The sequence below is a fragment of the Ziziphus jujuba genome, chromosome 10, assembly GCF_031755915.1.
Source record: "Ziziphus jujuba cultivar Dongzao chromosome 10, ASM3175591v1".
Classification (NCBI taxonomy): domain Eukaryota; kingdom Viridiplantae; phylum Streptophyta; class Magnoliopsida; order Rosales; family Rhamnaceae; genus Ziziphus; species Ziziphus jujuba.
The window spans coordinates 9,145,350-9,217,438 of NC_083388.1; the positions used below are offsets into that span (position 1 = coordinate 9,145,350).

Genomic DNA, 72,089 nt, shown 5'->3' on the forward strand with positions numbered 1-72,089 from the left:
GGTAACAAATTTGCTGGCAAATTAGAAGTTATTATGGTGTTGGAGTTTTCTAAGCTGATAGCAATGTTTATGTGAAATTTGTGACATCTAAATCCCTTGTTTCTAATTTGAAGAAAAAGTCTACTAATTTTAGCTTCTTCTCCAAAAATTAACCAAAATAAATTGTTTACCCCTTAACTATGTGGCTTTTACAATATAGGTTGATCATATAATACTACTTTTACAAGCATCTAATGATTTGGATGTATAAATATATAGAATCTTCAGGGATCATGGTTCGTCGCGCCAGCATCTATAAAATTGAACTCATACTCTCTATTATATCAATTTTATTTCAACTGGTACACTCTTACGACCTTACCATTGGACTACCGTGTGTAATTAATATAAAAATATAACTAAATAACAGAATTGTTCAACTTCTTTTTCTATGTTTAATCAATCCTTTTATTTTACCATGTTAAATTAGACCGGGTGTTAATAAATTAATTATATTATTATAGTACAGTCAGATTACTATAAATTAATTATATTATTATAGTATAGTCAGATTACTATAATTATATTGTCCTCGTTGCATTAGATTTGTTAGTGAAAAACTATCAGCTAGCATGGATATATATAATATATATACAACAAATATCTTACTAGGTTGATCTCATAATATATACTTAACATTTATAATTATAACTGTTCAATTAAACATTGGATCTATTTTTCAAAATTAAATATAAAATGCTGATTTCAATGGTTTTTAATATAATATTTTTTTTATGTCATTTGATAATAAATAATAGCATATAAAATAGCAAGTCTCTTATCTGGTAAATCTCATAATATTATGTTAAGGTATTTAATCTCAAATGTTAGATAGATATTTGATATAATATCACCAAAAATCTAGCTATAAGAGACTGATTGCACAAACTAAATCATTTTTGTTATTAATCACAAAGATATATAAAAGTATCGCCACCTAATCAAATGTTATAGCATCTCTAAATTGGGGTGGAAAACCGATCAACACACACACACACACATATATATATATACTAAAATTATACTAAATCTCTTATTAGATCAAGCTAATAATATTATACTAAAATTTGATAGAATTGTTTAATTAGACTAGATCTATCTTTCAACATCAAATATTAAAGGTTGATTTCATAAGTGTATAGTATAATATTATTAGGTCAATGTTTAGTATAATATTATTATGTCATTATTATCTTGTTTGATAAAAGATTTAGAGGCTTATTATATGGAATAATTATTGTTCTACAAATAGAAATAGTTATTCATAAAAATAGAAAATAAGAAAAAGAATGATAATTCCTATTTATATGTTTAATAAATATATTAATTTAAAATTAATGTTTAGTTTTTATAAATATTTTTTTCAAAAATGTTCAAATTCAATAAAAATTAATTAAAACTTAAAATTTATATTTATTTATACATTTTTAACATGTGATAATAAATATAAATTTAAACATAATAAGCATATTTTAAAATTTATCCAAATTAAAATATAAAAACAAAAAATACGATATTTTAAAAAATAATCATTATTCCTTCAAATAGAAACATATTTACCTATAAAATAGCTATTACCAAATATACATATTACCAAGTATACAGAAGAGCTATTACCAAATATACATAATAGCTATTACTAAATATACGTATTTACATTTAAATTTAATAGACCATATTAATCTTGAAACCAAAAAGAACATTGTGATTAAAATATTGCTTGTTACAATGATTCACTTTTTAGCAAAACAACGCAATTGAAAGTAAAATTGTTTAAAAAAAAAAATTCGAAAGCTTGGGTCTTATTCCCTGTCCTTATGAAAGCCTAATTTGGATTAGAGTCATTTGTTTGCATCAAAGTCATATTAAAGAAAGAAAAAAAGGTTAATTAATGAGGTTTGTGTATGTTAAAATTGTTAATCATAGGCACATGACTTGTGGAAAAGGCACATGACAAGTAGGATAGCTTGCCATTGACAACTAGCTGGCCCACGACAGAAACACACAGAGAGAGAAATATAGAAACAGAAAGAGAAAGAGTGAGAGGTTGCGTTTTATTGAGGCTAAAAAAGATCCACCCATCTTCCATCCCCAAGAAAGCTGGAAAAAGTGCACCGTTTTGTAGTTTGTTCAACAAAAACTGGCAACATCAAAATAAATGCGTGGCTTCAACAAAAACAATGTGTGAGCAACGAGGGATCTACAGCTTATAATAAAAACTTAAAAAACAATAAAATAAAAATGCTATTATTATTATTATTTAAATAAATGGACCCCCAAAAAAAAAAAAAAAAAAAAAAAAAAAAAAACAACTCATATCTGCTATGCAATGCTTTGTGCCTGCTTTAAATGCCCACAATGTTCTCAGCCTTGTTTCTATTGCCAGCTGATACTGATTGGAATTGTCAAATTTATGGGGTCCACTTTTGCATTCTCTTTCGTCCCTTTTCCCTTTATTTCAATTTTCAATTTTTTTTTTTTAAAAAAAAAACAGAAAAATTCATTTCCAACAATTACAATGCTATTTGTTTGTTATTTTGCCATATACATGGTGTAGAATTGTTCAATCCTCAAACCCAATATCCATTATTTAGGGGTCTTCTGTTTTTAATTGGAATATGACAAATTTTGGTTTCAAAACTACGTAAATAAAGCCAAATTGAAAATGGGTTCAAAGTCGGTGCTGTAATTTATTTGATTTTAAACTTTGAAAAAACAAAAAGATCAAAGAAGAAGAAGTTAGGAAGAAATTGAAGTTCACGTAAGATGGAGATTTCTTGACGTAAAAGGAACAATCAGATCTGATTGATTAAAGGTCAAGAAGAAGATGGGTAAAATATAAGGCGGTTGAGAAACACTTTGCTGTTCCTGCAGCTTTTCAAACACTGACTTCGCAACATCAGACACAAATTTTTTTTTTTAATTAAATTATTATATCCTTGTTAATCTGAAGGCTATGATTTCTTTAAATCACAAATTCTTCAATACAAACAACCACGCACATCATTTACAATGATTAAAATGGTCAATGTGTGACGGCAGATTCTTAATTTTATATTTAATATAAGCCGAGTGCAGATTTTAAAGAGAAACTACTTTGCTTTGTGACCTCGTTCTATTTTGGGTTCTGAGTGGCGAATTTTTGGATTGAAATATAAACTTATCATTTTTAGGGCATTTTTTCTAAAATGACATATTCTTTTTTTTTTTTCCCTTATATTATTTATAAAAAAAAAATTTTTTTTTGATAGAAATTATTTATGATTCCATTGTTACAATAGTTACACATTCAAACAAATAAAATATCAATAAAGTTTCCTAATTTTAATTATTTTTGATGTGAGAAAGTTTTTTTTTATTATTACTATTAAACTTGAAATGAGGAACTCAAAATTCAAGTTAAGAATTTTGAGGTAAAAAACAATGGACTTTCCTTTAAAAAAAAAAAAAGAATTCTAGAATTTAAGGGATAAAATGTTTGGCCTATTTGTGTTTGTTTTGGACTATATATTTACCTTTTTTACTTTTTAGTAGTAATATTATATTATTGATTAATTACAGCCACTGAAGGCATGAAAAAGGCTAAATTATTTTTGGAATAATTAAGGATCAATTTACATTGATTTTTTTATCAAATATTTAATTAAAATATTAAGGTTGATTGGTGTCTATACAGGGATTAAATTTAATTTGGTTTAATTAAGATTCCGTTTGGCATAATTTTGAAAAAGTCATAAATAGTTTTGAAAAACATTTTCAATGATGAATATAGATTACTATTTATATGGCATAAAAATAATATTGTCTAAATTTAAATAACATAAATATATAACAGCTTTAAAATTATTTTTAAATGGTAACGTGTAGAAAGTTATTTATGATTATTAATTAATTAATTATATTTTATCAATTTTTTTTCTTGTTTTTGAAAACATTGATTTTTTAAGGAAATTCTACTTGCTTGATAGAGCCTCTAGAAGTAAAATATCACTTTAATAATGTTTATTTTTTTCTTACCCTATTAGCATGATGGAATGTTTAAATAAACCCAATAAAAAAGTTTTTTTTTTCAGTGGCTATTTATTTTTTTATTTTTTTGGATATGGTAAAAAAAATTAACAATAAACAAAGCCATTAAGGATATCCTAAGACTCAAAAGTTCCTTCTATAAGTGTTTGGCTAATTTTTAAAAAATACTGTAAACTTTCAGAAGTATTTATAATCAAAGTTAGTTGAAAATAAATTTTTTAAAATGCATTTATGGATAAACAAAAAAGAAGCAAAAGTAAAAATAGAAGTTATACTAAACAATGGCTAAGATGAGAAACAATATTTTAATAGAAAGATTTCCATTATGGTACAAAGGCAAAGTTGGAATTGGAAGATATCAAAGCAAAATTATATAAACAATAGAAGTTTGCCTTTGAAGATTTGGAGATTTAAACCCATAAAAATGGGGTAGAAATAAAAGGACTCCGTAAAACTCCCAATAATCGACACACTATTATTATCCTACAATGTTATTCCTAATTAGTTTTAGTTTATGCCATATTTTTTTATTTCCTTAAAGAGTTCTTGTTATTATTATTATTATTATTTTTGTCTTTAAAATGATTGTTTTACGTAAATTAATACAATTATCTTATTTTGTCAATTTACTTTTTACTATTTTTATTACTACGACACTTCATTTCTATCTCTAAACTTATTTAGGGTGGCACACATGTGCATAAATAAAAACAATCTAAATCTCTGTGGTGTTTAAAAAAAAATATGGAACAATATTTTTGAAAATGAAAAACATCGAAATAGATTTTTAAAAAAATAATATGATAACAATATAAAAAATAGTAATATTACATATAACAATAATGCAATGCTCCTAAACAAATACAGGTCAACAAGAAAGTTGGTCTAAATGGTATTAAAATAGATTTTTTATTTTTATTTTTTTAATGACATGTTTTAGTGACATATCCATTATCCAGTTGCTTTTGTTAATTGGTCATAGGCTGCTAAAACAAGGTAAACAGCGACTAGAGAGGATGCATGGACCAAAGAGAACTACATAGGCCCCGGTTAGAGTTAAAGACTATGATATATCTTATTTATGACCTTTATCAATATTCATAATTATAAGAGTCAATTCCCAATGCTCATAAATTATTCAAGTTTTTCTCATTATTTTTTTTATAGTTTACTCTTTAATTTGGCAGCTCCTCCTCTAATCATGGACCAAAAGAAAACTACATTGGCCTGGTCAGAGTTAAAGACTATAATATACGTTATTTATGATCTTCATCAATATTCATAATTATAAGAGTCAATTCCCAAAACTCATAAATTATTCAAGTTTTTTCTCATTATTTTTTTTATAGTTTACTCTTTAATTTGGCAGCTCCTCCTCTAATCTTGTACCAAGATTCAACTTACAAATTATAATAAGAATTAATAAGGCACACCTACTGTTAGGTGATTAACAAACATTTTTATAAAAAAAGATATTAGTGAGATTGGCAAATATAGATGACGCTATTAAATTCCAAATTCCAGATTGAGAACCTTTTTGTTGGGCACCAATTTATCGGCTCAATCATATAATTTGGACATGAAAGTATTCGTGAATGAGGAGTGTACAAATTAAAAAAAGAGCCTGAGCACTTTGAACAGGAAGAATCTTATAAAGGGTATATTCAATAATCCATTTCAAAATTCCATTTTCACTTGTTTGAATTCCACGACCCCAATCAATCAAGGAGGCTATCCAATTACCAAATTAGTCGTTTGTGTGGGACTCTGATCGTGACGGTGAAAGTCTTCTCGTGAAAGCACACAACCAAATATTTACACCATCAAACGTTCCCTTATGTTTGGTTGGCAAAATATTTTTGTCTTATGCACTCATTTATGCTAATCGGGTGCATACATCTAAGCTAATAATTTTATAAATATAACCGAATCTGTAATTCAAATACTTGAACATTTGTCTTTTTGGTTAGAATGTGGTTTCCAAGACTATTGTTTTCTTGAACAAAGTCTAAAATTCAAAATTTTAATCTTTAAATTTTATTTTTTTAAAACAAAAATCATTATTATATAACACAAGATTATGTTAAAAACATATTTCTATTATAAATTCTACTATTTTAAAGCAATATGATTATAGAAAATGATATATATAAAAATAATATTTTATTGAAAATATGTAAAAACTATTACGATTGTGGATGTTATGTCAATTCATAATTTAAAACTAAAATTTTAATTAAATTGTCAATTTTTAACAATCGACACATTTTTAAAAATTAGATTTACCATTGATCAAGACTATATATATATATATATATATATTCACATCAAAACAATCAAAATCATCCTTATTGGTTGAAATATTAAAATTTAAATATACATTTTATATTTAATCGAATCTTGTAATTTGATATTATAGTATGTATATAGACTTAAAAGGCCAGAGAATCTCCAAACTGCTATCTATATAACAACTGCAAAGGTTTACAAAGGTTGAAAAAACTTCTAGTCTATTTAGTATAAACCAAAATTTAATCTTCAATAATTTTATCTAAGTGCAAACCAATATAATATGTCAAATTTTTTAAAAAATAATTTTTTTTAATAAATATTGTTTTTAATTAAATTTTTTTTGTAAGCATATTAGAAAATCTCTAATGATTTTGTGAATTGCTATGTATGTAATTAGAGGTAAGAAGATGTCTATTTCACAAAATCCTTTATTAATTAATAATGTGTCAATTATATTTCTTTTTAAAAATAATGATCGTGTGTGTGTATATATATATATATTTAGATTTAATAATGTGTCAATTATATTTCTTTTTAAAAATAATGATCGTATATATATATATATATATATTTTTAGATTTGCTTCTTCATAAGTGTGTTATTAATTGTTTGTTCTCTTTACATGCACTTCACAACTCGAGATTGACAACTTCTATTTATTTATTATTATTATTATTATTATTTTTATTATTATTATTATTATTATTATTTTTTTTTTTTTGCTATATCTGCTTGATAAAGCTTTTGGCTAAATTGATTGGAGAGATATTTGTTGAATGGTTTTCTATTTTTGTAATTGGCGAAACAAGTTTTACAATGGACAAAAATATTGTAAATGTCTCAGGATTACAAAGTCTAAATCAATAAAAGTGCTAACAATAGAAGTTATGGTACAAGAATGGCTCTATATATAATTTTATAATAAAGATCTCATCTCATAAACTTTGATTTAGTTAAATAGCAGGTTTATGTGGCAAATGTTCGAGGATTTGATAATTGGTATTTGAATTTAAATCTAAAAATTAGATTTGATGTGTCAACTTTAATTACTTTCTATACAAGGATTCTTTATTTAATAAAGTCAAAGATTTCATCACTATAAAATTCTTGTAAACATATAATTTCTTGGTAAATAGGAAGTATTTTGGAGATGCATAAAGTTAAATCTATTTTTTTTTTTTTTTTTGGGGGCAATGTTGAAGTTACATAAAAATTTAAATTGATAAGTAGGTAGAATATTTTTTTAACGGGAAGTGAAAAAAAAAGAAGATTTTAATAGTAATATATCACATATGTTTTATTAGACCGTATTTTGAATTCCTTCAAAAACAAAAAAAGAAAAAGAAAAAATCTTATTCTGAATTTTGAAAATTTTATTTTTCGTCAGTACACATCACTTATACGATTTTTTTTTTTTTTTTGGAAATTACAATTTGAATTATTTAAGGTGAAATTAATCAACAATCGAACAATGTCTGAATTGAATTAAAGATAATATTCATAATATATTTTCTATGTATAAAAAATATATGTTTATGTGTTTTTTTTTTTTATGCATTAGGAAAAAGGCGTTTTAATTTTAGCTAATTTTAATGTTTTCTTTATTTTTTTTCTTTTTTGTTATTATACTTTCCATAGATAATTATTGATTTGAATTACTTTCAAAGTAAATTTAATTGTTATCTTTTTGACATTTATTTTATAATTTAAGTAATTATTTGTAAAGTTGATAATTATTTAATATTAGATTATCCCAAAACCTCTTTAAAAAAATGCTGAAAAGTATGCTCTCTTTATTTTAAAAATTTCCTAAATGTTAAAGCCATCTCTCGTTTTTTTTTGTTTTTTTTTTGGGGTAATAATGATTAAGCCATCTTTTTACATTTTCTAACGTAAAACATATAATTTTCTAATGCTAAGACGGTGTTTTAAACTATAACTACAAAGACTCTTTGACCGAATTTAAACTATAAACAAAGACCCTTTGACCGAATCGTTGAGAGGGCAAATGAATACCAACATTTTAAACCAACAAGATGTAACTTCAGCCCACAGACCATATTGTCGCTCCACACAAAGGACTTGGGCTTTCTTCGAATCATTCAAATGGACCCTAAACCAAAATGTACTTTTTCCAAAAACGTTTAATTTATATATTGCCCAATTCTTTCATCTCTACAATTTTTATTTATTTATTCATTTTTTGTAGTATTACGTTTCATCTCTACGATTGCATGAAAATAAAGGATAAATTGGATGCTTAGATTTGCGCCAGTCCTTGAAGCAGAAAATAGTTGAACCAAACTGAAATTTTCAATTTATAACAAGGTAATGAAAAATATCCAAATCCTTATTTGAATCATCCAAAACAATTACATGGAAGATGGTCTCATGGTAACAGTGCAGTCACGGAGCCCCTCCAGACGAAAAAGAGAAGGGTTCTGGTAACCCATCGACACAACACAAAAAGAAGAAGAGTGCATAGAAAATGAATGAAAATAAGTAAAATGAGAACAAAAATATGAGAAAAGGAGTGACGAATTTGAAATTGAATTTCACGTTTCAAAAGTCAATAAAAACTAATTTTAAACTTGATTAGAGTAGCTAATAAAATAATAATAATAATAATAATAATAATAATAATAATAATATCAATATTGACATATAACTAATTCAGATATATGGAACTAAGCTTTTTTGTAAAAAATAAAATACAAAAAATCTAACCGAACATTTATGCAATGCAATCGATTAAAAATAACTATAAATATAAATATGAGAAGGTTTTTCAGGGTTGCTCATTTTGAGGACCCGGAGCATAGGACGTACTGGCCTATGCATTAAGCCTGCATTGGATTTAACCCAAGACAACAACAACAACAACAAAAATCAACATGAAAAATTATAAGCAAAAGTTTTACATCCAAAATGAGTTTTAAGTACATAATTGATTCATTTCACAAAAAAAAAAAAAAAAAAAAAAAAAAAAAAAAAGGTACATAATTGATCGTAAAGGAGCTGATCAGCAAAACTTGATACCATATAGTACTAAACAAACAGACAGATACCCCTTTAATTTTTCTTACTATCCTACTGCTTCTGTTCCATTCACTGGAAAATATTTGCACAAATGCCAATTCAAGTAACAGCATCAGCTAACCATTAAAAACCGACTGCTTCCCACATTTCACACCAAGTTCCCACCAACTAACTGCAGAGTCCAATAAGCAAGCATAAAATTTGAAATGCCTCATTCTGCAGATAAGTTACCATACTGCCATGGGTTGAATTCCATTGATGCAAGATGAACCTCATCAGAACCTGAAGTATCATTAGCAGCCTGACGTTCGGCATATTTACCATTATACTGATAGACTTCTAAGTCGCCCCAAGGTGTAGGCGTAACCTCATCAGTCAAATCAAACCATCTAGGTGTAAACTTATGGTCTCTGGCCTCTCGGTCTCTCTTTTCAGCTCTCTGCCTCTCCTCCAAACTGAGGGTGGAGAATGAACGCAATAAAGCACAGAAAGACAAATTGATTAATATAGATAATTCATTAGTCTGTTTTTATCTGGACGAACTCAAATGTAAAGATGAAATTAGAGAGAGAGAGAGAGAGAGGAGAAAGGTACCTGCTCTTTTCTGCACCAGCTTTGGATAGATCACCTTTCTCAAGTGCATATCTATCTGGACGTAAACGAGAGTCAGATGCTAACAAATTTTTCGGAGCAGTGTCAAAGCTATTTAATTTATGTGCAAAATATGTATACTGAAATTTATCATTTCTCGGAGCATCAGCAACATGCCAAACCTGCAAACAATGTCAGCTGCTCGTGATGAGTAATATATCTATCAGCTTAAACACCAAATAATCTATGATTAAACAGATTAAATAAATGATTGCCAATGAAAAGAAAAATATTGAAATGCATGGGGCATTAATAAATCATCACAAATTTTGGTTGTAAAGCAGCATATAAAATTCCTACTTACTTGCAAAATCAGGTCCAAGCACTTGTTTATTATGCTTATGCACATATGTAGAAGATAGAAACACAAGTAAATTAAGAAAATATTTATTACAAAAAGAAAAGGAATAACAAAGTTTATTGTAATACAAGATGGATGAATAACCTAACCAGCCAAGAATACGCAGAAAAAGGATTCTCTTCTTTAAGTGTGTATGATAGAAAACAAGGTAATAAACTCTAAAGAGACTTAGATGGTAGTTAAACTAGACCCATATGCTCCAGCTTCAAGTATTTATGAAAATTCACCAATAGCAAATAAACTTTAAGGCTTTATATTTTCTACCACTAAGGCACAAAGCTCCAACTGATTCTAGTAAAGGAAGTGAATCCCAAAAGGTTTCAACATTTTTGTGTTCTCAAACAAGTTCACATTTAGGTGAAACTTCTACCTATATTAGCAGCTGACAATAACATTTACCCCAGAAAACAAAAAACTTAAAATCCTACGCACATCATTAATCATACTAGGTACATCACCAACAGCAAATAAACTTTAAGGCTTTATATTTTCTACCAGTCGGGCTGTAAGCTCCAACTGATTCTGGTAAAGGAAGTGATTCCCAACAGCTTTCAAAATTCTTGTGTTCTCAAACAGTTCACAGTTGGTGAAACTTCTACCTATATAAGCAGCTAGGCAACAACATTTACCCAAGAAAACCAAAAACTTGAATACTAGGCACATCAGGCACTTCGGTGCATCGTTCAGCTGGATTTCCATATCATCCTAATTCTAAACATTTACTGACGTAAATTTTCTAATGGGAAAAATAACATTAAACAATATCATAAATACGGACAGCGAAATATGATAGCAAGTACTAAAGCATGAAAAAGGAGGAGAGGCACAATGCCGGGATATAAATATGCTGACAGCATGTTGTATAGAAAGACAATACAATGTTAACCCTATCTGCCAAATTTTCTTTACCCTTTTTTGACAGCACAAACTATATTATATAAGCATTTACTAAAGAGATAATAGCAAACAATAAAACAAACAAATTCATGTAAATAACCTCCTTCATTTCTGTCCCTGGAAGAGGTTCGCCTTCCATATCACATTGCTGATAACTCATTGACTCGTTCCATTTCCCTGTCATCAATATTTTAGGTTCCTCAGCAGCATTGTAAATATATCCATCGACTTCATAGCGACCAGCTCTGCAATCAAACATAGGTTTTAAGTAAACACTGCTAGCAGGGAGCAAGTTGAGTGAAAAAGCACATGATTCAATTGCTATAATGATTTAAGAAATTAATTTTGATGAACAGCCGGAAAAAAAAAAAAGGAGAGAGGATGGAGTGAAAATCCATTTTGCTGATTTATTGGTGAATCTAACGAATAGTTAAATTCAATTACCATGGTAATTGAAGAAACCAATTTTAAGGAACAAGAAAAACATGCATAAGAATATAACATATATATGAAGCATCTCCAACATGAATTTTGCATCCCTAACAATGAAATTAAATGACAACATTTCAAAATCAGACTTAAGCATTCCTCAAATGAGAGACGACCATTTCACATAGTTTCACATAATAAACCATCACAAGAAACTGTTTGAAATGCCATTTAATTATAAACACAAGTAGATATTTCATAGATTTCAAATGACAAACAGAAAAGTGATTTGCCAAATACCCCAACCAGCCACATGGTTGAAAATATAGAACAGCTTTGTCCCCAGTAGTCAAATTTGTCATGATCATCTCTCCAGGTGAATCAACCCAAGTCCGTCCAAATATCAAATTGTTAACCTTTGTGGGAGGTGGAACTAAATCTAAAACTACACCATCTTTTTTAAGAGTCACACGAGTTCTGCAAAAAATGAAAATCAATTACCAAATTTAAATTCAAAAACCGACAATGATAAAATAGAAGTGCTATTGAAAGAGTGTACGCACACACACAAAAGAACCATTTCAAAAAGTGTATTGATAAATTTTGCCTAGAGTAACATCCGCAGGTACTTCTATATTTCTTTTATTATTGAAGAAAACAACTGGGATAAAGTAAGCTCCAAATTAGCACCTTCTATTATTGATAGAGGAAGAGATTCACAGAGAACATCCTATGTAGGATCCTTGAACTAGTTGAAGCTGTGCATACAAAACTAAATTAAAAATTAACCAACAACCCTAGTCTTACCTCCCGACAGGGTAAATATCAAGAGAGTTTCCTAGAAACTTAGTTTTCAACTTTGATGTCACATCATAAGCAAAATGTTCATTTTCAGAATGCCCAGCACTCATTGGGGGATGGTGACTCACCTGAAACGAAGATATATATTAAGACATACCAGGCTATGCATAACATAAGTCACACATAGAGCATTTTTAATAAGTATAAATTTTATAAAAATAAATAGAAGATACTATTTAAAACATTACATTAATTGTGTGTATGTTAATTTAAGAGATAACAGAAGTCAAACAAAAAGAAAAAAAGAATGACAAGGAAATTGATGGCTCTCAGTCTGTTTGGATGTATATTGGAAAGTGAAAACATGAAGATTAGCATTGTCAGTTAGTCTCTACCTTTTAAATAAATATTAACAAATCAACCAGGATCTTTCAACTTCAACCCAAAACTCTATAATTTTGGGAAAAGGTATGAAGTATGTTCAGAGAGAAACTGCACTTTATAACTTCTCATCTTCTCCACTTCTTTTCACAATTAATCATTTAAAAGAGTTAGATCTTAAACATCTCTAAGCCTCTCTTTTCTTTATCACTTAATCCAAACACATTGTTATGGGTCTAAAATAGTTGGAAGTATGTAGGACTAAAGGCCTTTTACACAATGAAACAAAAAACTAAAAGTCTACTAATAGCTCACCTGCTCTGCGATAAATCTGATTCCATTATGATTAACCAGTTCATAAGTCTCTCCAAGAATAGGATTAAATGGCTTCCATGTCCTTTGATAGGCATAATAAACAGAAATAGCCCATGACGCTGCAAAAACATAAATGCCATCCATGATAAGACAAGTGCAGAGCGTGCACTGTAAGTAAATAAAATAAAAAGAGTACTCACTAGCATACACCAACCGCATGTAGGGATCCTCGCATTCATCTGCCTGATCCAATAAGTAGGAATACTCCATTAACTGTCACAGGCACTGCATGAGTTAGTTTTTATACTACAGCACAGAGTGTAGCATTTATACAAAATAATACAGGGATAACAATACTCTACATATGCTAAGTAGAACTAACCTCTGCCATTTTCTGAAGCATAGTCATTGGCTCAAAAATAAGGACAGGAAGAGTCACCATTGATGTGACATCTGAGCCTATGTATTTCTGCATCATCTTCCAGTAACTATCTCGTTCCTAAGAAACAAAAAATTAGAGAGTTCATCGTACAAGGATGAAATTGATGTAGGTTAGAGATCATAAAATGTGGTTCAAAAATGGAGAACTAGAACAGACAACAGAAGAAAAAAGTAGGTATGAGAGGATAGCAAAGAAAAAACTTCCTTATAAGAGGCCAAACCAACAGAAAGAGCAAAAGGCTAAAAGCAGATATTAAGGGTTCAATGACAAACACAGTTGAAACTTATAAATAGAAGCCAAGGCAAAAACATTAAGTTGAAACCGAAGAGCAAAGGCAATATAGCTAAGTAATTTAAGCAGTCCATGGTCCTATCAAAATTTTTGTTAAAAGTAATCCATGGTCGATATTGGACAATTACACAAATAGTTATTCCTCCTTAACAACTGGAGAACCACTCAGACAAAAGAAAAATGTCTTGTACGAGAGATAGGTTACGTAATATAAAAACTGGAACAGTACACTGAAGTCTAGAGAACATCCTTATCCCCAACGGCCAAATAATCAAAAATAATAAAAATAATAAATACCGGAAAATTACAGTCAATAGAAAACGCATGATTCAAATGAATTCAACACACCTCCTGTTTCCATCTTCCTCTCTGAGCTTCATCTTCCGCATCTTCTTTGCCTCCCTCTGGATTTATAACTTCTACTCCTTCATAACCAAGCAACCTAAAAGCAAATGGGCAAAAATATCAAACATGCAACAGTCGGATGCTAAATGAGAATAAACTCACCCCTTAACCACACACAATGAAGAAGATAAGTATATATTTTCCTCAATCATTATAGCAACAAACCAAATTTGCAGACTCATACCACGACAAGATAAAGGGCAAGCAAATATCAGGGGAATGTCCACACTATGAGCAAATTGAATTAGCAACTAAATCAAATACAATCTTGTTATTCAATTATGTCGATGTCACAACTCAAGAGTTCATCTACTAAGTGAATCTGACAGAAGTGACTAGTGGTAGTTGAAATCATGTTATCATAACAGAACCAACTAATGCAATAAAACCGATTCCATGGGTGATGCAAGTATTAGTAAGGTAATTAAACAAAACGAAGAAAAGGAAAACAGGACAATTTTACAGCAACATCCTTATGGGCCTGCAAATTACCAAAGCTCTCTCCAAGACACCACAGCTAAAGCCGGATCGCATGCTGTAATTAGCACACAAAAAGTTGTCATCCGGCGTATGTTAAATTAACATCACTTTGATGCTCTATTCCAACCAATTGCCTAGGAGGGGTGGCAGATGTCCAAGCACTAGATTAGGAAAGAATTTGGATTACAGTTTAAAAAAAAAAAAAAAAAAAGAAAAAATTTAAGTGGCATGTGATTCATTTTGTACCAGATACAGTAGGATTATTTCTTTATTCAATTACCTACAAATGTGGTCGTATTGTAGTGAAGGAACTGACACCAAGCATATGTTGTCCTTTTTTAAAATCTAAACTTAATAAACACAAAACTTCCTATTGAGCGCCCTATCAACCAAAATCAGCATCGGTTAACGAAATCAACCCGCACAATCTCAAACCAAACTGTCCGATTCAAAATCCATAGTCAATAGCGTAGACGGCATATCTGAGGTATGAAGGCATTACATAAAACTATGCAGAAAAACACATTTCGAGGCCAAGGAACAAAAAACCTTCACGTGACAAGCTCAACGTGAATTGCAAAACCAATGAACTCCTAACAATTACAACTCTATTTTCAAATTCCTAAAACAAAAAAAAAAAAACAAAAAAAAAAAAGGAGAATCCACCAGCGAATAAATGTAAATTTACAGACAATAAAAATGCAAAGAAGGAAGATTTAGGTTCGAAGTGCCAAATTAAATATTTAATCCAATTCAAAAAAAAAAAATCAAAACCTTAAAAAAATGGTAAAAAGATCTAGATAATTAAAGGGGGAAAAAGGGAAAAAAAAAAAAAAAAAAAAGGAAAGTGAAAATTGAGAAAGAAAAACACACCCGTTGACGGATCGATGCATTGCGTTACCGAACATGGAAAGGCCAGAAGTCATGGCGGCGAAGAGGCCCTTGTTCTCATTCTTCTGAGGGCTACTCATGATTTCGATTAAATTTTTTTTTTTTTTCTGTCAAACCCTAAATAATCAAAGATCGAATAATTCAAGCAGATCAAAAACCAATCTAAGTCGACGGAGCGAGAGCAAGAAAGCGATAGAAATGAGAGAGACAGAAAGAGAGGGGAAAAAGAGAAGGTGTGGCGTGTAAAAGAGTTAAAAAACGTAGAGGGTGAGTAAGGGTAGGATCTGCGAATTCACAGAACAGCGAGGACAAAAGGTGGCATTCGTTGGGTGGCCTGGCGGGGATACTCGCTTTTTTGTGTTTTTATTTTTATTTTATTTTTAATTAAAATTTGAGTTTATGAGGAGGGAAGATCCAGTAAAATGGTAAAAAATCCAAAATCCACGGCTTGGGAATGAGTGTGCGAAGACTGAGGACCAAAGAGATCAGTTTTGTGCGCTCTTCTCTACTCTTTTTAACTTGTTCTTTGTTCCCCCACGCGTTTCTTAAGGATGTGGGTTTTTGACGTTTCTTCTTCCCTGTTGTTTGTTTTTTTGGGGCTCTTTTTGCCGCCTTTGCAGTTTACAATGCGTTTTTTTTTTGTACTTGTATTTCCATTACCTCCTTTCAAAGTCACCATCCTATCTTTGTTTTTTTGTTAATATGAAATTACCATGTTTTTTCCTTTTATTTTTTTCTCTTTTAATTTATTGTTGATATAATAAGATATGATTGATGGTTTTTTAATAAAATTGTACATGAATGTTACATTTTATTTTTTGTTATTCTGCATGTGGATCATTAATATGAGCACATGAGGAAGCTTGTAATTGAATCAATTGTTTGGTGGACCATGAGGAGGAGTTGGTTTTCGTTTTTTCTTTTCTTTTTTTTGTCTTTGATAAATAACAAATATTTTTGACAGATAATTCTTATGGAGACTTTTCTTTTTAATTTTTTTTTTTTTTTGATAAGTACTATAGGCGTCGGGAGTGGACAATAGTTCTGATACGGTTATCATATATATCTTTGTTACAATTTTGACAATAAATAATTTTGTTTTCATTTCAAAAAAAAAAAAAAGTACTGTACGTTTGGAACGAGGCAAACAATATTATGAATATTTTGCATTAATTAAAGGATTATTGAATCTCTTAGCCCTTGAATTATGCTTAGCCACATTTTAATCCTTAAATTTTTTTTTTGATTCTTTGATCGCTATTTTTTTTTTTTTTAACACTTTGGTCTTTAAAACAACATTTTAATCTAACATTTAATAAGTTTGAGATACATGTTATATAGTATGTTTACGGCAACAAAAAAAAAATATATATATATATTATAAAATTATACAACTTCACAACATCCTAGCATTAACTACATTATACATTTCAAAACTATTGAAAAGTTAACAAAAAAAAATAATAATAATTTAAAAATCAAAGTGTATTACAAATTGAAATTTAAATAGGCAAATATTAACAAAAAAGTTTAGAGACCAAAATGCAACGATAAATATTGTTGAAACTGTAATAAAACTAACAATCTTTAATTAAATGGCATGTGATCCATTACAGAAGATTAAGAGCCAAGAGCTTCACTTGTTTAGAAGCTCAACTAGTTATTACTGAAAATGTTTGATAAAAACCTGACCATATTACTTGTGTTAACTTTTGAGTTTATAAGAAATTTTCTATATTTCTAATTAAAAGATTTTAGATTGACGAATTAAAATAAAATATTGAAATTGAATTCAGGATTTGTCGATAACAATAATTAATGAAACTTGGAAGAAGAAAACCTATAACTTGTACAAAACCTAGAATATGATTTAGATGGATAAATACAAATGTATATACATATCAATGCTCCTTTACAAAGTTATGAAGCAATGACTAATCTATCTTGCTTTGCACGATATAAAATCGTAATATTTTATTACGAAAAAAAAGTCAGAATATTAATATTACATGTAGTTATTAATTTTATTTACTAAATAATATATGTTAAAATATTAATGGTTATATTCATATAATTTAATATATAAAAATTAAATAAATCAATCAAAGAAATATTGCTATATTATTTATTATATTATTTGATAAATAAATTTAGTGAATATTTTTCTAATACTATGTTAAGATTTGAGGATGAAAAGGAAAAGAAATGATAAATTTAATGAAGAAATAAAAGAAAAGGACAATAATTGTTTGTCTGGACAATTATTAATGGAAATGAAAAGAAAAATAAAAAAGAATTAATATAGTTTATATTTTTATAGAAATGCCCTAAATACAAAATATATCAATTATTTACCTTTTAATTAATAAGAATAATATTGAAATATTTAAAAGTCTTATTAAATGTTTTTTTCTTTCATTCCCTTTCCAAAATCAAGTTTGAACGGAAAACTAGATAGTTAAAATAAACATAATGTATTCTGTCCTTTTCATTTCCTTTTCTCTCATTTTAATAATTCAAACACAGTATAACTTTTCTTTTCTTTTCTTTCCTAAACACCGTATAACTCTAATATTATTGAAGTTATAATATGTTAGTATCTCTATAACTATATATATATATATATATATATATATTTATTGAAGTTATAATATGTTAGTATCTCTATGACTATATATATATATATTTAGATTTTTATTATTATCATTATTTTAATGGACAAGAACTCATTCATCGGAAACAAGAGATTGAAGGACCTATTCATGGCAACTACAACTGGTAGAGAAAATGGTAGCAAACTTAGCCACACAATAAGCAGCATATATATTATTCACCCAGAAAAAATAAAACAAAACATGAGCAGCATATATTTATTAGATTTTTATATGTAATGCTAGAAACATTGAATTATTTATTAAAATGTAATAATATTTAATTTTTACATCAAAAAATGATAACACTTAATTAGCTTATATTAATTTGTTTTGCTTATCAATTTAAGGATTTATTTTTTTATATTTAGTTTTTTTTTTCATTATTTATCAACAATAAAAAAATAATGTAATAAACAATGCAATAGCATTTAATGGGTTGATAGTGAATTGCTTATCAAATTAAGGTTTATTTGTCCATCTTTAGTTTAAAAAAGAAAAAATTATCATATGATTTGGGAAACAACATAATAGCCATATTACTTATAAATTCAAATGCATGTAAATCCAAAAATCCAAGATCAAATATCTAGTTACATGGACGATTTGACTGTTTTCACGTGTAGTAATTTGAATTGGAATCATTTTCAATATAAGAATGGAAAAAGGGTTCAAATATAAGAAAAAGTTTGCTTTATCTTTGTCCAACCACCCGATTAATCGAGAAATTCTTGCCTTGTGCAAAGCTAGATATTATAGGGACAAATCAATTCAGGTTAAATTGTCACTCGTAATTATTATTGGATAGTTGCTCTGGCAAGTAAGGAAAGTAGGCTCCCAAATTTTTATGGGTCTTTAATGTCCTGGTTGCTTAACTTTGTACAATAATTTTTTTCTTTCCTAAAAATAGTAACGAAAGAAACACTATTTTTTTCGTTTAAAAAAAAAAAAAATACTAATTGTGTTTTCTTTTCCCCATCGTATAAAGAATAGTTATAATATTTGAAAATTAATGATCTCTATAAATTTGTAGTGAAAGGAAAGGAAAAAAAAAGAAAGATTTTTATTAAAAAAATATTCGATCAATATTAAAAAGATTTATTTGTTTGACACGTTGGTATGATATTTAAAAATTTTACAAGAAAAAAAATGATATAATAATATAAAATTTCAGTTTCAATGACTAATAAGTCTCAATTAATACAATACAATGCATGGAACAAAGGCGCGTGCAACGACACAAAAGGAAACAACCAGTTCCGGCCCAGGGCGTTTTTAATTTATAATTAATTCGAAACAAATTAAAAACCACAAAAACGCTGTCGTTCGGATATATTTTCTTTATCTACCTGCCCCGTGGAATATGAGCGCGAGCAGAGAGAGAGAGAGAGAGCAAAGCTAGAGAGAAGGAGGAGGTGAATGACATCACGTGGGGTCCAATAAAGCAGAAATAATAATATAATAATAATAATAATTATTATTATTATTATATTTGACAACACCATTACAATTTACACACCCACCCAATCGTTTCAGATCCACAGCGATTATCCAAATTTTTCTGTTTCTTCTTCGAATTGAAAATTCATTATTTTTCTCTTTCCCGCACCATCTGAATTTTTACAGTGCTAATTCTCTCTCTTGTCTCTCTCACTCCGCCAAATCTAAAAGGACTAAAACCCTAACATTCGTCGATTCCCACCTTCTCTGCATTAAATAAAAAAACCAAAAAAAAAAAAAAAACTTAATATAAGATTTAAGATCCATTGAATGGAATCCTCTCTCGTGGAGTAGAACCACCCTTTTTTAATTACCAAGTAACCTGATACTAAACCAAACTCCATTCCTAATCTTCTGCAACTATACAAGTTTCACAATTTTGGATTTTTTTTTTCCGTTCTTTTAAGTTTATATTTCTATAATTTCGAACCATGAAGGAAGGGAAATCGGTAAAATTGAATGGCCAACAGCTGCACCAGAATGGTCACTTGTCTCCGTTCAAATTCGCCAAGTTGTTGGATCCAGAAGCTTCCTGGGACAAGGTATTCCGCTTCTCCTATTCTTTCTGATTTTTTTTTTTTTTAATTTTAATTTTTGGGTTATTCTCTTTTTGATTAACTAGTGCTTGAGAAAGTGCGGGAAAAATAAGAAGAAAAAAAAGAATGCCATAGATAAGATGTTCTCCTTTTTTTTTTTTTTTCTTTTTTTCTTTTTTTAATAAATCACTATAGGGGATGTAACGGATTGGAGTTGCGGAGTTTAGGAATATTTGGTTTTATTTGGTATGTGGGAAGTTGTTTTAAGAGTGTAACTTCAAGTTTTGGAATTGATTAAAGAAGGGATATACGAAACGGCCAATGGGTTTTTTTTCCCAAGAATTGCAATTTAATACTCGATATAGTGTTTGCATAACCGGTTTTACAAGCTTTTTGTACTTGATCCAGCTTGCTTTACTAATAGATAGTAAAAAGTCTGTGACTAAATTCATTATTGCCCTTCATTCATTTTAAATTACGTCTTTTTGATTTTAATCACGTTTGTTAATTATGCTTATTTTCAATACATTTTGCCTGCAGGATCAATTGGGAGATGTGTTGCATTGGATTAGACAAGGCATGGCCCTTTTATGTGGGTTGCTTTGGGGGGCAATACCTTTGGTCGGCGGCATATGGTTTTTCATGTAAGTTGATGCTTAAGCATCCTCTTTATTCTATGTTATCTAGCTTCCAAATGCTAGTGTAGTTACCGTTGACTTTTTACCTTCACAAATCATATGATGCTATTCCTTAAAATGAGAAAATTATATCGATGCAAATTATGTCTTTGTGGTATTGTTGTCAGTGAGAGAACACCTGATGCTAGATTTATGTTTTTACTAGACATGTAGATTGAGGGTTTTCTTAGTTTACGAAGATTTTCAATGTTGTGGATGAGCCAGAATCTTATTCTGGCATGATATAGTGCCGTGTTTTGGAATACTAGAAGTTCTGTGCACATGAAGGGGAATTTCCAGGCATTTTTAGGTATTACAAAATGTTAATTGGATAAATACATGTACAGTGATGCCAATTTCTTGAATTTGATTTCCTTTTGGGGGGAGAGTAACCACTACAATTTAGAACAAAGTTAATGGAAAATGGAAGATGTTTTTCTCTTGAGGTATGCCATACTGTGTTTAATTTGGCAAGTAGGACATATGGGCTATGTGGTTAACCATCAGTATGTATTGGTCCAAGCAGTATTACAGTCAGTAATCTAACTTTGAGAAATATTATGAATGGACTGTAGAACTTAGTATTGGGCCTTCTGCTGTTTAACAATTGGATTCAAGTAATTGTAGAAATTGTGCTTAATATCAGGAAGATTCTTTACATGTTCTTTTTAAAACCAAACCAGTGTTGATTTATTTATGTTAGAATATAGCCGTGGAATAAAATTACTTGCTTTTTGTTCCTAGTTTTTATTTAGTAACTATTATGTTTTTCTTGTTTAGAAAGTTACTCTTGTAATATTCATGTTGGAGAAAGTATCAAAGAGATCTTGCTTTCATTGGGTGTTTTCTGAAACAGATATACAATTTTACAGAGGACTTTTGTTCTCTTATCTGAATGCCTATAACATTAACCAGAGTTATGAAGAAAACCCAAGTTCCAAGTTTTTCCATTAGGTTGTTTGATTAAGTTTAAGACTGGTCAGTTGGATGGAGAGAAATACAGTTATGTTATATGTTGCTGAGGTTTAAGGCTATGCTTGAAGGCTTTTAGACTGATGTGATGCTTATTTGAATTTATTTGTCAATTTATCTTGTTTTTCTATTTATCACAATGGGTAGGAACTTTACATGTTGTAGATAGTGATTGAGAATGAGATATGTAGTCTAGTTGTGAATACTTTGCCAATAAATCTTCTATCTGGGCTTTCATATGATTTAAGATTTGTTTATGTGCATGCTTGAGTGTTCTTGCTGGTTCATGTTTAGTAAAAGATGGAGGCTACTTTTTTGCATCGTAATGCTGTTAAAGTTAAGGGAGTACACATGCTTTGTTTAGCATAATTTGATTTGTAGTTGAAGATTATGAATTAAAACTGGTCAAGATTATGCTTCTAGATTAGGAAGATGAATCTTCAATTGTTAATAATATATATGCAAACTGCAGAAGGTTCTTACTCATTGGTGCAGATTTGTTATGTTGGAAAATTTACCAGATTATCAACAAACTTTTACATAGAGGATTAGAAGAGTGCTTGAAATGTACTTGATAGTTGTTCTATAATTCTATTGCCTTGTCTGTCAGGTGGAGTTGGTGCTCAACTCTCTACAGATATGGTATTACCAATTTATAACAAATTTTGAAATATTAATTACCATTTCAAGGCATTAGAAGTTGGATAGGTTATACTGCAAGGTGTAAGATCAATTGGCTGTATGTGGTGGCAATTGTTAAATTTTGACGCTGGTTTATCTAAAATGAAACAATATCCAACTGTTTTTAAGAGTGAGGTGTTGATTGGGTTGTGTTCAAATTATCACTGCCAACTTGATGTCCCATAGTACTTCTGCAATACTTGTATTCACACTGATGAGTTTTATCTCCATTATATTGTGTTTTTATATGCTTAGTGATTAAATAGAAGTAAATAAAATCCTTGACTTTTAAATGATGCAAATATATGACATATAGTCCACTTCGTTATTTTGGAACTTCTGTGATCAACATTTCTACAATTTATGCATTTTGTATGTTAGCATCAAATACTTTTGTTAACCTTGTGGTTGGTTTTTGTTTTTTGTAGCTTTCTGGCGATATCCTCTGGGATTATATATGGTTATTATGCAATGATACTAAAGGTTGATGAGGAGGATTTTGGTGGTCATGGAGCTCTTCTCCAAGAGGGTCTTTTTGCTTCCATTACTTTGTTTCTGGTAGTCTGACTATTCTATTTTTCCTTTTTTTTAGTATGTGCTTCATAGTTCATACATTAATTATCAAAGTAGAAAAAATGCCTTGTCTTTCAAACTTACTCGTTTCATTCTGTTGTTCAGCTTGCATGGATTCTAGTATATAGCTTGGCACACTTCTGATTCGCTATGTACTATGGATGTCACCACCATCTCCCTAAATTGACGTTCAACTTTGACTTGGATGATTGAGGTGCTATGTGGTAGCCCCGAAAAACAATGAGAACGTTTCTTTAGTAGTCATTATTTATTGCTCACTACTTTATGATTGGGAATCATTTCAATTGGCAGAGCATGGGTGTGTTAGCGTTCTGGTTTGTGGTGAATAGATGTTCCAACAATGTTTCTGCATAAGCATTCAGGCAATGTAGCTATCATGGCCTCCAAGACTGATGATAATCAAAATTTTGAATTTTGTAGCCTAAAATAAAAGTGCACGTGACATAATTTTTGAGGACGAAAACTAAATGATCAAAATTATGGTTTGAAAAGTCCTAACGAAAAGAGTGAATTTTGTAGAAATAAGTTGTTTTTATTCATGAATATGACTTGCAACTTGCGAATAGATCTTGGTGGATGACAACAAAAAACTAGAGCCATATAATGATTATTTTCCATGAGAAAAATCGTCTATAATGACCTTTCGTATTGCGTGGATGGGATAAACAAGCAAGTAGATGACGTGCGGAGAACTGTTATACAATAGCATTTTTCGGATACGGTGTTTTCTTTTAAATTTGTTTGGTAGGTCAACAATATTTATGAGTATAGTGATTTTTTAATGTATGGTTCCAACCAATATCCGCTAATGTGAGTCAAAAAAAAGAAAAAAAAAAAAACAAAAAAAAAAACAAAACCACGCTTCCACTTTCTGCGACTCAACTTGGTGTATAACTATCAAAATGTTTTTAGTAATTGTGAAAAATCTGCTGCTAAATAACCAATGATTATCAATGGTAATTAGTAACTATGAATATTACAAGGCTTGTGGTCAGCAATTTGATTTGGTATAATTACAGCCCTGGCATACAAATGATAATTATTTTCCTGTTTGAATTAGCAACAAACTAATAATACAAAACAAAAAGCTGCCCATGGACTGAACAAAATTATTCTGTAGTATTATACACTTCAGCTTCCCAAAAGAAAAAAGGGGAACATAAAAAAGAATCGTGCCACGCTGTACATCTAGCTCAGCAATGATGCATATAGTTGGAAACGCTATTAATACCATCTTTGCCTTCTACCTCTTCGTGAAACGAGATAAACTCGGCCGTAAACCCACCTCCTACCTGGACTTGAAACGGATTTCTGCAAAACAAGTATAAACCTCATGTTATGCAGAACACTCGAAAGGTTTTATTTTGTAGACTTCCCTTTCTCCTATTTCCTTCACAGTAATCAAACAGCTAGCCTCACATTCAAGCCTCCCGTATATTGCTTCTAGAACTAATAAGGCCATTTACCATGGAACCTCAGAGCACCATCTATGCAGAACCAAGATGTAAGATGTAATAACAAAACTAGTGTGCAATGTGCCTAGCTCAAGGAAATTGAAAAATGAAAAAGCACATCATCTCCACTAGGTGTACAGCTTCAATTGAAGCAGATCCAGTTTCTAGCCAGGAAGTAGGAGAAATAATTTTCAAAACCTTCAATTACCACTCAAGGAACACAAAATAAAGAAGCATGTTCCACATAGATCCCTACTACAATGGTGACTCTCGAACTGAACAAACAGATGACCATCTTCATACTGTCATAATTATTCCTATTCTTCACTTAATTAAAGGCAAATAAGCTGATACATGAATTTCTGATGTGACTGTGTTAGAAATAAAAGAAAAAATGATTACCTCAAACTTGGTGCGGAATTCTAATAAACTTTCGCATACATGACAATCTGTTCTATGGGGGGAGTTGGATGAACCATCTGAATTCACAAATGCAAATACCTGCAAGAATATGCTACTGGAATCAATGACAATGAAATCATAAGAAATCAGAAGCTTCTACTTCCACATGTTCCTTTAAGACTAATAAAAACCTGACGATTGACTAACCTCCTCTCCACAGTTTGGACATGCACCCTTTAATGCCACCAAATCATTCCTCCAAAGACCATGAAGAACTTTTACTGTAAAAACAGGTACTTGAGTAAATGGATGTATATGAAGCAATAACTATAACTTCGAAATATAAAATCTTCCAGTCACTCGTATGATTCTCAAATATAAAATTTGACACACATACAACACATACATAACAGCTCTAAAGAGAAAATTTAACTGTATTTTACTTATGTTTCCACTTAGATTAGCAATTTTGCTTTCAAATCATTTCTTTATAATATAAATGTATCAAAATGTACATGCACATTTACCTAACGTTTTGTTTTCTGATTTCAAAACAAAATTTGTTTTTCAAAAGAATACATGACCAAACAAACTGTAAGATTTCATAGAATGATTAAAGTTCAGAAAGGCGCAATGGATATGTTTTAACTTACCAGAAGACGATGCAATTGGGTAGCCAACAAGAGAACCAACTACCATAAACAAAATGCCATTTATGGTGGCTAGAAATCCTAAGGCAGGTGCTTGGTTGGCATAAGAAAGCCCTGAAGGGAATGCATCTTGATAAGCAAGGCCAACAGTGTAGAACATGGGCACAAGACACGCTGTACAGCCAACGGCGAGAAAGAGAACCCATATGCTCGCTAATGCGAAAGCCTGTGATATATCTTCCTGCCCTACAACCAAGTCACTCGCTATTCAAGTCGAGTAAAAACCATTGCTCCTAACTTCACTCACCACATATAACATGCATCTAAACACCATACCAAGAACCCAGAACCCATAATATATATCTTCAAGCTAATCAATCAAAACCCAAGTTCCAAATCCAGTATCCGAGCACCAGATGAATCACAACCCAACATTAAAAAAAAAAAAAAAAAAAACCAATTTTCTTTCCCTTTTTTTAATTAAACCAAGCAGAGGCTAAAGTTGATGCTTCCAAATTCTAAATAAAGATAATTACCTCAGCATCCGCATACGTTGAATGTTTTCTAAGACTGCAACGAGGATATTTCACAACGCATTTCGAACCGTACCACCGTAGCTTCAACTGTTTTGAAAGTAAAGATTTAATTTTTGAGTCAGTAAAACAGCATAAAACAGCAAGGTAGATTCAATTAAAACTAAAAAAAATCAAGAAGTGGGTTTAATAAAATTTAAAAAAAAAAAAAATCTAAAAAACACCTCCACTCTATCAAACATGTCGTCGACTATCAAAGGCTCTCCACTGTAATACGCATCCCGTGCCTACATATTCAACATCCATTAGATCAAATCAATTACTCAAAACTGCACAATTAGCAAATATTGAAACATAGCGGACGTGGAACTGACTTGACGATAGAGGGCTTCAAGGGTTTCTTTACTGGCGGTCTCGATGGGACCCACAAAGATGCAAGAAGGACCCTGAACGAGGTCATTGCAGATGGGAAAGTCGTTGCCTTTGGCGGAGATTCGAACTGAGAATGGAGCTCTAGCTCCGATGGGTCTGGAAAGTTCAGGAACCACGGTTCCCGAGAAGCAGGAGCTTTTGGTAACGGCCATTGGAGCGTGAAGGTGAGAAGGAGAAGAAAGGCAGTGTGTGTCAGTGTGGCGTATAATGGAGCGAGCCAAACACGCGGTTGAGATTTGAGGGTGTGTGAGGGATTAATGCACGGGTTTTTCTGAGCCACGGAATTTGGGGACCTTGATTGGCATATAGAGGTGTGAGTTGACGATGTTGCCCCTTGAGGTCGTCGTCGTTTTTTTGGCGCCTAAAATATCTGTTTGGCATGCTGAGTCTGATATTTCTGCCTTCGTGATTGGCTGTGGACCTGTGGTTTGCTTTGGTGAAAGCAATATTTTTACAAAATTTAAAAATGCGTTTGCCGGGAGTCGAACCCGGGTCTATTGCTTGGAAGGCAATTATCCTAACCGTTGGACTACAAACGCTCAATATTTCATTTTTTAATTTACTATTTTATAACATTTTTTCTTTTCCCAAATAGATTCTATTACTTTCTTGTAAATGCTTCCTGTTAACCAAAGTATGGGGCCTAAAAGAGAGTTCAGCTTTAAAATAAAATCATAAAAATTTCAACATCTGCTAATATATATACTAGAAATTCTTTATGCTCTACTTCCACATGATCTATATGATTTCAAAATGACGACGGTGATCTTATAGGTTTCTGAGAAAACATGAATCAAAATAAAATTTAAAAAAAAAAAAATAGAAAACTTTAACTGGCCTCGTCCAATAAACACCATTTAGGATATGCTCATATCTCTCTATTCCAATTTCCTACAACAAGAAGACAGGAACAAGGCTTTGACATGAATTTTAGATGGTCCATCCTTCAATTGGAAGAAGTCCGCTAACTTTTTGTTTGTTAATGTCTAATGAAATCACAACTTTATTGATTAACAAATTCACTGTAATTATAAAGCGGTGACTGTTTACACATTTATAGCCTTATATTATATGATAGTGGCAATGGTGTAGAAGAACCATGTAGTTGTACAAATACCAAGCAATTAAGAAGAAAAAGTTGGGAGATTGGTTTGGTGAATAACTCAAGAAATATATGTTGAAACACGAAAATTAACTACTAGTGCAATAACATTTCTGCATAATAACAATTACTAGTTGTACCTGCAAACAGCTATAAGAAAAAACCTGTAAATTTGAGCCCTTTGATTTCATATTTTTCTCCTCTGCTATACTCTCTTCAAAATTTTATTTTAACAAGGATATTTACATTCTATGATCTTGCAAAGAAACGATCCCATTCATGCTCTCCCTCTACTGTCCCTAACAAATTGTATTTCCAAGTAAGCTCTTCTAAATAATCAAAACTAGAATTTTTTCCCTCTCTCATCTCCCTCTCTATTGTGCTCACTCTTTCAATAACTCCCTTAATTGCTATATCAAATGCATCATCAAGGTTCTGCAATCTGGAACTTGGATTTGCGTATATCAGTTTCGGGATCAGTCTTATAACTTCTTCTCTCATTGCACGAATTTTCTGTCTTGGAAATTTGTGCAAAATCCGCTCGATGCTGACATTCTTCTTCTTTATATCAAAATCAGGTATCAACACAGAATATTTGTTATGGTCTTTTGGCAAATGCCATATATATTGAACATATGCTGAACCCGGATGAAAGAAAACCGGAATACACCCTGCCAGGATCGAATCAAAAGCCGATCGCCTTGTATATGAATCCCCTGGAGGCTGCAAGCAGAACACAGAACTCTGAAACATTTTCATCACAAAAACTGGCTTATAGCACTTGTTTGAACCTTTAACACATTCAAGCAGTTTGCATTTCCTCCTTGAAGCCCGGCACTGCTCAATGATCTCGTTCCGAATAGAATCTTGAAGATTAGGCCTTGGTGCACCAGCAAAGGAAAATAAGAATCTCCTTTTCTGTCTCCTCATTCTGTTCTGCCATTGAAACACCTCAATGTCCCTTGAAGGATGAAAGTATGTAGGATATGGTATTGCAAAGTCATTGTTGTGCCAAGGACTTGATTCAATAGTCAATATGGTCATATTCTTGGATTCAGGCAAAAGCATAAGCTTGCTACCCCAATCAAATTCCCCATCTGTTAGCCTCCTAAAGTCCCAAGTAATCCTTCCAGCAACAAGAAAATGATCTCTACCCCACATTTTTTTCCACTCAGGCTTACCTCTGAGCCACTTTACAAGTTGGAGAGGGCCAGAATCTCTCATGGTTATGTTTGAACCCCAGAGGTACCTAGCAACATCAAGACCAGCATAATATGGCACAAAAATTGCTGAAGCCATTGATGGGTCTTTTGTCAAGCACCCGTACTGCTTCATTCTGTTGTGGAATATGACTTCCAATAAGAACTGATTCGTACCAAACCAACCTGTCTTTGAATAAACCTTCACAAAATTTGGAAGATGAGGACCAAGTCCCAAATTCGATGTGAACTCACACATGTCAGTCCAATTGCTAAGGGAACGACAATTCTTCAGCAAATCTTCGTTGAATCTCCTAGGGAGATCTTGAACATAGATATATCTACCCAAACAAGAGTCTATATCAGATTCATCAAAACCCCTTTGATTCTCTGTACTAGATTGCTTTGGAAGATCTGGGTTTCTTTTATCTCCATCAACCTTTGGAGCAACTTCATTCTCTGATTCTTCTCTATTCTCTGAGCTACCAGAAACTAATTCATTGACAAACTGACCTTCGTTGTCTCTTGGGTGTGTTTGATCATCAGGATCCAATTCTTTGACAGAAACAACCATTTGGTCAACAGATTCAAACCCATCATCTTCAGCATGGAAAATGTTTTTGGCACTTTCCAAATTTCTTGTTCTATTACTATTAGGCCCAGTTTTTCCAACATCATTCCTGACATCCCCTGTTTCTTCATTCATTTGAATACCCATATCAGGCAATTGGGTAACAAGCTCATAGGAGCTTTCAGGCACATGGGCAGAATTAGACTCTCGGTCATTCTCAGAATTGGCAAAATCATTGCCCAACAACGTGCTAGGCTTTTTACCAACAGTAAATTCCGAATAAAAGTAAAGAAATAAGAACCAGAAAAGAAAGGAGGCAGAGACAATGAACCATAACTTTTTGCGGCTCTTTCCGATTATCTGCCTCTCCATATTATATTCAAAAGCCTTCATGTATATTATATATAACCCTTCTATGCTACACGTTTTTAGAGTTTCCGGAAAATCAATATTCAATCAAAAAATCCCCCTCCCAAAAAAATAAATAAATAAATAATCAGGAAGCAGATAACAGGAAAAGATATGGAAAACCCATGTCAGGAAAAACAAAAATGGAGGTGAAAAGAGTCGAAAGAAAGAGGTAAAAAGGTGAAGAAGGTGGGAATTGAGGTGGGTTTAAGGGATTGGAATTTTGTTGGAAAGGAAAAAGAGTGGGATTGGGGTTTGAAAGAAAGAAAGAAAGAAGGGAAATGGGAAAGGTTTTGGTCCATAGAACGTTGAAATGTCGTAGGTTTTTGAACATTCTAAATTTGTCTGTCTTAGTTGGGTTTGCGATTGGTTTAATCAAATCAGTTTGCCGAAACGATATTCAGTCGCCCAAATGTGTTGAAAGAGGGGAGGAGAGCGACACCTTATGCTTACGTTGCATTCCTGCATGAGCATCGTTTCTCTCTTTCTTTTTTTTCTTTTTTTATTTTTTTTATTTTGACCTTTCGGTTTCATCAAAGAGATTCCTCTGTTTTTTGTCAAAGATCTTGGATGGATTTTGTCTATCCAACGGCCAACGATGAGTTTCGTAGATTTTGAATAATATTCGTTCGTATGAAAATAAAAAGGAAATTTCGGGTTGTATTGCCCTTTTTTTTTCTTTTTTCTTTTTTTCTGCTGAGTATTCTCTCTCTTTTATTTTTATTTTTATTATTATTATTTTTGAAGACTTTCAATACAAGGTATTGTCGAAAAGACAATTATAAAACAAAGAAATTTCAAAATTATGACCACTAATGTGGTGGCATTTCTCCATTTGTTAGAGCCAAATCAAATACGACAGCACAGCTCCGATTTTGCTGCCACATCATTCAACGAGGGACTACATATTTCATATGTCTTATTTCCGAAAAAAAAAAAAAAGATTTAATAGATGACAAAAATAATAATAACAATAAGAGAGGATTCAATAGAAGTCAATAGGACTTAACCAGCCGCCACATCAACACTCACATTGCCAGTAATATTTTTACAAGTGGTAATGAATTCTAAGGCAGTATGAAATGACAAGTGGCACCTCAAGTATTTGCCACCACAAATTTTCTAGAGTTAATATTTATATTTATCGTGTCACCTCTTTTGAATGACTAAGATTCTTAAATTTTTTTCATACTTTTTCGTATTTTTATAAAATAAGACATGATCATACTATTAAAAAATACATACGATTACTTGTTTCCTTACACTGTAACAATTTTTATAATATTTAAGTAATTTTCCCAGTTTAAACCAATAGTAAAATCATTAAAAATAAATTTTCATATCCAAAATTCAAATTTTGATCAAAGTAAATGATAAAGTAATGTTTTTAATTTACCCTAACACTATTTTGGATATGGTGGAAAAAAACCCTAATTTAAACTATATATATATATATATATAGTTTATTTCAATTACTTCTCATAACTCAGTTCATGTGTTTCGTTTAGGACTTGTTTAAACAATTTTTATATTCAATATTCTAAAATGAAAATAGTAAATTGAAAAAAATGTTTTAAAAGAATGAAAATAATAAAATTATATTTGGTAAATATAAATATGATATATATCTATTTGGTAAAAAAAAATTATTTTTAAAAATGATAATTATTATCCATATTTGTGTATAATACGTGTTAAATATGGTGTACATATATATATATAAAACAAATATTTTTATATTTTAAATAGTAAATATTATATATATCCTTTTACATATTTGTTTCCAAAACTTTTTCAAATTTATGTAAAATGTCTTTTGAACATTTCAGTTTATCTATATTTTAAAGAATGTTTTCAACATTTTTCAAATTTTAAATTTCAAATAAAACTTTGAAATGCATTTTTAATCATTTTCTAACTTATAAAATGAAAAATCGTTTTGTAAAATGATATAGGATATACTCATAAAGTTGAAAATTTAACTAGCTAGTTTTAATGCAGTATGGATGACGCACGAAATCATACCTAGTTCTAATGCTTTAAAAATCAAATCATTATATTCACCCAAAAAAACAAAAAAAAAAAAAACCAGTATATATATTAATTATTTAAATGAATATATACTGAGTATATTTATAAGTCTCACATTAGGCAATGGGCCTGGTGGGGACAAATTCCTTGCTTTGTACTTTTTTTTTGCACTGTTTCTCGAACCCACGCTTGGAACTAAGTCATTTCGTTGTTTACGAAACTAAAGAATAGAAATATTTATTCTCACCTTTCTATTTTTAAGAATTATTAATTCTTTTTTAAAAATAATAATTTTGTCAATTAAATATAACCTAAGTTTTAGCGTTTATTAAGAAAATAATCTCTTCCTATTAAATTTAACATTTATTAAGCAATTTTCACTCTCTTATTTGATTTTTCTCAAAATTCAATGATTATTCAATATTATATATATTGGTAAAAACTAAATTTTATATATATATAATTCGTTTCATTTTGTCTCAGCACTTGCCCCATTATTTACAAATTTTGACTACGCCCCTACTTACAAACTAAAACTTTATGTAGTATCGTATACGTGTTGTGGGTTTAAATGGTTGAATTTTGTATGGATGGTGCACAAAATCACACCTAGTTCAAAATTAGATGGGTATATATAAATGTTATTTAAATGACATTACGTACAAACTATACTTTATATAACATTGAATATGTATGTGGGTTTAAAAAGCAAAAATAACTTAGAATTTTTCTGATATGATATGATTCGGTGGATCGATATAAATTAATGTTATCCTAGTCGTAACTTGGGTAATGCTTTTTCTAATTATTGTACCAATGATTATAAAAAATTAAAACAATATTAGAAGTATCACCAAAGCTATCAATATATCAATATGTTTTGTTATTAGTTTATATTTAATTATATTTATCTTTTTAAAATTTTAATTTTTGATATTTAGATTATATTATTTTTTCCACCAATAGAATTATATTTTATAAAACTCTTATTTTATAAAACTCTTGCACTCCTGAATTTGGAGTATCTACTTTCACGCAATTCACATTTACAGGCATCTCATTGATTGAAGCTTGCGGTTGATCCTTCCTTGTCCTATGGGAATATTATGTAACCACATTATCTTGATAAAGGTTTTGATATCTTTAGAACTGAAAAGACTAATATAATAATGTCAAACTAGAGTTTTGGACCTTTTTTGATTAATTAGGATACATGGATAAGTTGTATATAATTTGAGATCCCTTGAAGTGGTTGGGACATGGGGGATGCATAATTTGGTTGTGTCCTACCAAACCTGCTGCTACCATAAGGTTTTACCTTCTTTTCAAAATTATACCATAAAAAATCAATCAAGTTCTTTCACCAAACGTGCTCATAATATTTGATGCATGTTCAAGTTGAACCTAATAGGCCTGCTTCAATCCTAGTCAAAGTGTTGGTTAAAGCTGCAGCACTATTTATTTATTTATTTATTTTTTAAAATTGGTTTTGGAAAGTTGTGGGTGAGTATTACTTTTCTAAGGTTCAATTTCATGAGATAAATAATGTTTTATATTGAATAACATTAAAAAAATCGATTTATGGCCTTGAAGTTCTTGTTGCTCATAATTCGTGATTAACAATGTTGGATTGATTTGTACTTGAAGACCTTGATTACTCCAATAATTTAAACTGGATACGAAAGCATACAATTGCTTGACAAATGTCAAATGCCAAGTTGCTTGACCGAGTGAGTTTACTAACCAAAAGTAAAGATTTCAATTCAAAGGAAGGTTTTTAGGAACTTTGCATTGCGTAAATTGTCCAAACTAGATCTTGCAAGCACGCATCATTGCATTTTCTTTAGGTACGTAGATGTAAAGTAACATATTCTATTCTTCTTCATAATTATTTTTTTATTATATATATTTTCTTTCTATTTATTATTTACTTAAGCAACATATAAGCATGCAAAAGAAAATCCACCAAAATAAAAAAAAGTTACAAATTAATGTGAAAAATATCATTCACAAACTGGTTGATAGAGATTAGTTTAATCACCCTCATGTACAAAAGGTTATAAACAAAGGGGTTTATGTTTACAAAGATTCAGCCTCCATTCTGTCACTAATATACACAAATTTGAGTTCACACACTTTGGTGTTTATATTGAAATTAACTATCTTTGATACAAAATTAGAAAGCTTTAGGTCTTTTAGTTTTGGAAGAGACTAAGCAATAGTTTTTCCTTTTTTACTTTGTTTTATTTTTTGCAATTACGAAATATTCTTTATCTGGAGAAAATTAAATATTATACACTATAAGCATCTTCTTGTAATGTTTAATTTTCGTTTAAGGAAAGGTATATCCCATACCTAACTTCACAACTTCCACTAGCATTACAAAGCAATCACACATGAAAATTTAGTAGTTTCAAGCTCAAAGTTTTCTAGATTCAATCAATTATATCTTGCTTCATATTGTACAAAAATATAGGATTATAAATTTATATTCATATGGAATCCATCTATATTTCCTCATTCTAATTTTGTTCAACTTAATCTAATATCATAAAATCTCCACATAAATCTTTTCAATTTCATATGCAGAGTTTGGATTTTGGTGGGGAAAAAAAATTTAAAAAGAAAATGAACCTTGTAGACTGTATTTTTTTATTCTTTATATTAATATTTATGCTTTATTAATTTTTTTCTATGATTTTATTTAATTAAACATAAAAAAACCAATAAGATGTGAACAAGTCTTGGGTTTTTTTATCCACCAAAAAAGAAAAAAAAAGCCCCTTTTTGGATTTTTTTTTTTAAAGGTAATATATATATATATATATATATTTATATATTATATTTTTATGGCAAAAAGGCAAAAAAGAAATAGTATTAGACTGCAGGAAGACGGATAATTGTCCGAAAGAAAATGAGAGTCCGTGCCAAATCAGAAAGAGACTACTATATAACCGAACTCGAAACATAAAACAGTTTCCAGAAAACGAAAGGCCAGCAAAACCAAATTTTGTTTTGAAAAAACATAAAAGGAAAACAAAATTTGTTTTCTTTGATTTGCACGGGAAACAACGGAACCATATAAAGAAGACAAGCATATCTAATATTTAATATTTTATCTTCTATGTTTTTTTCCTCAAAAAGCATTTATTAATCTCCAAGATTTTGGCAAAACAGGCTGTTCCCCTCCAAAACCAAGAAAAAAACACAGAAAACGCCTTTGATTTTTTTCACTTCCTTCTGCATATTTTTTCCACAATTTAGCTTCTACGAAGCCTTGGAAGTCTAATATGCACGAAGAACACAATCAAAATCCAAACTTGGGCATCTGGGTATTGACCAACTGATTCAAGATTCCCACCCCCCCCCCCCCCCCCCAAAAAAAAAAAAAAAAAAAAAAAAAAGGGAAATGGAGGGAAACCCATCACGGCCGGCCAACAACATAGAGATTAAGGTCCATCCACGGCTCGCCGACAACGCGATTCAACCGGTGGTTCAGCCTTCGACGGCGTCGTTGCGTACCACCGGCACTTCCAGAGAGTATACTCCTTTCAATAGGTGGTTTCCATGGTTGGTTCCGTTGTTTGTGGTGGCCAACATTGTGGTGTTTGTGGTCACAATGTTCGTCAATGATTGTCCGAAGAACTCTGCCTCTTGCGTGGCTCGGTTTTTGGGTCGTCTCTCTTTTCAGCCGCTCAAAGAAAATCCCCTTCTTGGGCCTTCTGCAACTACGTAAGGCTCTTTAGATTTTACTGAGAAATGGGTTGTTTGGATGATTTGACATAAGAAGTGTTTATTTATTTATTTATTTATTATTATTATTTTTTTTTTTACCCTTTCTGATTTATTGGTTTAACGTGGGGATTTGAAACACTTCTTAGCGATGAGATTCAGAAACAGGGCCGTAAGTTCTAGCGGTTCTTATCCTTGTATAGTTTGCCAATGACTTGTTTCTTCGTGGAAAAGCTAAGATTGTGTTTATATTTCTCTGGAGAATTTATTCAGAATTTATAAGATCCTGTCACTTATTATAGTTTATAATTTATTCGCTTTCTGATCTAATTTGGTATTTGGAAATTTGCTATTTTCAATTCATTCCTAACTTTGTTGTATTGTATGTGCAATGCTGGTGGTATTCTAGCTCTGTATATCTATATTTTAGCTTTGAAACTAGAAGAGGCATGGTGGGTAAAGTTGTTCTGGTGAAAAATAAGAAATCCACGTTTTAATGGTGCCTGAATTCTGAGCAATCGGAGCATAATAAAAGCTTCATGAAGCCAATTTTTACTTTGCCTGTATATTGTATTAGTCAACCCGGTTTTGTTTGGACATTAGGTGCCTGTAGTTCCAGTAGTGGAAGACTGAAACGCATGTTTAGGAGGAAATGATTCTTTCTTTGTTTTGGAACGAAAAATCTAAATTTTGAAATTTATATGGTCCATATGCAGAGAGAAATTAACTTTGGGTGTTCATTTTATCTCTTGGACTGATCATTGGCACATTTTGACCTGCATACCAAAATCTATGCTGCTTGTAGGCATTTCAGGTGGATCTATATTTTGTTGGGTTTAAGCAACGGCTCTGTTAGTAGATCGTAGAAATATTTGTAAAAGAAGGTAAAAGTATCTAAAGTTTTGTCATTGCGTTTTTATTCTTCAGGTTGGAGAAGATGGGTGGTCTAGATGTGCATAAAGTGGTCAATAAACACCAGTCATGGCGCCTGATCTCTTGTATATGGTTACATGCTGGAGTTTTCCATGTACTTGCCAACATGTTGAGTCTTGTCTTCATTGGGATTCGACTTGAGCAAGAATTTGGGTTTGGTATGCATCTACTCTCTCATCTTCATGTGCCATCATGAATGTATATGTATCAGTCTCTTTGTCGTTAAAAATGTTTGGTGAATAATGGGAATACTTGCATCTGCATGTGCCTTATGAAGTTGAAGTCCACTTGTCAAACAAAGACGTGAAATTTTACTTGCATAATTGCCTAGCCCTGATCAGATCAGACATTTCTTCATTCCCTCCTTTCTGAAAAGTTATGATGAAACTTTGGATTTTGGAAAAGCCTTGAAGATGATGAATATGTTGGATATTATAGTCATATATGCAAATACAAGATTGAATGTAAAGCAAAATGGTCTATTCGAATGGCAGTAAAAGCACAAGTTGGAAATGAAAACTTACTAGAAAATTTTAAATAGTGATTATTTTTTGGCTGTTTGGCTATCTCGAGATTAATCTTCATTCCATAATTGCATGATAGGACTTCTGTGCCTGGGCCTGGCTTTATTGAATTGTAGTCCTACAGTCATCAGTCAACAAGTAATCCTACTCTCATGTATATGGATTCTAACAGGTTTGCTTGAAAATTATTATAAGTTGAAGACATTAGTGTAAGAGAGGGAACAGAAGTGGTAATGTGATTGCTTTTGGGATAACATTTCTGCAGCAAAGTGTTTTTAGGTTATTAAATTTACATTTTGGATATATGCAATTACAATGATAGGAATTTTTATGAAATAGCTAAGTGAATTGAAATATGAGTATGATCAAAAAGTAATATTAATTTATTTCCTTTATAACTTGCATGAATAAGGATTCTTTGGTTTTCTTGATAAGATAAAAATGCGAACATAAACATAGATAGTAGCGGTAGTTAATCCATGGTAGGGCTGGGGAAAAGTATTCCATGGTGGCTGCCTTTTCAAGGTATTGAAACTTTGGTTTGCAGTATTTCATTTATGACCTAAAAAACACATTTTATTAAGCACTCAGATGTCTTTGTTGTGAACCCTCACTGATTTGAAAATTGGATGCTCATCGTCTCTTTCAGATTAGTGCTACAAGTATTTGAAATCAAACCAAGATGCAAGAAGTTTAAAAATGAAACTACTCTTTTTGGGAAGATAACTGTTGAAAAAGAAAATGGTCTTCCCTTTTTCATGTTGAAGTGTTTAATTCATTTAATTAAATTCTGTCTAATTTTGTGTTTTTGGAGTTTTCTTTACCTTACTTTCCACTGACCTTATTCTTCTGCAGTTAGAATTGGATTGCTTTATGTCATATCTGGTTTTGGCGGGAGCTTGCTTTCAGCTCTTTTTTTTCAAAGTGGCATTTCCGTTGGTGCCTCAGGTGCACTTTTTGGTCTGTTAGGGGCGATGCTTTCAGAGCTCATTACAAATTGGACCATATATGAAAATAAGGTAAAATAGAACTTCTTCATGATTTATATTGCTATATGTTCAACATCATAAGATTACAGACTTTTTGCAGGTGTTAGCACTGGCTACTTTAATTTTCATTGTTGTAGTAAATTTAGCGGTTGGAATCCTTCCACATGTTGACAACTTTGCTCACATTGGAGGATTTGTCTCTGGGTTTCTTCTTGGATTTGTGTTTTTGATCCGACCCCAATTTAAATGGATTAGCCAAAAAGGTTCTTCTCCAGGGCATAACGCCGCTTCAGTTTCTAAGCACAAAAGCTATCAATATGCATTGTGTATTATCTCTCTGGTACTGTTGATTGTTGGGTAAGTTCCTTAAATCCTTTTGGTAATTGCAAATTGTTCAAATACCTTGACTATATTGATTAAAATGAGGTACTTGTTTCTGTCTGTGCATAACATAGTTGAATGGGATGAAAAATAGGAGCATAATAGAAAGTTTTCCGTATGTGGGAAACTTGGCCTTGCTTGATTGAGACCATAGTAGACATGGCCTAGTTTTGTATGTGGGAGCTTGAATGGTTGATTGATAAATTCCGTTTTATTTTGTTGAGTTTACCATCATACTAACAATGCAAATTGCCATTGTTAACCTCATAAGTGTCTGGCATTGGTATATGTGTGAGTTTTCTGAAAGGGAGTCTGTAATTATTTTAACAGATTTGTACTTGGCCTGATTATGCTCCTTCGAGGGGTTGATTTGAACGAACACTGTTCCTGGTGTCATTATCTTAGCTGCGTTCCTACCTCAAAATGGGATTGCAAGTCTCAACGAGTTTTTTGCGAGGTAATCAACTTGTTTTTGTGATGTTTCCACTGATTTATTTTTACTATACTTGTTTTCCAGTTCATCATTCGGGTTATGCTTGTTTCATGCTTGATGAAATCACTGGAAATTATTTTTCACCATAAATATTTTGAAAAGAAAGGGTAGAACAAAGTAAAGTCGGGACATATTTTTGAAACGTGCTAGTCTGATGTTGAAAAAGAAGTAATGAGATATTGTTTGAAAATAAATTGTCAATGTACAGTGTTTTTCACGGTTTTATATGTGTTTTATTTTCTTATATATATAGATCTATATATATATATATATATTACTAACCAATCGAGCAATGGGTTTTGCAGATGACCCAATTTGGGAATCAGCTGAACTTAACTTGCCAAAGCAATGGGAAAAGTGGGATTTATCAATTGCCAAATGGTAACCCTTCCCAGTATGAGATTGAGAGGTTATGCTCTGATCTTTGCAATTGATATATACTTGCACACACAAAAATGCACACATTAGGGGAGTTCATAGAAACAGGTTTGCTTTGCACCCAGCCACTGGGTCTCTGTGTACATGATTCGTCAGATTGATATAGCTAGGTAGACAACATTTTTTTTCTGTATCCATAAACAAATAGTTATCATCATTATTATTTGTTTTTTTGGGTAAAATATCATCTTTATTGGTGTTATCATCATTATGATTCTAATTTTTTGCAACACTTTCGCTGCCTCAACTTTGAACTGAAAATGAACCTTGGGGAAGTTGTGTGTTTATATATATATATATATATATAGTGTCAATATGTATATATATATAGAGAGAGAAAAATCATACGGTGCAGCATGCAGACCGTAAGTGTTGATGATAATTTCTAAGAAAAAACCGTAGTCAATATTATTGAGTATTGAGTATTGAATATTGACGACGGTTTTTTTTCAGAAACCGTCGTCAATATTCATGCCGGATCATCTGGATCATATATGGACTCATATATATATATATATATATATATATATATAAAACATTTTGTGAATAATAATAATGCCAACTGGGACGGAATACGGATGGAACTGACCCAATAAGCCCATGTGGCAGATACAGATGCCCAGTTTCATTTGTCCGGTCTCTTCTTCCAAACCATGACAAACTAAGTTAAATAATTTCTTAATTCATTTTGAATTTGCTAAATTAAAACTCAAAACAATAGTTGAGTTATTCCAATCCACCATACGCTCATATTTCAAAGTAATTTGTTATTATCACGTGTTACATTTTAAAGGGGTGAGTCTTGTCCTACACAGATGCTTCAGTGGCAAAGTTATTGTTTTCATGAGCAATATTGATCCCAAGTACAAAAGAGTGCAGTGATAAAACCAATATTTTCATAGGCAATAATTTTGATTTCAAGTCTTCCAGGTCAAAAAAAAAAAAAAGAAAAAAAAAATAGAAAGTTGATTAGGATGGATGACTTCCTTAATGTGTCATGTAGGTGCATGCCTAAAACTGGTTAATTTGTATTACAACCGTATGCTAGCTGGGTTTCGGCTTATTTTCTATTCTGATTAAACATCTCACCTACTAGTGTTCTAACAAGTAACAACTACAAGCCTGCTTATGAAAATGAAGGTCGCTTCATTAATATGGTGCTTAATTTTCATTTACTTTCATACCATCCATTGCAGTTTGGAAATCCTGTTACCCCTCGACTTTGTTTGATAAATTCTTTTTTTTTTTTTTTTTTTTTTTTTTTTTTAGGGATTTGGTTTTTCCATGTCAGTTGGTACAAATTAATGCCTAAGACTCCACCTCCATCAAAGGCATCACCTTTTTTTTTATTTTTGTCTATTAAATTCCCATAAGATAACAACATTTAATTTGCTTTGACCATTAGGGTGTTTGCTTAGCAAGAAAAAGTGAAAATAGACAGATATAGATTCAGAAAACAGAAGGGGTAATAGTGATCACCATAAGAAAATCCAGGTTAGACAAGCAACAGATATCTTGGGTTAAAGGACTGTAAGCCAGGCGAAGTATTGGCCTGAAAAGAATAAATGTAGAAATTACTCTTTATTCTAATTAAGTAACATGACATTGACTATGGCCAATTTTTTGTTTCTGCTTTATGGTCTGCTGTAAGTCCTTTTAGAAAAATATTAGTAATGGAGAACTACAACTATAATGGAAAGGCATTATGGTCATGGGAGCTTTAAATACATACAGATATACCTTCAATTAATTTATACATATTTCTTTTCTTTTTTTTTAATATTTTATTTTATTTTATTTCTTTTATATTGGTGATGCCGAGATTTGAATTTGGGATTACTTTCAGGAACTCATATTGTGATAATTATATATAAATAATGCAATCGATAACTGTTTATAATCCTATATATGATCAACACGTGTGACAAAAAAGTAGTTACCCGTAGTATTATACATATATATAATATATTATATTTCTTTCTCTCTAAACCCAATGGATACAGGGTAATTTTTAGATAAATGGCAACAACAACCTAATTTTGGCTTCTGTTATTGAAAAATCTGTTATCCTTTATTTAGATACTTATTAAATATTCTCTTTCAAAAGCCCCCCAAAAAAAAAAAAAAAAAAAACACACGAGGTCAGAAAACCATTTTCTATTGCCTTACCCTTAATGTTAAAAAGAAAAAAATTGTAATAAACAAACCATTGCCAGCATATATATATATATATATATATAATTATAAGAAAAGGGTAAATGAGAAAAGTTAATGGGGTAAATATTATTGCCAACACAGAAGGTTGGTGAGGAAAAGAATTTCTTCAAGGCCATAGGAAAAATAAAAACCTGCAGGAGAGCTGTCTGTAGTTGAAGGTATAAATAAGGATATATATGCTTTTGGTCCATTAATCCAGGGCTTGTGTTTTTTTTCATGCTTTAAGAATTTCAGACCGAAGGTCACTCTCTCATTATTAGTCCTCCCCATAAATTGTCATTTTTTCACAACAAGCTCCAAGTCCTATATTTTGCTTTTAGAGTTAGAACCCTCTGCCCATTTTGGTAATTAACAAAGGGTAGTTAAGTGGGTCGTTGTGGTAGTTGCTCTTCCAGGGAAGCTTTTCATTAATGAAGGAATATTTTATGGAGTGCAAGGAATTAAAATTGCAAAGAAGGGGTATTAAGTACTTTTTGGAGTCTTGTAAAGCAAAAGAAAGAAAGAAAAAAGAAAAAAAAAAAGGTCATTTTAATTTAGGACTAGAATAGTTAGATAGATTGGGTAGCAGAAGAAGGAAAAAGGAAGTTGTTTAAGGCTTTAGATATGAATATGTTCGATGCTAAATTGCTTGCTTGAGAAACTAGAAGGCATTTTCTTTGAAGCTTGTTTGAAGGAGATTGCGTAAAGTTGATGGAGAACAATTTAATTTTTGTGTAGGCATGCACATATCTCATGAGAATAGGCTGCATAATTTGGGAAAACATGGTCCCTACTTGCAACCAACGGTATGATAAAGACCAGAAACAAGGTTTTTGTGATTATCATATATACATTGCATGCGGGGCTTAATACATTTTATGATCACGTACCTTTGATTAGCATTATTACTATATTATTTTAATCACCCCAAAAGCATAATATACTAATACAATTTAGCGTTTGCTTTGATTCTAGCCTCGATCAGTCTACCATAGACACTACTCACAATTATGTATGTATGTATATAGATTTTATATGTTTCTTGAAAAAAAAAATAATAATAATAATACAGTGGATCAAATTCATTGAGTAATTTCTCTTGAAACATTGTGCAAAATCTACTCAATTTTTATGTTTTTGGGTAATATGTAACTAGTAATTTTATTAGGAAAAAATATTTATTATTTTTTAGATGAATACTTTTTTTTAGAATATTAAAAAAATAATATATATTTTTTTAAGAAATATGTTAATTTTCGAGATAGGTGTAATATGGGAAAAAAACAAAAAAAAAGAATTTGCACATCCATATAATAATAATAAATAATTCTCTCCCTCATCAAAAGCAGAAAGGTGAAAGCTTGAAGTTTCTTTTTTGATGGCTTAAGCTTCAACTGTCAACTGCTTTGAACTTTAATAGTTGAAGTTGATATCACATTCAACCCCACAATGTGGAATGAAGAATTCTTTTTTCTTTCTTTTTATTTTTTCTTTATTTATCAAAAAGCAATGTCATCCTGCAAAAGGGTATTCAGTAATAATAATAATGTGAAAGGGTTATTATTATTATTATTATATTATTTTGAGAATTATTTGGTTATTTAATATGTATGGTTTTAAAAATGAATGTGACGCCTTCAAAACTTAACTACCGTGTGAATGGTGCGACTATTTTTTGGAAGAAAAGTAAACCCAAAAGGTTTATATATATATATATATATATATATATATATACACAAATTTGATTCGGATTTACGAAGAAAGATGGTACAAAACAAGAGACAATTCTATTGTCGCTAAAATAAGTTTATCGTCTACAAAAAATTGATTATGCTCCTTTTATGATGCGGGACTGATATATATTGTAATAAAATTATATATATATATATATATATATATATAGAAAAGTGAGCATCCAATTACATGTGTATGCATACCATATGAGGATTATCTATGTATATATAAATATAGATTTGATATTTTGAACATATATTATTTCCTGTTTATAATAAAAAGCCATATAATAACATGGTAATTACAAAGAGTTGCCATATTTTCAATTAAGTTTTTAATTTTAAATCACTACTATCATGCATCCATGTTATAAAGTCTACCTAATAGTTTCTAGGAGAATTGTAATCTTTATGGTGATGAGATGGTGATATATATTCCTAATTTATTTCGTTCACACATAAGTTGGTTATGCATGTATTTACCAAAAAAAGTTGGGTATGCATGTGATGTGGGCAGGTTAAAAAGATGTCTCCACGTTAATGCCCCAAAGTGTGTACATTGTGGTGGTTGTTGCCCATACATTTATTTACCTTTTACAGCTGCCCACAAATGGATTACAGCAATTTCACACTTCATTATATATAATACTACTAATCAATTTCTACACTTCAGCTAAAGTTTTCACATTTGCTTTAGTACTGTATTAGATTTAGACCTATCAACTTTGAAAAAGAAAAATACTTTGAATGTAAAATTTCCCAATTTTCCCAAAAAAAAGAAAAAAAGAAAAAAAAAGCTTTTATATATAGCTTAGTAGTTATTTTTGGGGTATCTATAGTCAAAGAGGGGATTAAAGGCCAGTCGATCTCTATCCAACTGCACCAAAAGTATGTATAAATAAGATTTTGCTGCATAAAGTCAGTAACACTGTCTCTGCTAATGCTTTTGCAACCCAACAACACAACAAACTGCATAATTTGGTCATTTTTGCTTAGCTACCCTAGCTTCACCTTTGAAACTAATGAGAGAAACCCCAATCTCACTCATTTTTTGCTGTTATAATCTTATCTTCTGAAAATACAAACAGACATATTTCAAATTACAAGAGCTGACGGTGGAGCAAATCAAACTATCTTCTTCTTTTTTTATTTACTTATTTTTTGTCCTGGTCATATTGATAGATGGAACGTAGGCCTCAAAATTTGACAAATCAGAATGTGTTTATATGAAAAAAAAATAATAATAATAATACATGATGTGGAAGGTCAAAGATAATGATTGAAATGGATGGCTACAATAACTAAATATTTGGTGGTAGCACATTTAATTGTCCCCATTTTTCCAAGTTTTCTTCAATCCACACGCTTCTCTCTCTCTCTCTTATCGCCCCGCCCACATGGAGTATCCTACTCTTTCTTATCTGTGGCATAGCACGTGCCTTGGAACTCCATTCATACATGTCCCAAACTACTTATCCGCTTCTGATTTTGTGAATCTCAATCCAAACTATTGATGGTTCTACTTTATTGATCTTTATGATGCAACCAACTTAGAAACCCAATTAATTTGCATCCGTCGAGAAATAATATTGCTTAGTCTTCTGAATTTTAATCTCAATCTAAAAATTTTATGTTTATTTTTACATATTTATGATCAAGCCAATTTAGAAAGCTTAAATAATTTTCATCCATCAAGAAATAATAGTGCATAGTTTTTATAAAGTCAATCCAATGGTAAAAAATATTACAATTTTCCAGTATATAAAAAGTTTTTGAGCTCAAATCGTCTGCTTCATGATTTTATATATATAATATGGAAAAAGAATGTTTTAATGCCGAAGCATGAATTGAGGTCATGGCATTATTAATTGCTACATCTTATATCATATAATATAAATATATCCCCAACTGATTGCAACTTGAATCATTTCGACCTTGCACCGACTATTAATAATTTACTTCCAACAGTTAAGGCTAAAATCATGAGGATATGTCGTAGGCGTTGAAAGAGAAAGTCACCAAATTTAAACAAATCAAAGTCAGCTGAAAAAATTCTCATCTGAGCATCAAAATTAGAAGTCAAAGTCAGCACGAAGAGAAGAGATGGTAACAACTTCTGTTTAATAAACTACTTATTATTTTTTTTTTTTGGTAGAATAATAAACTACTTATTTTATCTCAAATATTATATAAAATAATATAATGTAGAGGCTCACCACTTTCCTTTCCCGACCACCCCTCTAGGACACGACCCAGCGTCCACTGGCCGGGGCTATGGTGCTCTAACCACTGAGCTCCCACGCGAGTCGGCATAGGCTCACCACTTATGTTATCTGTTCATATGGCCATGCATAAAATTTTTTGTTTTTTTGGCTAGTGCATGCATAAACAATTTAGGCTTTGTTTGGGAAGTTTTAAAATTGGTAGGAATTTAAAATTTCATAGAAAAATAAAAAAAAAATTTGTTGGGACGGTTTTTAGAAGGAAACCGAGAGTCATAGAGAAATTAAATTTCATAGAAAATAAGGTGCAAAATGAATCGTTAAAAAAAATTATCTTTTTAAAATATCTCATAAACTAATTTTGTACATTTTATTAAAAAACATATTTATCTTTAATTTTTAAAATAGATATTAATTAATTAATATCATTGTACAAATTAAACATTTTAAAAAATAATTAATAGGAAGTTGAATCCGACAACTAATTCCCAATAAAACTAATTTTCAGAATTTTTTTTAATATTTTAATACTTCCCAAACAGATTCTTAATGGCTCAAATAATATTTTAAAATTCAATCCTCCTCTTTCAATATTAAAAAAGAAATGTGACGTGGCATTTACGTTTTGCTATATATTTTGTATGTGGTGACAATCAATTAAATTGAGGTGGTAGTATATAATTTTTTTTTTAAATATTAATTTGATATTCAAAATTTCATAAATATATAGTTAGTGTAATACTTCTCAAGAGAATTGGACATAAATACTGCTAGAGTGACATAAATGCAGCTATCTTGTATGTGGATGTGATTTCTTTGAATTAAGTTATTTCACAATTAATATGAAGAGTTGTAGTAGGGGCTTTCAAGCTTCAGGTACATTTAATTAATTTGTACGTCAAGCAAATTAATTGGAGTTAGTTACTTGGCAGCACACTAATTAATTAAGGTTGTAAAATAAGTACTAACACAGGCTGTATACCATCAATTCCCTAATCCTGATTAGGGATAGACACCAACCTCATTTATTAGTGCATTGGCTTGTCTCTCTACGCTCGATCCCCGCTACATATACATACATATATATATATAAAATGAGAGAATCCAGACCGTGCACCTGAATTTTATTTTATTTTTTATTGAGAAAGGGTTTTTTTAATAGTAGATGGTTAAATTAGTTTTATAATTCATTTAAAATAACTATTAATGACGTGTAAATATTTTTAATTGATATAACTCCATATCGGATATCCTTACTCTTGATTTATCAAATCTGAACATATATAACCTGACAGGTAAAAAGACCCCGCTACACTCGATCCCTGCTTCATATCAAATCAAGCAAATTGTCTATTCAAGCAATGAAAAGCCATTAAAGTTAAAGTTAATGCTAAGTTTTCTATTAAAATATATTTACCAAATTGCGCAAGTGAAATGTTAAAGCTCTTTCAACACATAAAATTGAGTAGTCTTTGTAGTTAACGACAAAACCACTATTTTCTCATTCGCTGATCTTCATTGGAATCTTTTCATCCACATATATCAAAATGAAATAAAGTTGGAGTAAAAAAGTTACTTGCTATCTTATTTCTTTTATTTATTTATTTATTTGTCTCTTTTTGAATGTTTATTTTGAATGATATTATCCCAAAAATCCAAACACCCCCCCCCAAAAAAAAAAAAAAACTGTTTTTTCGGGTGAATAAAAGAAAAATTAAAAAAAAAAACTAATCCTAAAAATGACATTATATTATTACATACCCCTTCAAATGAATTTTAAGTTAGAGAAAAGACAATGTTATAAATTAGTGAATTATTTGTTAATTAACAATATTTTTAGTAAACGTCAATCAATGGTTTAGCCTGCATGGGCACTAGTATATGTTGGCATGTTGTCAAATGGAAACATTCCAAAAGCATATTGTAGGTATATAGCCACATCAAACAGTACCTGTTGTTATACATTAGTTTATATTTATTAACTCATAACATACCGTAAGCATTATTTTCAGCCCAAAAAAAAAAAAAAAAAAAAGCATTATATGGATGTCAACGAATATGCATGATTAATATTCCAACTAAACTGAGCCAGGACAAATGTATATGTATAATCAATTGTATTGAAGACTATCACTGAAAGATACAAGCTTAATAATTTTAACATAGGATTATCCATTTTAATAAATCATTTGAAATAACGTCCATATTATGAAGAAGTGATGTATACATAATTTTTTATTATAAAAAAGTTCAATTTTCATTCTTTATATTTTAATCAAATTTATGGAATTAGACTTTCTTAGTCAAAAAAATCAATACATAACATTTGTTTGTTAGTCAACACCATCATATTTAAAAAGTTACAAATTGACTAAAGCGTCCTATTAAATAAATCATATATAACATTTGGATTAGAAAAGATAAAAATGTACGTTTCGTTCAACATAAAAAGAGATTCTCCAAGTAGAAAGAAAAAATCAAATGAAAAGTTCAGCAATTACTAAATATAAAAAAAAAAAAAAATTATTATTATTATTATTATTATTATTATTGTACAAGCTAGGTAGGATACCCTGAAAGCTTTAAAATCCATAATTATCAGGAAAGATAATTTGTCCTGAATAATTTGATATCCGTGGTGTACAGCTTCTAACAAGATGGTTTTTTTTCCTAAAAAATAGGGATTGTAAGGCGAGCTCGGGACAAAGATTTAAAACCCGAATCAAGGATGGACAAGAACCAGGGAATAAACATCCTGGTTCAACCCGGTTCGGTGTATATATTTATTTATTTTTTATTTTTTATAATTTCATTTATGTAAAATATCATTTTTTTTTCTTTTCTTATAAACCCTAACACTAAGCCCTCAATTTTGGTTGCCGACATCATCTTGATATATTTTATTGTATTTTTGTTGCATTTTAGTTATTTTATTTACATTTTATTCATAAAATAAAATTTTTTAATCTAAATTTCTGAAAAAAAATTAAATGAATTATATATAAAAAAAAATGAGGGAAAACAGCCCTATTCCGTCCCCAACCCACCTTTGAAAAACAAGAAAAACCGCGGGGATGAGAATGAGATTTTAAAAGCCAGCCTATCTCGTCCTGCTTCATTGACATTTCTAATAATTATTGTATACAGTCTTTAGATTCATAAATAATTGTCATTAAAAAATAACATCAAATTCACTTAAACAATCCAAAAGGATTTCAAACTTTTAGATAATTTTAATGTGGAGAAAGTCTATTATGACGGAATCTCCGATTTAATAAAATCAAAAATAATTATGTGATTGAAATTAAATAATTAAATAAAATGATAATTAATATTTAAATTTAAATATAAAACTAGGATGTAATAAACTTAAGAATTTACTACATAAGAATCTCTAATTTAATAAAGTTAGGAATAACTTAGTTTGTAATAACCCCTAATGTTTATCTTTAAGTCCTAGATTCAAAAGCATAGTATAAAATACCCTCTCCTTAATTTATAAAACAAAAAAATCTTTTAATAAAAAAAATAAATGTTGATTACAGTTTCATACATCAATTTTATAATTTATATCATTAACTTTTTTTATTCAAAATTTAGATTTTTGAATTTATTGTAATTTAATATTTTTAACTTTTGACTAACAGAGTTTAAGAGCTGTGTCATATAATTGATATTAAATTCCAAAGTAAATGATACTAAAATGCAAAATTTTAAAACTAATTCTTCAAATTTTCATTTATAGTATTTTTTAATCTGAAATTTGATAAATTTTAATAACAATTAAATGACTTGCACCATTTTTAAAGAAAATAAAGGGTACACAGTACAAAATTTTATAAATATTTTGTAAGCATTTTATAGTTTGAAAATTAATACAGTTTAATATTAGAGATGTGAGATGATACTTAAATTTTATAGTTAAAAGTCAAATAAGATCTAAACTACAATAAATTTTAAAAAAAAATAAGGATTTAAATTGTCAAGCTGAAAATTTTGAGGGATAAATTATAAAACTCTAAAAGTTGGGGATACTAAAGTACAATAAATTTAAAAGATAAAAATGGAGATCTATCTCATTGTTTTCGTTTCCATTCTTATCAAACAAATGATAATCTCACGTCAATTATCTAAGGCTTGGTTTGGTATTTGATTCAAGCACTCCTAAAATTAATCCCACACGAAATATGGAGCATTTGTTTGTTTTGTGGAATTAAAGTTAGATTGATTATTTGAACATTAGACTTTAAAATAAGATAAAAGGTTGATTTAAAAAATCTGATTATTTTATAATTAAAACAAACAAAATTAAATCACTAAATTATAATCATTATTATACCATGTTATATATAAAACTATGATACAAGAATTAAAATTCGACAATAAATTAAACTCAAATAACAAATGCTATATAATAGTTTTCATAATTCATTATTTATTTTTAACAAGATTTTTGAATTTAGTTTAACATAAACAAGTTATCATACCATAACTATATATGAATTATTATTTTTTAAAAGATAAACTTATAAATGTTATGTTTATTTTAGTAATTGTAAAATTTATAACAATTCAACTTTATAAATTTTCAAATATTTATTTGTAATTTTTATAAATTGTAGCACTTCTAGCAACATAATTTACTTAGTATAATTCTAGAGTTATAAAGCTGATTCTTTTTACGTAAGAACTAAAACTATTTTTTTTTTTTTTTCAAATCCACAATAATACCAAACCAAGTTTAAAGATGATTTTTTTTATTATCATTTTTTAAACGACTCAAATTTTATCATTATGTTTAGAGATTGAAAAAAAAAAAAAAAAAGGAATAAGAATACCATCTAAATCCCAAAAATACTAAAGACTTGAGGTTTGACTCACCTGTAAACAGAAGCGTGGGACTATATCAATGCAAGAGTTGATGTTGTCGTGCCTAAGACAGAAAAAACCACCAAACATTTCATGGTAAAAACATTCACTTGCAAATTTAACAGCAAAAATAAAATAAAAAACAAAATAAAATAAAAATAATAATAAAAAAAAAAGGAGTAGCCTGAACTCTCCAAAGACAAAAAAGCAGACAGCCAGACACTGGAGGTTCACGTGGACGGTTGGCTTCCAATTATCTACAACTTTGACTTGTTGAGGTATAAATCAAGCTGAAATGATTGACGATCACATGGTTGCGAGTGAGATACACGCTCTAATCAGAAGTAATTATGATCCCTCTATCAGGCTGGTCCCTCATGCATCATATCACTAATCCCCCATTCCCTCCACTACGTGGACCAATCAAACTTGTCCACATTTCCTTGCTCCCTTACTCCTTCCGCGAACTAGAATCATAGCGGCATGGGGGGGAGGAAGAGTAGAAGATCATCTTATGAGGCTTCAAAGTTTGTCATTTAAATTCTTTTTTTTTTTTTTTTTAAGATCACCATCCAGATTCACATTTTTCTACAGATCGTGTGGCCCACAATCATTTGCTGAAGACCTACCCTCTTCCTCTATAGTTTTATTATTATACATTCGTTCCCAATTTATTGCTTTTAGTTTATTGGTCTTATTCTCTTTTTAAAGATCATTAACACAAACAAATTTCGTAGATTTGCTTGCTTTTTCATCCATATATATCAGATATGTACAAAATGTGTAATATATAATAAAGGCCTCCTATATATATATATATATATATAGGAGGCCACGAATTTACGGAACTATTTTCCCACCAAATTTTTTGGATTCATTTTTGTAATCCAATTTGAAATTACAGCACTTCCACAAAATCCAATTCTACTCTACTTTTGATGTAAATAGTTTGGTATGTTGACAAAGAAAGAAGGTTCCTAATGATTTTTTTTTTAAATGCAAAAAGAAAGAAAAAAAAAAAAAAAAAAGAGGATGATGATCAGCATGATCTTCTTTTGCACAAGATATAATGAGCATCCAATGCATTAAATAAATCCCACAGTTTAAAAGCATAAAGAAGAATAAAATGACTGTAATTCCGGGAACCAAACACACCAAAACATGAAAGTTGCAAATTCGCAAACGCATAGTGAGTGTGTTTATGCGCGTGTGGCTCGAGATCGTGAGTCTAGGTGGCCCCCACTTAACAGTTAAAAGCTCCGCCGGAGTATATGGCCCGCTGATTACGGGGATTAAGTGGCTCCCACCTCCACCTTGGCCCTGGGGTTTAGATCCTCTCTCTCTTTCTTTTCAATTTCATTATCTCAGTGTCTTCTAGTTGGCTGCTTCAGTGGGTCCCCCGCCCTCCTTCTCCGTTTTGTTATGCCTTAATCAGGATTTAAACTTGAACCTCCGATGGTCCATCGGATCTTTAGTGGACCCCACCAACAATTCTCCAATCACAGCCGCTCATCGCGCCTCTACTTCCGTATATTAACGCAGAGCCCTCTCCCCACTTTGGTTTCTTTTTGGGTACTACTTTCAGTACCCGATATATTTATTTGATTTCTCCTCATTTCTCATTTTTACCCTTTCGCCTTTCTCGTCTGATGTCCCACAACCAGAGCATGAGTTGACAGTAACATCCGAGGGTATTTTCGTCCGTCCGCTTAAAAACTGCGAAAGAGCGCTTCCACTATTCTTGTTTTATTGCTTTCGTCTGTATCTCTCTTTGTACAATTTTTTTTTTCCTTTTTTAATTTTTTTCTTATTTTTCAGATAATTTTATTTTTCCTTTATGAAGTTGCGTACGAGAAAACGTGTTACTACACAAAATGACAAATGAAACCGAGTAAATCGTTCTGGCTGCATTAGCAAACCAAATTTAAAAATAAAAATAAAAAATAAAAATTCCAGTATGCATAAATTTAATTTTAGATAAAAATGAAAAAGTAAAATACAGAGAGAAAAGTCATTTTCAACACTCGCTCGGTAAAGCGTCCGTGACACAGTCTCCCATGAACAAGGTGATAGGCTTCGTACCCAAAAGGCGGACCCCACATTATCCGTACAAACTTCAAATACAATTCGAACGTGAAAATACGCGCGAAGGAGGAGAGATTGGTTGTGGTTGAGAAAAACAGTCTTAAATTCACGACGGGAGGGAAATCAGTGAAGGGCAAGTTTGGAAATTCAGAAAATGGCCCCTGGTACCGCCACGCCCAATAAGTAGTCCACCCATCCTTTCCCTGAACCCTCATCCCCCAATTTCTCTCTCTAGCTCACTCTTTTCTCTCTTTTTCTCTCCGTGTTGGTTTTTTTTCTTCTTTTTTTTTCTTTTTTTGTTAGTGTTTGTTTGGTAGGAAAAGAAAATGGCTATAGGGAATGTGGCTTGCATTATCACTCTTATCTCGTTAATGTGGATGGCTGAAGCTAGAATTCCAGGGGTTTACACAGGGGGTTCATGGGAAAGCGCTCATGCAACCTTCTATGGAGGTTCTGATGCCTCTGGCACCATGGGTAAGTTACTATCTAACCCTTTTCACTGTCTTCCTGTATCTGCATTTTCCACCATCACTTTTTGCCTTAGCTCTTTTTTCCCCATTTGTCCATTTGTTCATTTTTAGTTCAAGTACAAATTTGCAGAATAATCCTGTGTCTCCGTTCAATTTGGCTCTAATCTTTGACGCATTACTAGTCTGTGTCATACTCTCTGGTGTCGCTTTGTTTTCTGGTTAGCGTTGAATTTCCACATTCCCTTCAGAGTTAAAGAACGCTTAGATGATTATCTACTATTTTTTTTCAATGCATTTGTTAATTATTTGGTAAAATTTTCGGAACCCATTTCTCCTAATTGTCTGCATTACCAAGTTTTAGAGTCAAACGTGAAATTGTGGAGAAATTCTTCCATTTTCTTCCCCAGAATTTAATTGAAAAGTAAGCACTAATTCTTTTAATGCTTGTAATGCTCACAGGAGGAGCTTGTGGTTATGGTAATCTTTACAGCCAAGGCTACGGTGTGAACACGGCAGCACTGAGCACAGCACTGTTCAATAATGGACTCAGCTGCGGCGCCTGTTTCGAGATCAAATGCGCAAACGACCCAACGTGGTGCCACTCCGGCAGCCCATCGATCTTCATCACCGCCACTAACTTTTGCCCACCAAACTTTGCACTCCCAAACGACAATGGAGGCTGGTGCAACCCTCCTCGCCCTCACTTTGACCTCGCCATGCCCATGTTCCTTAAGATCGCCGAGTACCGTGCTGGTATTGTCCCAGTTGCTTACCGAAGGTAAAAAAAAAAAAAAGAACTTTTATCTTTGCTCTGTTTTCGCATTTTACTTCTATATTTGCTCTGTTTTTGCTTTTGGAAAGCTAATTTTTTTATTTGTTTTTGTTTTTTTGTCCTTTTTGGAAGTTTCTATTAGGATTGATCTTTAGTTTAAGAATTAATGTTTCTCACATTGAGTTTTTGCTTTTCCAAAGCAGAGGAAATAGCTTCCAAATCGTTCCAAAGTATAGTTTTGCCATAGTTTTAGTGTTTTTAATTTCTTTTTTTTTTTTAAAAGTGAATCTTAAATGCCCTTTGTTTTTTTTTTATTTTTTATTTTTGTTGTATTTTTCCTTTCACTTTATATGGTTGATAGATCCGTGGTCCATAACTCCATATGGGTCGGATTCTGGTAGCTAGCAATGGTTATTGCTTTTTGTCAGAAAATCGCAGAGCATTGACAATCAACCAATTGACCAAAATATCCGTTTTATTTATCCCAAAATCTAACTTTGGGAGGCAAATTGTGTGAACAGATGACTGTTTGTTTGGTCGTTCGTTATAAGTGATCGTTGCTTGCTGGCGCGGCTGATTTTTTTTTTTAGGCGTTTGGACCGTTTTTAGTCACTTTCCGCGGTTTGTTTTGACCCAATTTGTCCCAATCTTTTCAGTAAAAAAACAAATAAAACGTCTCTCTATGTATTTAACTCAAACGGTGACGTTTGCCAACTAAATATTTTATTTATTTATTTTTAATATTTTAAATTCTTTATTATTTTTTAACCTCCTTGATTACTGTGTACCCGTACTTGTATAATAACTTTTTGACCAGGTGGACATTGTATCATTGCGTCTGTATGTACACGACCCCACACACGAAACACGAAGCACAGTCTCCGAAAGTCCGAAGAGACTCCTTCCCACACTAAAATCACGGACCGCGTTGCACGCTATATCAAACTCCAGTACTGAAATTACGGATTTGCCCTGACGGGTTTTTTTTTTGGGTTGTTAATTACGCAGGGTGCCATGCCGAAAGCCTGGTGGAATCAGGTTCACGATCAACGGTTTCCGTTACTTCAACCTGGTTTTGGTATCGAACGTGGCGGGTGCAGGGGATATCGTGCAAGTGAGTGTGAAGGGTTCGAAAACGGGTTGGATGACCATGAGCCGTAACTGGGGTCAAAACTGGCAGTCAAACGCCGTTTTGGTGGGCCAGTCTCTGTCTTTCAGGGTTAGAGCGAGTGATCGAAGGCAATCCACCTCGTGGAACATAGTCCCGGCTAATTGGCAGTTCGGTCAAACTTTTAGCGGCAAGAATTTCAGAGTCTAAATTAATAAATAATTAAAAAAAAAAGTTTAACCGAGAAAATATTTATAAAAAAAAAAAGTCTAAGGACACTTTGGAGATTTCGCGCCATAATGTTATTTCCCTTTTTACCCTTTCTTGGCGCCAAATTTGTCTTTTTTTTTTTTTGGGTTAAATGTTTTTCATTTTGACTGGGTGTTGGAGGGTTTGCTGACAAGGGAAGAGAGAGAAGTGTTTTGTTTATTTTTAATGTTTTTTCATAACATTTTGATTGGTGGGTTTGGATGAAAGTGTGAAGTGGTAAGAGTAAGAAAGTGGGGAAAATTTTAGGTTTGGGGGGGGTGGTTGAAGAGGCTGAGGCGGCAGCAGAAAAATCATGTAGCCCGCAGCCTAATAGTATAATAGTAGGGAACATATTGTAATATCGTATATCATTACATATTATATATGTGCAAGAGAAGTGTATTATTCTACTACTATCCACTTTTGCAAATTTGGGCCGGTTCATTTTCTCCTGGGTTATACTATCCACTTTTGATTTGATGTCATCTTTAATCTCTTTTGCAAAACAATTCTTGCAAATTAAACGATCCAAAAAAGATGAATAATTTTTGAGCAGTTAAGGTCGTATTTTATATGAGTCAAATGAGATTCTTTAAGTTGGTAGCTAGCTCATTTATATTATTATAATAAAGAAATATGGAATTCAAACACTGAAATAGAAAAAAATTATCATAAATGATAAAAAAAAAAATCTATATTTCATTTAGAGTTAAACGATAAAAAAATATCTATATTTCATTTATACTTAAAAAGTAATGTTTTCGACCAAAAAAGTTCGAATTGGTTTTGGAACGCAAAGTATAGTACTTGCCTTGAAAAGGAGAAGTTTCCATTTAATTTCCAAAAAAAGAGATTAAAGATGACATCAAATCAAATTCCCATGTAGGAGCCAAAGAGTATCTTCCTTGCTCTTGTAATACCTTTCTATTTTTCATTATTATTATTATTTTATTTTTTGGTACAGAGAGATTCAAATTCAGTAGGCCCTTATAGTACATAATGGCATGAATGCGCCAAAGGAAAATTGTTAGGCAGTAGGTGAAAAAACATTTATACTTCATTTAAAATTGAAAAGCCATCTATAGTACCCAAAACAAAACTAAAAATAATAATAATAATAAAAAAATAAAAAATCTACGTTATATTTTAAAGTATTTTTTACGAGAAACTTCCAAGAATGTTCTTAGCTGGCTTCACAACCAATTTTCACATTCTCTTGTATATCTTTTGGGTAGATATGTCTGCATATCTTCCTTCTATTTCTCATCTACCATCGTTCTTTTTAACCGGTGAATCTCTTGAAAGAAATCAATATAAAAATAAATGAAAACCATTAATTTAATTGTTGTGGGAAACAAAATTCGGACCCAAACTTCCAAAAGGGTCACATCAAAAAGGAATTGCGCAAACCAAACAAGCACATGGGTGGGGTTGGAGGCTTTGATGCTCTTCTTCACATGTGAGCTGAAAAGATTTTCTCTTCCACTTTCTTTTTATTTTTATTTTTTATTAATCATTTATTTTGGTACAAAATTATGGGACAAAAGTGATCAACTTAGGATTCTATCTTTCCCAAAAAGGGAAAAACAAAGTAGGGCTTTGGATTCCATTAGCAACATTTTCTTTCATTTTTGGTTGTGCGTCCTTGCTGTAAAATTGCTTTTCAGAGTAGAGAAAGAAGATGATTCCTCGTGATATGGGGCTATTGGGCTCATCATAAGCCAACGGTGGTTATCAGTTGGTTGCTTAGAATAGATCCATCAAATCCAGCTTGAAACATATCTAAAAAGTTCGTACAAATTGTAGGCCCCATTTTTTTTCCCAGTTTCTGAATTTCACGAGCCAATCTGTAGCTAAGAATTGATATTATATTCATGATTATGCCATAAATAACTAATAATGAAGATTTATATTTGCACATATGATTTCTATTTTATTCTTTAGAAAAAGAATTTTAAATTTTTCAATGCTAAATTTTTTAACAGTAGAATTATTCATTACTTGCATAATTATATTCTAACAAAAAGCAATTTTTCACTACAAGTCGTTTATCAAAATTAAGCTTTTAATTGTAATTTACAAAAAAATTAGTAGTTGCTTAAAAGCCAATAAAGAATAAAATTTATTCTACTCTAAGGTAAAGTGTATGATTTGCTTTTGCATTCATTTAAGCATCCCAAGTAAAGAACTAATGAGACTGGTCTAGATGGTACATCCCTTAAAAAAAAAAAAAAATGATCACGATTAATGTCTGATTAATGTCTACTTTCAGAAAATCTATCAGACAATATAACTCAACAAATATTTAATTAATTATGTTTATGTTAATTTTTTAAAATAAGAAAATAAATAGATACATTTTTTTCTTTTTTCTTTTTTAAGAAAACATATCAGAGCTAAAACTTTAAGCAACAGTATCAATACATAAATCATTTATAATTGCAGGCATTAACCAAGCAGGGAAAACCTCCTACCAAGACTCCATTTCAGAAATAGAAAAGAGCATGCCTACCAAGGAGATGAGCAACTTTATTTGAAGCACTGCGCTTATATATAAGAACACGTAAAAGAACCAACAGAAAATAGCAGATTCATAATAGAAAAGCATAAACATGAAGAGAATGGGCACCCTCATTGACCAATCTAACAGCCACCTAACATAAATTTGTAATATAAATTAATTAGCTTAAATCAAAATTAAAAACTAAATTTTCAATCACATGTAAATAAATTTTTTTTATTATGTATTTTATATATGTTTTACAATTTTGATACGGATAACCCATATAAGCCCCAAAAAACACCTCCTTCTTTTTAAATTAAAAATTGTTGTGATGATTAAAACCCAAATAGACCACAAAAATGGTCTCCACCTGGCATAAACACTCTCTAATGACCTGTCTGGTGTAAAGTGATATAAATACTCTTATCATATCACAATGATTTTTTCCAACTGGGATGGTTATTTTACAAAACAAGATAATTACACTGGGAGAACAGCTTGAATGGAACGACATTCCAACCATTTAATGACATGTGTTTCTATTAATTTGAGTTTATTCACTTTGGTTTAGTTTCTGTTTGGTATGAGGGAAGAATAAAAGGAAGGAAAGGAAGGGATAAAAAAGATAAGGGATGGGAAAATGTTGAAGTTGTTTGGTATGGATGTAGAAAGGGAATGATGCAAAGTTGGAAAGAAAATATTCAATCTAAAACAATCCCTCCTAAGTGGAGGGATTTAAGAAAGGAAAGTTTACTTTCCTCTCTTTTATATTTTGTTAAACTCATATATTTTCAATTTTAGCAAGTACTATTTTTAATTTTTTTTTTCCAACTCTAGTATTTTTTTCCTCAAAATTTTTTTTTATTTCTTTTTATGAATATTCATATATATATATATATATATATATATAGATATATACACATATATTCTAGTTCAATCTGTTTTTTTTTTTTATAAATTTGTTTTCTTTATATTTTTAATTTAAAAAACAATTTTCAATTTCTTTTGTTATATTTTTCCACTCATGTCTTCCTTATTTTTTTTATTATCACTTCTATGTCCTGTTTTTCCCTTAAATTGTTGTATTTTTTTTATACATATATTCATAATTTTTTTAATTAAATATTTTTTCAAAAAATTATTTTCCTTATAATATTTAATACAAAAATCATAAATATGTTTTTGATTATTTTAGAAACAACTTTATCAAAAGCCATCTTTTGAACAAGATTGGGACCTTGGCTTGCCTATTGAATTAGGATTGATGTCAAGACCCGTCCAAGATTCTTCACCGGAATTTTAGATAAGTCCTGATCTCAAGGAAATCCTACCAGACATTCCAATAGAAAATCCGGCAGAATCTCCCCTAAAGGTTGGACTTATCACAAATTTTCTACACTGAGAACACATTTCTATATACATCACCTTATTCCTCCCATCTTACTACAATTTATTTCCACAATAATCAACACTTTCATAAATTAAACAGAAAACTAATGCAGTATTTAATAAAATAGATCTAATATAGTATACAGAGCATCATAAGGTACAATTAAGTATGAGAGTTATACAACATAAGATGGAAAGAAATATTACAAATAGAAATAAATGAAAAGAAAAGAACTCCTCAAAACACGACAGCAACGAAGGTCAAGCTCACTCCGGAGGAACGTCTACCAATCCTTATACCTAGAGGAATGGATTTAAAAATATGAGATACTAATTATCTCAGTGAGTGACCTTATCTACTATACAACTATAATAGTAACAATAGTCATAGTACATTTAAATAGTTAAGAATAAATAAGTAAATAAATAATAATTAATTAAAAATAATATTTTCTCTCAAAACCCTCACCATTCACTCCGTTAGAAAAGTTTTCCTTTTAAAACATTTTCGCAAAACCCAATCTTTTATGCCCCAAAAATCAAGGAATAATTAATTTAATAAATAATTAAATAATCCAAATACAAATAAAATATAATAAAATAATTTAAAATACTTGCATTAAAGAAATATAATATAAAAGTGAAATTAAATATATAATTCGTAAAATTTGATTTAATAAATCAAAATAAACAGTGTCAAAAATATAATTTAAATAATTACAAACAATCATGTAAAATAAGTGGTAAAAAAAATTATAAACTCATTTTAAAATATTCAACCAATCTATATAATAAAAATATGGCAAGATGCATTTTAAAAACATTGATTTAAAATAAGTGACATAAAATATGGATAAATACATTTTAGAAAATACTAACTGGAAATAGGTGATAAAACAAGTTAAATACATTTAATTCAAATACAACTTTAAAACTTTAGGATTTGAAATTTATATCTGAAAAATAATACTTGACGCACCACATTATATACCAGTGATACCCTACAATACTGAGCACTGTCCGACGGGAGGTTAACAAGATAAACTTGCATATGGTTGCTTTGACGTCCCGACAACGTCGCTGCTTAAACCGTTATCGCAGCCATGAAGGGGGAAGGCTTATGTGCACTATATAAAACTTGCCTGCCCTTGGTCCGATGGCAACTCACGGGAAACATTACAACTTGCGTGCTCATCTACATATACAATACAGAACACCAGTACTGTATGAGTGCGTTTAAAACAAATAACCATATTATTTTAAAAATAATAATTTTTCCAAAACTCACTGTGGGAATTATATTATTTTTCAAATTTACATTCCCGCATTTTTCTTTAATATCACCAACATAAATCCATCGATAATATATAATTTTTTCCATATCATAAAATCCATCAGATAATATTTCAAGTGCAAAAATATATATTTTGAAAGCACCATAACTTAAACCAATATTTTTCTTGAAATTTTTAAAATCAAATCATGCCAAAAATAATATTAAAACCACATGAAATTCATATATTCTTAAAATAATGTAAATGCATTTGTTATGCATTATAAAATCAACATCAAACTCAACAATAATTAATTAAAAACCTTAAATCATAATTCTTTTAAAATCCCAAATATATTTTTGGCAATAACACATATATTAAAACCATCATAAATCGGCATTGTAAACTTAAATGGAAATTTCTTCGAATATTAAATATATATTAAAATTCACATGAAAACATTTCTAATTACATAATATTCCAACAATAAAATTTAACAATTATTAACAAAATCCCATATCCATAAAATTCTTGAAATCAAAATATTTCTTAATGCACAATTAATTATAATTCATTCAATTTTGGCATCAAAATTTCAAATATAAATTTACTAAATATTCAACACATAAGACATATTCTTCAAATAACCAATTAACACAATATATATATATATTTTAACATCTCAAAATAATTTTGAAGGTGGGTCACTCACCTCGAGCATGCAATTAAACCAAGATCCTCCATAGGATCAATTCTACAATTCACACGTGTTCCTAAAACATTGACAATACACAAACCGATTAAATTAATATTTTAATTGGATAACTTATACACGGTTAGCCTGGAGGATTTAACACAAACGTTAACAAAAATTTGTGAGTAATATACCAAAATGAAGCTTATGGAACGAGGATCACGGATTGAGACTTACCTCCCTGAGATTGGACCCGTGGTGGCCGGAATCTTGTTAGAAAGCTCTAGGAATTCAAGTCCTCGATTCTCTCAACCCGTCGTGAATTGGAGGAAAGTGACCTCATATTTGGGTTTAGGGAGGTCGAATTAGTGGGGAAGGATAGGTGGGGTGATTGGAAACTCACCGAAATTAGTTTTTCCGGTGAGCCGCCTTGGTCACCAAAATCCGCCACCTCTGGCGGTGCGTCCGGAGGACATTGGCTATGAAACTTGGTGAAGTGGTAGGTCTAGTGATGGGTAACTCAACGGGACCGACAGTGAGGCAAACCGAGGTCTGGTTTGGGAGATATCGGTTAGAGAAGGAAATCGACCACTCACTGAAAAATGTCCCGATCCGGGCGCATTGTAGGCAATCTGATCATGATTTTTGGCTGGCCGACCGGTTTTTAGGTGGGCTTCAAGCTGGAGTGGCGCATGTGGCTTAGAAATGACCAGACGACGATCAACGGTGGTGGCTTCTCTCCCTCTCTCTCTCTCCTCCCCTCTTTCTCTCTCTTCCCCCGGCCCACATGTGTTTTGGCCAAAATAAAAGCCACCCGTGGGTGATACTGTTCACTCACGGGATTAGCTAAAACACAACACGTGGCACACACTGTTTACTCAAGCCAAAATATATTAAAATATTGGTATTTGGAAAACTTTGCATGTCCATAACTTTCAAACCACATGTTCAAATCGGACGTGCCGCTAGTCTATGAACTTGTATCAACGAGTACTTGACAACCATGCATGAGTCAAAGCTCAAGTTTGCACGAACAAAAAGTCAACTCCGGCATCCCTTGGATAGTTTGGACCTCAACTTGTCTTCCTCGTAACTCTCAAACGATAGCTTTATTTTTTATGTGCTATTAGTCTACGAACTCAGATCGATGTGTATTCCGCAACGGGGCCTCAGCCAACGTGAAATTCTATCCAGAACAAAAAGACGAAATTTTGACCCACTCGGTCAACGGTCAACCTCAATCAGTGTGCAAAAATTCCGATGTACTTCAAGACGGGGTGTTACAATTGAGGATTTCCTAAACGAATTTGGAATTGAAGACTGTCAAAATAGGTTTGAGATTGGAGATTGCTTGAAAGGGATAAATGGGATCCTAGGACCAATCGAACGTGACTAGATCTCAAAATCAATCGAATGATACCAGGGCTTGGATCACCCGAACAAAATCGTATCCCAGGATAGATTGAACGAACCGATATTAGAATCGATTTAAAAAAAATAAAAAAAAATATATGATTAAATATACATTATATGAATAAAAAAATTTTTGGACAAAAAACAATTAACTAAATAAAGTAAATTAATTATTCTATTAATGATTCTCGTACAATAATATCATTTTAAATAATAAAAAACTTTAATGATAATTTAATGAATTAATGATTAAAAAAATACAATCGAACAATTAAAATAAAAAAATTATTGGACAAAAAACAAGTAATTAAATAAAGGAAATCAATTATTCTATTGATGATTCTCATATGATATCGTTTTAAAAAATAAAAAGCATTAATGATAATTTGATGAATTAGTGATTAAAAAAATGAAATCGAACAATTAAATTTTTTTTCCCATTCTATATCAAAGAATGAAAACTAGTCATTCATATCATATCAAACAAGATAAAGGAAATCTTTGGTGCATGTTAATGCAATTTTATTTTAAAAAAACATAAACAAAAAAAGAAGTGATAGACATAAATTTTTCTATCCCGCCGTCTACTATCTATATGTACTACCAAATACAGGCCAAGTGTATACCATTCTGAATTTAATTATTATATGGAATTCTGTAGCTGTTGATTGCACATGTTTATGAAGTGGTAGTAAATTTTTCTATACTGAAGGCCTACGACTAAAATTATCAAATAATGATTATAAATATAAAATATTTTTTTAATAAATAATGAATACTTTTGAACCATGTTACTCCATTAATTGATAGCTTTGTCATGTAAGGTTTAATATATTATAGATTTATAAGTACTCAATTAACAAATATGATTCGCAGAGGATGCAAAGATGGACTAGAGGTATACTAACTCAAATAGTCCATAGATGACGAATCCCACTGAAAGACTCATTTTTACTCAGAAAAAACAAAACAAAAAATAGCGGTTATGATAGATACAAGTGAATTTATTATTGTAAAATTGATAATTGATAGTATCTAGAAATTTCGATCAACAAAATGGAAGTGAGCTACAAAATGTATTATAAATTTATACATACACAACTTAAAAATTGTGGAAGCTTTAATAACAAATGTGTATATATATATATATATATATATATATGGAAGTTTAAAAATGTCAAATTATAAGTGGATGGTGATGATGAAACCATGTGCAATTAACTTATTGAGTTTTGTAATCACCACAAATATGCGTTCTGATCAGGGTAGTGATCTTTTAAAATGAACAGTAATGTGTTTTTGTGTTGATTTTCCTCCATGTTATTTATTATCTTATGCTTTTTCACTCACATTTACAAATGGTAAAACTTATATAATGGTGTTAATTTGGACTCAAAGTGATGATCCTTGACTCAGTTCTTACAACAATAATATATACATTTAGAATCATATCAAAATGATCAAATTATTTTAACATCTCAAATTTTTTTTTCGTTTTCTTAATCCTTGGATTAAATCAAGAATTAAGATTTAAAATTCAAAAATTGGTTAAATATGAGTTTAGTAACATATTAAAACTCTATTAAAAGAAAGTGAACCCTATGAGGATATGATAATTAATTAATGCAATTTTAAATGTTAACATTTGATGTGATGTAATGACTTAATGAAGTCCTAACATTAATTCTAATAGAGTCAAACTCATATAAGGACAACTTAAAAGTTTTAACTTCAGAATTTTTCTTTATTAATTATCCTTGAATCACATCAATTGTTAGGATTTACAATTAAAAAAGTAGTCAAATATGGGCTTAGTTGCCTACTAAAATCCTATTTTGGGAAAGTAAATCCTATGGAAATTTGGTGATTATTAAATATAATTTTAAATCTCAACCCTTGAAGCAATTTAATAATTGAAAAATGAATCATCCTAAAATTAATTATCTGATTTGAAGCTGACTATATATATGTACAAAAGTGTTGAAAATAAAAATAATAATGCTAAACTTGTCAAAATGTTCACTAAATTTATTTATCAAATGATGTGGCAGATGATATGACAACATTTAATTGGTTTATTTATTTAATTTATCTATTCATGTTAAGGTTCAACCAGTCTCAAAGATTAAATTGACTATCAATATTCAGCAACCTAAGTCTTGTATAATTCATTGGAGAACCATTTTGCATTTTCCAATGGCAATGAGAATTTTTTTACCGAATTGTTGTCCGATATATAAAAAATGATTCTGCAAAAATGCAGGAAACTTTCATCATGCTAACTACCTAACATCCATCCCCTTTGCTTTCTAAACAGAAAATCAGATTAAAATAAAAGGAATATTTAGTAAATCATAACTAATAGAAAAAGTTATGTTTATTATTTATATATATTTCATAATTTTAACAGAAGAAAGTTATATACAAAGCTAATAAAAAAGCCATAAGCACCACATATATAATAAATTCCATATTCAGGTAAAAAAAGGAAAAATTGCACAAAACTCACTCACGGTGATAGAGAAACCTAAAATAAAATTAAAGAAATGAAAACCTCCTTTCAATAGTAGTAGCCGACATCACCACGAGATGCCGGCCGGTGTAACGTTGAATTTTAAAACGTTATGGTTAATTTAAAGCGGAGGTAGAATATTCAATGGAATTTTTTTTTTTTTTTTTAAAAATGAAAATTCTGCTTCCTCTATTTCGATGAAAATCAAACATTTTGCACTGAAATAAAAACCAAACATTACGTTAAATTTGAGGAATATTGCTGAGGTAGGGAGAAAGATAGTTTCAGAGAAGGGTAAGATTGTTCATATGTAAAGTGGGTATTTACAGGTACAAGACAAGAGCGTGGCTTTTGTATTTAAAGCCAAACCCATTTTGCTTTTGTCTGACATAAAATAAAAAAAGAAAAAAAGAAAAAAAAAATGATCTTGTTGAGGTGATAATTTGAATATATATGTTGATAAAAATGATTTTTGACATTTTTCTGATTGGTTGGCGTGAACTTTGTTACCTATTTGATATTTTGCTGTGGTCTTGTACAAGTTTCGCTTGCATGTTTGTTGCCAGCTATCCATATTCCTTTTCCATGATGGTCATTAAATACATAGCATATATATTATATGGTAGTTAATTTTTCCATGAAAGGAAAATGATTGTTCTTCCTTTCCCTGTGAAAATTTTTACCACTGCTTTTGAAATTGCAGGGTTTAAAGGCTGTTGTAGCTTCAACCACTAAATGATCAGAATCATATTTATGAGAGGGACGACCCAGTGAACAACCAAAGGACAGCGCGCAGCTGCGTGGAAATTGCGCTAGACTTAAAACCATGACAGGATGAGGAAAGGAAGGATCACTGCATGCAGGCTTTACCTGTGCTGGTGTTAATATGTTTCTGAAAAAGGTACAAATTAAGTTGGGTGTGCATAGGTGTGAAGGATATACCATTGGGCCTATTTTATTTGTGGTTGAAAGTCTGATTAAAATGTTAAGAGAAGTTAGCACAGTGATATGCCATTGCCATTCACACCAATTATAAGATGTGAGTTCGTTATCATCTCTTTTAAAGTAGAAATTATTATAACCAAATAAAAAAAAAATTGATTAAAAAGCTTTTATAACACGTTTTGTGCAACTAATAAGAGAAAATTTTCCAATTCCTCGAGGCATTGCTTTAGAACAAATTACTGAGCCTACTTCACTCGTCTCTCAAGGTTTGATTAAAATGCTTTTATAATAGGTAAAAAGGGAAAATCACCCCAGCTCCCCTAAGGGTGTTGCTTAATTTAGAGCATATAGCCCCTTTACGTTTTAAAAAGTCAACTACTGCTACATTTTTTCTTATGTGGCACGCCATGAGAAGACAAGTATATTCGATCTTTAAGCTTTTTTAGAATTAAAAACACTGTGAATAGTTGATATTATCGTCCACAACCCTAAGTACTTAAACAATTTGAAATAATTCAATAAAATAACATATTTGATCATACACTTTGAGGCATTTTTATCAATATAATTGGTATTTGTCCATTCTAATATGGATAAATTTAATTCTAATAGAAATATATAATAACAAAAAAAAGTTATTTTTAATTAACTTTTACTAAATTTGATGTTTTTGAAAGAAAAAAATTTAATAAAAAGCTAAACATTAAATTTAGTTCAATATAATAACAAAACGTATCAGAGATAACCTATAAGGTTGAATTGCTATAAATTTTACCTATATATACATGGACAAGTTCTCTATATATTTATTTAAAAAAAAAAAAAAGGAAACAATTTATATGTAGTTATATTATTTTTCTTTTTTAATGATAAATTGAATTAAAATATATTGTTAAGAATATATTATATATAGAAGTTGAGCCAAAATATAAATATATATATATATATAGATTTTTTATATTAAATTTTATTTCGATACTGATATGGTCGATTCATATTAGAGTTTTTATTTGAGTTTATTTTTATAAGAGAGTTTTAATTTAAGTATATGATTATTTTATAGGATAAAAAGTTAAATACAAAATGGTATTATAAGGATTAATCAACGTTGTTCGAGAAGTTTGATCTTTTTTCGGTTTTTTTTTTTTTTTTTTTGGGTCCTGATTATAAGAGAATTATATTTTTAAATTTAAAATAAACCTTTTATCTTGTTTCTAACAGTGGATACCGGATGGTATTATAATATTCAAGTTTAAATAGTGCAATTACGGATTTATCCCATTTGTTAGGACTAACATACGTACGGAAAGAAACTTATGAGAGCTACTTGATATAATACCAAACTTGGGGGGTATGGATGATATTACCCAACCCAAGTAATAATGTGCGTTTTAATGACGACTCAGTTGGACTGGTTATCACAGATCCATAAATAGCAGTCATCATTCTTCAAAGAGCATGTCATTTTAGGCATGCCAATTTGCCGTGCACATTTTGAAAATTGCAGTGCACTGTTTTGTTAAAGGTGGTTTTTTTTTTTTCAAAAATTGAAACGGTGGAATAGATTCGTGATAATCCTTAAAACCCGAATTGGGATCAGGTTGAGACTCTGGGAAATAAAGAATTTGGCCGGCATATATTTATTTATTTATTTATATTTTATGTATTTGAACTATTATATTTTTTAATAATGTATTTTATTATAATTGTAAATTTAGAACTTAATATATTTTATTACATTTTAATAATTTTATTTACATTTTATTCATAAAATAATTTTTTTATATAAATTTCTCAAATAAATTATATCAATTATATAAAAAAAAATAAATGAAAAAAATCGTCCCGTCCTGTCCTTGTCCCGCCTCTAAAGAAATAGAAAAAACCGTAGGGATGAGATGAAAAATTTCCCGTGGAAACAGGGACAGAATTTTAAAAATTGGCCCGGCTCCGCCTCATTGACATTTCTCATTCTTGAGTTTAGAAGCTTTGCCTTTCATTATTAGAGTTATCTCATTCTTGTTTTTTTCCCTATCTTAGCTTAGATATCTAGGTTCTGTCACCCATTTGTGGTTACTTTTAGGGTGAGAATTTGTGAGAAAAGAGAAGGTGTAAAACGGAATTTAGTTTGTTAATTAACGGGTAGAAACTAGAAACAAGGAGAAATTAAGAGGGAAGCGACGATTAGAATCAGAGTTTAGTACATTGAAATCTAAACTTGTATCTTAGAGAGAAAAGCAAGGTTGGTTTCTGAAAAAAAACCAGGACACTATATTTTGGCATGAAAATTCTAATTTTCACCTAGAGCGGCAGAGGCAAAAGTGGTTTCAATGGTACTTGCTTGTCCACGATTTTATTGACCAAGGTATATATTATATATATGGTTGTTTATTTTTAGATGTTTTATCATTATTTCTTTTTTTTTAATCTCATAAACCTATTACCTATGTATTTTTAACTAGTTCTTTCAGTTTTGTTTATTATTATTATTATTTTCAAGTTAATTCTACCGAAGATTATGTTTTGTATGAGACTTCACGCTTTTGTTAGCTTGATGCTTTGGTTTGCACTAAGGTTGATCATAACACATTCATTTCATATCCAACTTTGAATGTTTGTTTTTCATGTTTTTTTATTTATTTTGAGAGTGGGGAAGGATATGGATTACTATTTTCATAGGTATATTTTATTCAAATAAGAAAAAATAAAAAAATTTCTACATTTCCTTCTTAGAATAAAATAGAAATTATAATGAAACAAACAACTAATTTCTAATTAGTTATGACATAATGTAATCTTGATAATATCCATCATTGAGTAGTGAGATATGAAATTTCAACCTGTGTAAAATATGAGGTGTTCAGTTTATACATTTGTTTCAAACCACTACCAATTCAATGCATACTAAGTCTCATGCATAGAGGAATTAAATTAGCATCGGAATTAAATCCATGGCTGCCACTAGGCTGTCATAATGACTAATTATAAAGGTGAGAATTTGATGCAAAAGTTGGAGGGTTATCTAACACGCGCACACACACACACACGCACAAAAAAAATAATAATAATAAATAAACACATAAAGTAAAATAAAAATCTCTGTGCTTGTCCTATATAGAATAGGCAATATGTATATATATATATATATATATCCAAACAACATATTGCCTAACATTGGGACCTCAAATTATGCTGTATATCTAGTATGTACAATATAGATATATATAATATCATATTATTGTAGCTCAGAACATAAAACCATATACATATAAATATAGAGTGACCAATCGGATTCGGGCCCCCACAAGATCAGAATCATGATCATTATTATGATCTTCCTTGGAGAGGGACGACTTGTGAACTACTACCAAAGGGCAGAATTCAAGCAAGATAGGAGAGGAAGGATCACAGGCTGCTTTACCTGTGTTATGTGATTCCAATATCCAAAAGAAAAGCTCAAAGTTTTTTTGATTAATTAAATGCTTTTATAAATAAGTTGTTTTTGAATAAGTGATTAATGGTAGCAGTACTCTTTTTATTCACAGAGAAGTCATTCTTCGAGTTTAATTAGAAACTTTTCTTTTTGCCTTTGATTTTCTGAGTTATCTCTTTCTCTTTTGGATTAGATTTTTGGGTTCTTTGTCGAGTAAGTTATGTTTTTTTAAAGGGGGTAGAAACCAGAGAGAAAGAGGAAGCTTTGCTATGTATGAAGTTGTTGAGGTTAATAATCTTCAGTGGCTCATGTATTGTGTCAAATATCAAGCACCAGCAACCTATTTTCAAAAGCTATGCCCCTCCCCTTTCACAATCTTACCCTTCTCTCCAAATCTCTATACCCCTCTATGTACTTCTACCATGGTATTTCTAAATCAGGATATATATAGTACACTGAAAATCTAAACTTGTATCTTTAGAGAGAACAGCAAGGTTATGTTAAAGAAAATTAGGAAAATGGTGGGTGCTAATGCTATATAAGATATATATATATATATATATATATTAGTACAAAAGTTCTATCTACTTCTACTATGGTTTTCTCAATCAGGATATATGTAGTACATTGAAAATCTAAACTTGTATCTTTAGAGAGAACAGCAAGGTTATGTTAAGAAAAATTAGGAAAATGGTGGGTGCTAATGCTATATAATATATATATATGTATATATATTAGTACAAAAGCTCTAATTTTCCCCCATATAGGTGGAGGCAGAGACAGCAGGTTAATTTCTCAAAATCTAAACTACCTTATGTAGAAAGGAAAGCAGGTTTCTGTCGAGCTTTAATTTTTTCAGTTTTTTTATGAAGGCTTAGTATTAATGAATATTGGGCATATTTAGGTAGATTTTTGGTTTTATTTTATGTTATTTATTTATTTTTTGAGATATGATAATATTTATTGAAAATAATGTTGATCATTGCTGGAAATTTTCTTATTGCCCTTATAAATTACCAAGATATACATAGAAGCTCTTAAGCTAACCATATTTAAGCCCGATAGAGTTATTCCAAAATGGGTATCTAGAACTTGAACTGAATTGCTTTTAATGATTTTGCATAGCTTCCTTGTTAGGGGTTTTGCATCTGAGAACAATAACAAGTAGAAGATATTAATGGGAATCATTATATATGTTTCATCAAAATGTTCTGAACATATGATTTTACAGTACTATATAGAATCTAATTTCGAAAGAAAATTACTTAATTAAATTTGTTCATCCAAAAGGACTTATATGTATATATATATATATATATATATATGGCATCATGGCTAGAAACAATTACATTTTGTCTTTTCACAAAGAAAAAAAAAATTACATGTTATCTTATAATTTTCTATGTACTAGAAGAGTCATTATCCAGCGTACTAGTAATGATTAATTAGTCTAAAAGGTTCAATTTATTATTCAGGTTAATTGGGAACAACTTATAAAAGATTTTAAAAAGTATTGATGCTGACCATATGATATTCCTTACCAAATTTTTGGTCTATATACCAAAATATTTGTGGTTTCCATTCCTTTATTATTTGTATTTTATTTATTTTTTTAATTTGCATTTCTTTTTGTAAAAAGGCTTTTTATTAAATGCTATAGTTGTGGTCCCCTTTCCAGCACAATTTTACCTGCAGAGAAGTAATCGTTTAGTGGTAGTTTTTTTTAGACGTAAAAGAAAATGAAACATTTATAAGTAAGTCATAAACTCTGATGTCAGATGGTTCATATAGTATTAAACAAACAGGTTACCCGGCAACACAATTTTAATTTTTTCTGGCTAAGAAAGAAAGGAATATATATATATATATATATATATTTCATATTTAAGTTTTTTTCTTCTTTCTTTTATGCTCTGTTTTTTTCCCAGGTTAGTGTTCTTCGATTAGACTTGAAATGATCACATATGATAGTTGTGAAGAAACTTTAAAGTAGTTAATTTTGGAGGAGGTTGTGATTTTCTATACCGCATCCATGTATGCCTATCAATAAATGAAATGTAATAACAAAAGCAAAAGCTCAGTTAATAATATACCTATGCTATCTTAATACAAAAACATTGGAAATCAAAACAATATATTACATCTTTTTTTGGCTACACACATTATTAGTAGTCTCAACCATCCATTCACATCAGTAAATTAAGCTTCAAGTATATAAGATAACCTTTTTTTCCGCCCTTTGTTTAATTCAAGAACAATAACAACGTTTTGAAACTAAAAGAAGGAAATTGTGTAGGAATTCACCCACAAAAAAAAAAAAATAATAATAATAATAATAAAAAATGTAACAGAAGATTTCTATATCAATTTTAAGGATTTCTTTTTTTTTTGTTTATTCTTCAAGTTGTAAAATCTCATCCAAAAGTTTACTTTAGCCATGACATTTATTTAAATATCAAAATTGGTAAACCGGAACCTCATACAATCCAAAAATTTGAGCCCCAAGACATTTCAGTCAAAAGTAAAATATGTACTCATTTTTTTTTTAAATTTTCACACAGTCAAGTTTTAATTGATCTCAAACTTCAGGGGATGC

The 72,089-nt window shown here is 30.5% G+C and overlaps 6 protein-coding genes and 1 non-coding gene across 8 annotated transcripts; 3 read left to right on the forward strand and 4 right to left on the reverse strand.

Moving 5' to 3' along the window:
- Nucleotides 1–9,241: 9,241 nt before the first annotated feature.
- On the reverse strand, nucleotides 9,242–16,091 carry LOC107411024 (oxysterol-binding protein-related protein 3C). Its single transcript, XM_016018530.4, has 10 exons — nucleotides 15,726–16,091; nucleotides 14,316–14,409; nucleotides 13,617–13,733; nucleotides 13,435–13,507; nucleotides 13,235–13,353; nucleotides 12,545–12,666; nucleotides 12,038–12,214; nucleotides 11,409–11,553; nucleotides 9,994–10,172; nucleotides 9,242–9,854 (listed from the first exon to the last, which is right to left on the reverse strand). Exons 1-10 carry the CDS (start codon nucleotides 15,821–15,823, stop codon nucleotides 9,611–9,613), a joined length of 1,368 nt encoding a protein of 455 aa, XP_015874016.1. The 5' UTR covers nucleotides 15,824–16,091; the 3' UTR covers nucleotides 9,242–9,610.
- A 3,808-nt stretch (nucleotides 16,092–19,899) lies between these two features.
- On the forward strand, nucleotides 19,900–23,786 carry LOC107411027 (uncharacterized). The gene is made up of 4 exons (XM_016018534.4): nucleotides 19,900–20,436; nucleotides 20,971–21,074; nucleotides 23,189–23,318; nucleotides 23,439–23,786. Exons 1-4 carry the CDS (start codon nucleotides 20,326–20,328, stop codon nucleotides 23,475–23,477), a joined length of 384 nt encoding a protein of 127 aa, XP_015874020.2. The 5' UTR covers nucleotides 19,900–20,325; the 3' UTR covers nucleotides 23,478–23,786.
- A 498-nt stretch (nucleotides 23,787–24,284) lies between these two features.
- Nucleotides 24,285–27,088, reverse strand: LOC107411026 (PGR5-like protein 1A, chloroplastic). The gene is made up of 7 exons (XM_016018533.4): nucleotides 26,768–27,088; nucleotides 26,618–26,680; nucleotides 26,397–26,483; nucleotides 25,864–26,101; nucleotides 25,418–25,491; nucleotides 25,211–25,309; nucleotides 24,285–24,665 (listed from the first exon to the last, which is right to left on the reverse strand). Exons 1-7 carry the CDS (start codon nucleotides 26,975–26,977, stop codon nucleotides 24,579–24,581), a joined length of 858 nt encoding a protein of 285 aa, XP_015874019.2. The 5' UTR covers nucleotides 26,978–27,088; the 3' UTR covers nucleotides 24,285–24,578.
- Nucleotides 27,089–27,292: 204 nt separating this feature from the next.
- On the reverse strand, nucleotides 27,293–27,364 carry TRNAG-UCC (transfer RNA glycine (anticodon UCC)). The gene has a single exon. It is a non-coding gene; the product is annotated as a tRNA-Gly (tRNA).
- A 550-nt stretch (nucleotides 27,365–27,914) lies between these two features.
- Nucleotides 27,915–30,463, reverse strand: LOC107410998 (probable xyloglucan galactosyltransferase GT14). Its single transcript, XM_016018505.4, has one exon. It carries the CDS (start codon nucleotides 30,088–30,090, stop codon nucleotides 28,177–28,179), a length of 1,914 nt encoding a protein of 637 aa, XP_015873991.3. The 5' UTR covers nucleotides 30,091–30,463; the 3' UTR covers nucleotides 27,915–28,176.
- A 4,636-nt stretch (nucleotides 30,464–35,099) lies between these two features.
- On the forward strand, nucleotides 35,100–39,858 carry LOC107411006 (RHOMBOID-like protein 1). 2 transcript variants are annotated; one of them, XM_025070472.3, is made up of 7 exons: nucleotides 35,100–35,868; nucleotides 36,796–36,959; nucleotides 37,405–37,497; nucleotides 38,181–38,344; nucleotides 38,415–38,671; nucleotides 39,026–39,152; nucleotides 39,494–39,858. In XM_025070472.3, exons 1-7 carry the CDS (start codon nucleotides 35,546–35,548, stop codon nucleotides 39,620–39,622), a joined length of 1,257 nt encoding a protein of 418 aa, XP_024926240.2. In that variant the 5' UTR covers nucleotides 35,100–35,545; the 3' UTR covers nucleotides 39,623–39,858. The 2 variants fall into 2 exon arrangements, with proteins under 2 accessions (XP_024926240.2, XP_015873996.2); XM_016018510.4 differs by lacking the exon at nucleotides 37,405–37,497 and having other exon boundaries at nucleotides 35,103–35,868.
- A 13,072-nt stretch (nucleotides 39,859–52,930) lies between these two features.
- Nucleotides 52,931–55,746, forward strand: LOC107411032 (expansin-A6). Its single transcript, XM_016018540.3, has 3 exons — nucleotides 52,931–53,205; nucleotides 53,661–53,979; nucleotides 54,982–55,746. Exons 1-3 carry the CDS (start codon nucleotides 53,058–53,060, stop codon nucleotides 55,289–55,291), a joined length of 777 nt encoding a protein of 258 aa, XP_015874026.2. The 5' UTR covers nucleotides 52,931–53,057; the 3' UTR covers nucleotides 55,292–55,746.
- The last annotated feature ends 16,343 nt before the right edge of the window (nucleotides 55,747–72,089 follow it).

Excerpts from the sequence above, each read along its gene's own strand:
- LOC107411024 (XM_016018530.4), bottom strand. The coding sequence starts at position 15,823 with ATGAGTAGCCCTCAGAAGAATGAGAACAAGGGCCTCTTCGCCGCCATG. Across the intron at positions 13,354-13,434 it reads CATGCGGTTGGTGTATGCTA|CGTCATGGGCTATTTCTGTT; the intron begins GTGAGTACTCTT and ends ATGTTTTTGCAG. Across the intron at positions 10,173-11,408 it reads CAGGGACAGAAATGAAGGAG|GTTTGGCATGTTGCTGATGC; the intron begins GTTATTTACATG and ends CATTGTTTGCAG.
- LOC107411027 (XM_016018534.4), top strand. The coding sequence starts at position 20,326 with ATGAAGGAAGGGAAATCGGTAAAATTGAATGGCCAACAGCTGCACCAG. Across the intron at positions 20,437-20,970 it reads CAGAAGCTTCCTGGGACAAG|GATCAATTGGGAGATGTGTT; the intron begins GTATTCCGCTTC and ends TTTTGCCTGCAG. Across the intron at positions 21,075-23,188 it reads GGCGGCATATGGTTTTTCAT|CTTTCTGGCGATATCCTCTG; the intron begins GTAAGTTGATGC and ends TGTTTTTTGTAG.
- LOC107411026 (XM_016018533.4), bottom strand. The coding sequence starts at position 26,977 with ATGGCCGTTACCAAAAGCTCCTGCTTCTCGGGAACCGTGGTTCCTGAA. Across the intron at positions 26,484-26,617 it reads ACATGTTTGATAGAGTGGAG|TTGAAGCTACGGTGGTACGG; the intron begins GTGTTTTTTAGA and ends CTTTCAAAACAG. Across the intron at positions 25,310-25,417 it reads GTCCAAACTGTGGAGAGGAG|GTATTTGCATTTGTGAATTC; the intron begins GTTAGTCAATCG and ends ATATTCTTGCAG.
- LOC107410998 (XM_016018505.4), bottom strand. The coding sequence starts at position 30,090 with ATGAAGGCTTTTGAATATAATATGGAGAGGCAGATAATCGGAAAGAGC.
- LOC107411006 (XM_025070472.3), top strand. The coding sequence starts at position 35,546 with ATGGAGGGAAACCCATCACGGCCGGCCAACAACATAGAGATTAAGGTC. Across the intron at positions 38,672-39,025 it reads CTGGTACTGTTGATTGTTGG|ATTTGTACTTGGCCTGATTA; the intron begins GTAAGTTCCTTA and ends TTATTTTAACAG. Across the intron at positions 39,153-39,493 it reads CTCAACGAGTTTTTTGCGAG|ATGACCCAATTTGGGAATCA; the intron begins GTAATCAACTTG and ends TGGGTTTTGCAG.
- LOC107411032 (XM_016018540.3), top strand. The coding sequence starts at position 53,058 with ATGGCTATAGGGAATGTGGCTTGCATTATCACTCTTATCTCGTTAATG. Across the intron at positions 53,206-53,660 it reads TGATGCCTCTGGCACCATGG|GAGGAGCTTGTGGTTATGGT; the intron begins GTAAGTTACTAT and ends TAATGCTCACAG. Across the intron at positions 53,980-54,981 it reads GTCCCAGTTGCTTACCGAAG|GGTGCCATGCCGAAAGCCTG; the intron begins GTAAAAAAAAAA and ends TTAATTACGCAG.